At 48.0% G+C, this 72,089-nt stretch overlaps 1 protein-coding gene across 1 annotated transcript; it reads right to left on the bottom strand.

Annotated features, from left to right (window-relative positions):
• Positions 1-35,959: 35,959 nt before the first annotated feature.
• LOC138674393 (olfactory receptor 5P62-like) lies at positions 35,960-37,365 on the bottom strand. Its single transcript, XM_069762243.1, has one exon. It carries the CDS (start codon positions 37,216-37,218, stop codon positions 36,250-36,252), a length of 969 nt encoding a protein of 322 aa, XP_069618344.1. The 5' UTR covers positions 37,219-37,365; the 3' UTR covers positions 35,960-36,249.
• Between the last annotated feature and the right edge of the window lie 34,724 nt (positions 37,366-72,089).

Below are 72,089 nucleotides of genomic sequence, written 5' to 3'. Positions count from 1 at the left end.
GTCAGTAGAAAGGTGCACCTCACAACAGATGTATGGACCAGTAGGCATGGCCAGGGACGTTATATTTCCATCATGGCGCACTAGGTTAATGTGCAGGATGCAGGGTCCACAGGGGACAGCCATAGTGGGACAGTTCTGCCTAGCCCACGGTCTAGGAAATAGTTGGCAGTAGGCATTTGACACCCCTTCTCCTCCAAATCCTCCAGAAGCGAAAGCTCGTCCATAGAGCACAGTCGCCCAACCACTCAATCCGCAGCTGCCAGTGTTGCACACAAGGTGTCACATTATGGAACAGCTAGTGGTAAGCATCAGCAGGCTGTGTTGGAAATGAAGTGTTCGGGCGACAGACACACCGCGGAAGTACTGGCCGAGTACTTGTGGCAAGAAACTCAGTCATAACTGGGCAGTGTACATCTTGAGGCAGGCAAGGTAGTCAGTGATAACGGAAGGAATTTTATGGCTGCCATAGCCATTTCAGAACTGAAACACAAACACAATGGGGAATCAAAGTCGGCAGTGAATGGAGGACAGGAAAACACAGTGCCCATTTTAATGCCAAAAACATCAATTCGTATTACTGAAGCTTGTCAATCTTAATTTACTTTATAATAATAGTTAGGCATTGAAAACAGGGGCTCATTTGGCTAAAGTTGTGGGGGGTAGGGCTGGCTCAAGATTTTTGTGGGCCCGGGAAACGCAGAATACATCACGGCAGTGGAGCACGGAGAGGTAAGTATTTCAACTTTGAAAGTGCTGCAATCCTGAGCAAGCGGGGGGGCACTAGTTAGCACTGGCATAGGGCCCCTCATAGTACGGCGGTGTGTTTGACGGCGGGCAGCACCTCCCACTGCCAGAGACACTTTTGCGTACTATAAGGGGGCCTGTGCCAGTGACAACGAGTATGCCCCCTCACCTGATGAAGGAACTTGCACTTTCATCTGCACCTTCCTCTTTGTCCCCGTGTAAGGTGGTATAGTATGCGGGAAAGGGAACCTGACTTTCATCAGGGTCCGATTCTGGCTGTGTAGAGTGCAAGGGGAATGTAGTGGTCTGGGTCAATCTACCAGTAGACTCATCTAGCAGTGGCTGGCCTATGGGCAGGATGAGGAGGAAACACAGATATAGGCCCAAATAATAAAGTAGGCTAAATACAGTTCAAAAGTGGTAACAGGACTAAACAGGCGGCATTGCTTTGTTCAGTGGAGGACAACTGTAATGAGTGGCAGACAGTTAGTAGGCCCAAGTAATAAAGTGGGCCAAATGTAGTTCAAAATTGGTAACAGGAGTAAACAGGCAGCTTAGCTTTGTTCAGTGAAGGAGAAAAGCAAGGATCGGCAGACACCATTAGTAGGCCCAACCAAACAAGTAGGCTAAATGCAGTTTAGTATCTGAAACAGGGTGAAAATTGAGGCTCTGCTTTGTTCAGTGAAGGAGAAAAGTAAGGAGTGGCAGAAACCGTTAGTTGGCCCAACCAAACAAGTAGGCCAAATGCAGTTTAATATCTGAAACGGTGAAAATTGAGGTTCAGCTTTGTTCAGTGGAGGAGAAAAGCAAGGAACAGCAGACACCCTTAGTAGGCCCAACCAAACAAGTAGGCCAAATGCAGTTTAATATCTGAAACGGTGAAAATTGAGGCTCAGCTTTGTTCAGTGGAGGAGAAAAGCAAGAAGCGGCAAACACCGTTAGAAGGCCCAACCAAACAAGTAGGCCAAATGCAGTTTAATATCTGAAACGGTGAAAATTGAGGCTCAACTTTGTTCAGTGGAGGAGAAAAGCAAGGAGTGGCAGACACCGTTAGTAGGCCCAACGAAACAAGTAGGCCAAATGCAGTTTAATATCTGAAACGGTGAAAATTGAGGTTCAGCTTTGTTCAGTGGAGGAGAAAAGCAAGGAACAGCAGACACCGTTATTAGGCCCAACCAAACAAGCAGGCCAAATGCAGTTTAATATCTGAAACGGTGAAAATTGAGGCTCAGCTTTGTTCAGTGGAGGAGAAAAGCAAGAAGCGGCAAACACCATTAGAAGGCCCAACCAAACAAGTAGGCCAAATGCAGTTTAATATCTGAAATGGTGAAAATTGAGGCTCAGCTTTGTTCAGTGGAGGAGAAAAGCAAGGAGCAGCAGACACCGTTAGTAGGCCCAACCAAACAAATAGGCCAAATGCTGTTTAATATCTGAAACGGTGAAAATTGAGGCTCAACTTTGTTCAGTGGAGGAGAAAAGCAAGGAGCTGCAGACACCGCTAGAAGGCCCAACCAAACAAGTAGGCCAAATGCAGTTTAATATCTGAAATGGTTAAAATTGAGGCTCAGCTTTGTTCAGTGGAGGAGAAAAGCAAGGAGCGGCAGACACCCTTAGTAAGCCCAACCAAACAAGTAGGCCAAATGCAGTTTAATATCTGAAACGGTGAAAATTGAGGCTCAGCTTTTTTCAGTGGAGGAGAAAAGCAAGGAGCTGCAGACACCGTTAGAAGGCCCAACCAAACAAGTAGGCCAAATGCAGTTTAATATCTGAAACGGTGAAAATTGAGGCTCAACTTTGTTCAGTGGAGGAGAAAAGCAAGGAGTGGCAGACACCGTTAGTAGGCCCAACGAAACAAGTAGGCCAAATGCAGTTTAATATCTGAAACGGTAAAAATTGAGGTTCAGCTTTGTTCAGTGGAGGAGAAAAGCAAGAAGTGGCAAACACCGTTAGAAGGCCCAACCAAACAAGTAGGCCAAATGCAGTTTAATATCTGAAACGGTGAAAATTGAGGCTCAGCTTTGTTCAGTGGAGGACAACTGTAATGGGAGGCAGACACAGTTAGTAGGTCTAAATAATTAAGTAAGCTAAATGCAGTTCAAAATTGGTAACAGGAGAAAACAGGCGGCTTACTTTGTTCAATGGAGGACAGCAGTAATGAGTGGCGCAGACAGACTTAGTAGGCCTAAAATAAAAAAGTTGTCTCAAAGCAGTTCAAAATTGGTAACAGGATGAAACAGGCGGTTTAGCTTTGTTCAGCAGAGGAGGACAACTGTTATGAGAGGCTCGCACAGTTACTACGCCCAATTAACTAAGTAGGCTAAATGCAGTTCAAAATTGGTAAGAGTACACAGGCGGCATAGCTTATTTCAGCGGAGGAGGACAACTGTTATGAGAGGCTCACACAGTTTCTAGGCCCAAGTAACTAAGTAGGCTAAATGCAGTTCAAAATTGGTAACAGGAGTACACAGGCGGCACTGCTTTGTTCAGCGGAGGAGGACAACAGTTATGAGAAGCTCACACAGACTTAGTAGGCCTAAAATAAAAAAGTAGGCTAAATGCAGTTCAAAATTGGTAACAGGACTAACCACGAAAGCATAGCTAGGTACTGGGGTGGGCTCCTCTGCTGAGTAGCAGACAGTGTTAGTAGGCGCAAAGTATTAACTGGTCTAAATGGAGGCCAGGGCCCCTGTATATTTTTACTATCATCTATCATTTCAACAAATTTGTATTGGCAGTGCCATTGAAGGATTTAACAGCACAGACTACACAGTGGTGGAGCAGGGAGAGGTAAGTTTTGCAAGTGGTAGAGCACTGTTCGAGCTGGGGGGGAACCCTCTCTCGTGGGCGGAGGTACTGGCACAGGGCCCCTCATAATACGATGGTGTGTCTGACGTTGGGTGTGCACCACCACCGTCAGAGACACTTCATTGTACTATGAGGGACCCTGTGCCAGTGCCGTTGCCCAAAAGTGGGCACACCCACCTGTCCAGGCAAACGGCACTCGCACGGGTGCTTGCGCCAAGTGGTGACCACGGCCCTGTGTGGGGAGTCAGACCGTTTAGGGAGGTAGAAAAATGGCCTATAGTGGACATTCAGCAGCTGCAATTGGAGGAATTGGAGCAGTCAGTAAGAGGAGGCCAAAAGCAAGACATTTTCAGGCAAGCTATGTGTCAGCAGAGGAAGGTGGGGCAAAATATTTTGAAATCCATGATTGGTTCATTTTAATGAATGTTAGATCATCAACATTTCGGGTAGCCAGATGAGTCCTTTTTTCTGTCAGTATTGAACCAGCAGCACTGAAGACTTTCACTAGCAGATGGGCAAGTGAGCTCCTGTAATGCATATTCTGCCAATTCAGGCCAGGTGTCTATTTTTGATGCCCAGTAATCAAAAGGGAATGACCTGTGAGGGAGAACATCGATAAGGGAGGAAAAATAGTTTGTAACCATACTGGACAAATGCTGTCTTCTGTCACTTTGAATCGATGCAGCAGTACCTGTCGTGTCTGCGGTCATTGCAAAATCACTCCACAACCTGGTCATAAAACCCCTCTGTCCAATGCCACTTCTGATTTGTGCACCTCTAACACCTCTGCCATGTTGCCCCTTACAGCTCGTGTGAGAACCATCACCGCAGCTGTGTGCTGGGAATGCCTGAACCTAACGGTCTACAAGAGTTGCTTGTTTGGTAGCCAATATTTGCTCAAGGTTCTCATGTGGCATGATATTTTGGAATTTCCCTTTATATAGTGGATCCAGGAGGCAGGCCAACCAGTAATTGTCATCAGTCATCATTTTTATAATGCGGGGGTCCCTTTTTAGGATATGCAAGGCATAATCACCCATGTGGGCCAATATTCCTGGTGTCAATTCACTGCTTGTGCTGGGTTGAGGAGCACTTTCTTGCAAATCAACATCACTTGTCTCCCGTAAAAACCCTGTACCTGACCTTGCAACGCCACCAGTTTCTATTGCCCCCTGAGAAGCATCCTCCTCCCATAAATATTCATCCCCATCATCCTCCTCCTCCTCTTCGTCCGCCACCTCGTCCAGGAGAATTCCCTGAGCAGACAATGGCTGACTGTCATCAAGGCTTCCCTCCTCCTCGGCTGCAGAGGCCAGCTCCTTAATGTGCGTCAAACTTTGCATCAGCAGACGCATTAGTGGGATGCTCATGCTTATGATTGCGTCGTCTGCACTTACCAGCCATGTGCATTCCTCAAAACACTGAAGGACTTGACAGAGGTCTTGTAGCTTTGACCACTGCACACCAGACAACTCCATGTCTGCCATCCAACTGTCTGCCCGTGTATGTGTATCCTCCCACAAATACATTACAGCACGCCTCTGTTCGCACAGCCTCTGAAGCATGTGCAGTGTTGAGTTCCACCTTGTTGCAACGTCGATTATTAGGCGGTGCTGGGGAAGCTTCAGCGATCGCTGATGGTTCAGCATACGGCTGGAGTGTACGGGCGACCGGCCGATGTGCGAGCAAAGTCTTCGCACCTTCAGGAGCAGGGCTGGTAACCCCAGATAATTTCTGAGGAAGCACTACACCACCAGGTTCAAGGTGTGAGCCAGGCAAGGTATGTTTCAGTTCTGAAATGGATATGGCAGCCATAAAATTCCTTCTGATATCACTGACTACCTTGCCTGCCTCAAGATGCACACTGCTCAGTCATGACTGAGTTTCTTGCTGCAAGTACTCGGCCAGTACTTCTGCGGTGTGACTTTTGTCGCCCAAACACTTCATTTACAACACAGCCTGCTGACGCTTACCACTAGCTGCTTCATAATGTGACACCTCGTGTGCAACACTAGCAGCTTCGGATGGAGTGGTCGGGCGACTGCGCTCTGTGGACGAGCTTTCACTTCTGGAGGATTTGGAGGAGGAGGGGGGGTGTCAAACGTCTACTGACAACTGTTTTCTAGACCGTGGGCTAGGCAGAACTGTCCCACTATGGCTGTCCCCTGTGGACCCTGCATCGACCACATTAACCCAGTGTGCTGTCATGGACAAGTATCATCCCTGGCCATGCCTACTGGTCCATGCATCTGTTGTGAGGTGCATCTTTCTATTGACTGATTGCATGAGTGCATGGATAATGCGGTCTTTGACATGCTGGTGGAGGGCAAGGATGGCTTTTCTTGCAAAGAATTGTTGATTGGGTAGGTCATAGCGTGGTATGGCGTAGACCATAAGGGCTTTGAAAGCTTCGCTTTCAACCAACCGGTAGGGCATCATCTCTAAAGAGATTAGTCTAGCAATGTGGGCATTAAAACCCTGTGTACGCAGATGAGAGGATGAGTATTTCCTTTACCTAATGAGAGTCTCTTGTAGGGTGAGCTGGACTGGAGAGCTGCATATGGTGGAACTAGCGGGGGTGGTGGTGGACATGGCAGGGTTGGTGATGGTATTCTTGATGTTTGCGTACCTACAGTGTTTCCTACCAAAAACCTTTTGATTCCCTGACTGCTTTGGCCTTGCGACGATAGCTCCACATTTGCTGTTGCTGGTGTCCTAACCTTCTGGGCTTACAGTGAGGGAAGCAATGTAGCGTTGCTAAGTACCTTCATTCTGTGTGGGTGCACCAACGGTACAGGACGTTTGGTAGTTAGACCAGGCTTGCAAGTGCATGCTGGTTAAATGTCTACGCATGCACGTTGTATTTAAATTTTGGACATTCTTCCCTCTGCTAAAGGTCTTTGAGAATTTCTTACAGATAACTTTGCGCTGATCATTCGGATCTTGGTTAAAAAATTCCCACAATGCACTACTCCTACTATGGAATACCTTTTCAGGCATTGCACGCTGTTCTCCTTTCACCGGATGCCCACGCTGTCCTAAAAGTGTTTTTGGTCTTCTCAAACGTTTTTGACCAGATACGGGCCTGCCAGATGAAAGCTGTTGCGATGTTGATGCCTGCTGCGGATCATCCTCCTCTGCTTCAGAGCTACTGCCAGCGGCACCCTGTTCCCCCAATGGCTGCCAATCTGGGTCAACAACTGGGTTATCTATCACCTCCTCTTCAATGTCATGTGCACCTTCCTCTGTGTCACCGTGTAAGGTGCTATAGCGTTCGGGATGGGGCACCATAGTCTCATCAGGGTCAGATTCTGGCTCAGTACACTGAAAGGGCATTGTAGTGATCTGAGTCAATGGAACAGCATAATAATCTAGCTGTGGCTGTGCATCTGTGCACTCCATGTCCGATTCATCTTGTAATGGCCTGTTAACTAGTTCCCCTTATAACCCTGGCACGGTATGTGTAAATAGCTCCATTTAGTAAACTGTAGTGTCGCCTGCCACATCGTTCACTTTTGCTTTGAGTGAAGGACACAAGGAAGCGACTTGTTCCTGACCGGGAGCATCCACTGATGACTCGCTGCTAGGGTTGAGCGAACCGGGTCGTTCATTTTCATAAGTCGCCGACTTTTGGCAAAGTCGGGTTTCATGAAACCCGACCCGATCCCTGTGTGGGGTCGGCCATGCGGTACGCGACTTTCGCGCCAAAGTCGCGTTTCAATTATGCGAAAAGCGCCATTTCTCAGCCAATGAAGGTGGACGCAGAGTGTGGGCAGCGTGATGACATACAGTCATGGACAAAAATTTTGAGAATGAGACAAATATTAATTTTTCCAAAGTCTACTGCTTCATTTTTTCTAATGGCAATTTGCATATACTGCTGAATGTCAGAGTGATCAGCTTAACAGCAATTACTGTACTTGCAAAGTCAATATTTGCCCAGAAAATGAACTTTAACCCCCAAAACACATTTCAACATCATTGCAGTCCTGCCTTAAAAGGAGCAGCTAACATCATTTTAGTGATTGATCCATTAACACAGGTGTGGGTGTTGATGAGGACAGGGCTGGCGATCAATCAGTCATGATTAAGTAAGAATGACATCACTGGACACTTTAAAAGAAGGCTGGTGCTTGGTATCATTGTTTCTCTTCAGTTAACCATGGTTATCTCTAAAGAAACACGTGCAGCCATCATTGCACTGCACAAAAATGGCCTAACAGGGAAGAGTGTCATGATCCCAATGGCAGGGGATCACAAAAGGACAAGCACAAAATACAAAACAAGCTCTAGGGTGATGGAAACTGAGCTGACCGCGATCCTGAACCTCAACACACAACTAGCTGTAGCCGGGGAACGTGCCTACGATGATTCTAGACGTCTCGCGCCAGCCGAAGAACTAACTTTCCCTATTAGAAGAAACGCAGACCTCTCTTGCCTCCAGAGAAACACCCCACAGAAATAGCAGCCCCCCCCATGTAATGACGGTGAAATGAGAGGAAAGCACATACGTAGTTATGAACACAGATTCAGCAAAATGAGGCCCGCTAAAGCTAGATAGCAGAGGATACAAAAGTGAACTGCGCGGTCAGCGAAAAACCCTACAAAAAACCATCCTGAAATTACTTGAACTCATGTTCCAACTCATGGAATATGAGGAGTAATATCAGCCCACTAGAGCAACCAGCAAAAAGGAATCACATATCTGCAAGCTGGACTAAGACAAAAATTAAGCAAAACGTGGAACAGGAAAATCAAAAACTTAGCTTGTCCTGAAGAATACAGAAGCGGGAAGCAGAGGTAACAAGACACACTGATTACATTGATAGCCGGCGAGGAAATGACAAGAAAGCCAGGTTAAATAGGAAACTCCCATATCCTGATAGAACAGGTGGACACCAGAGACTGCAGAGAACACAAGTCACCCAGTACCATCTGTAACCACCAGAGGGAGCCCAAAAACAGAATCCACAAAAGTACCCCCCCCCTTGAGGAGGTGTCACCGAACCCTCACGAGAACCACCAGGGCGACCAGGATGAGCCCTATGAAATGCACGGACCAAATCAGCAGCATGAACATCAGAGGCAACCACCCAAGAATTATCCTCCTGACCATAACCCTTCCACTTGACCATATATTGGAGTTTCCGTCTGGAAACACGAGAATCCAAGATCTTCTCCACAACATGCTCCAATTCTCCCTCCACCAGCACCGGAGCAGGAGGCTCAAGCGAAGGAACAACAGGTACCTCATACTTCCGCAACAATGACCGATGGAACACATTATGAATAGCAAACGATGCCGGGAGATCCAAACGAAACGACACAGGGTTAAGAATTTCCAAGATCCTATAGGGACCGATGAACCGAGGCTTGAACTTAGGAGAAGAGACCTTCATAGGAACAAAACGAGAAGACAACCACACCAAGTCCCCAACACGAAGGCGAGGACCCACGTGACGACGGCGATTAGCAAACTGCTGAGCCCTCTCCTGGGACAACTTCAAATTGTCCACCACATGACTCCAAATCTGATGCAACCTATCCACCACCATGTCCACTCCAGGACAATCATTAGGCTCCACCTGACCAGAGGAAAAACGAGGATGAAACCCCGAATTACAAAAGAAAGGAGAAACCAAGGTAGCAGAACTAGCCCGATTATTAAGGGCAAATTCGGCAAGCGGCAAAAAGGTAACCCAGTCATCTTGATCAGCAGAAACAAAACACCTTAAATAAGTTTCCAAGGTCTGATTAGTTCGTTCCGTCTGGCCATTCGTCTGAGGATGAAATGCAGACGAAAAGGACAAATCAATGCCCATCTTAGCACAGAACGTCCGCCAAAATCTAGACACAAACTGGGATCCCCTGTCAGAAACGATGTTCTCCGGAATCCCATGCAAACGAACCACGTTCTGAAAAAACAGAGGGACCAATTCAGAGGAGGAAGGCAACTTAGGCAAGGGTACCAGATGAACCATCTTAGAAAAGCGGTCACACACAACCCAGATGACGGACATCTTTTGAGAGACAGGGAGATCCGAAATAAAGTCCATGGAAATGTGCGTCCAAGGCCTCTTCGGAATAGGCAAAGGTGACAACAATCCACTGGCCCGAGAACAGCAAGGCTTAGCCCGAGCACAAACTTCACAAGACTGCACAAAAGAACGCACATCCCTCGACAAGGAAGGCCACCAAAAAGACCTGGCCACCAAGTCTCTAGTACCAAATATTCCAGGATGACCTGCCAACGCAGAAGAATGGACCTCGGAGATGACTCTACTGGTCCAATTATCCGGAACAAACAGTCTTTCAGGCGGACAACGATCAGGTTTATCCGCCTGAAACTCCTGCAAAGCACGTCGCAAGTCTGGGGAGACAGCCGACAAAATCACCCCATCCATAAGGATACCAGTGGGCTCAGAATTTCCAGGCGAGTCAGGCACAAAACTCCTAGAAAGAGCATCCGCCTTCACATTCTTTGAACCTGGCAGGTATGAAACCACAAAATCGAAACGGGAGAAAAACAGTGACCAACGAGCCTGTCTAGGATTCAGACGCTTGGCAGACTCAAGGTAAATCAGATTTTTGTGATCAGTCAAGACCACCACACGATGTCTAGCACCCTCAAGCCAATGACGCCACTCCTCAAATGCCCACTTCATGGCCAAAAGCTCCCGATTACCAACATCATAATTCCGCTCAGTGGGCGAAAACTTTCTAGAAAAGAACGCACATGGCTTCATCATTGAGCAATCGGAGCTTCTCTGTGACAAAACCGCCCCCGCTCCAATCTCGGAAGCATCAACCTCAACCTGAAAAGAAAGCGAAACATCTAGCTGACGCAACACAGGAGCAGAAGAAAACCGGCGATTAAGTTCCTGAAAGGCCTCCACAGCCGCAGGAGACCAATCAGCAACATCAGCACCCTTCTTAGTCAAATCCGTCAAAGGCTTAACAACACTAGAAAAATTAGTTATGAAACAACGATAAAAATTAGCAAAGCCCAAGAACTTCTGTAGACTCTTAAGAGATGTAGGCTGCGTCCAGTCACAAATAGCCTGAACCTTGATGGGATCCATCTCAATAGTAGAAGGGGAAAAAATATACCCCAAAAAAGAAATCTTCTGGACTCCAAAGAGACACTTTGAACCTTTTGCAAACAAAGAATTGGCCCGCAGGACCTGAAACACCTTCCTGACCTGCTGAACATGGGACTCCCAGTCATCCGAAAAAACCAAAACATCATCCAAATACACAATCATAAATTTATCCAGATATTCACGGAAAATATCGTGCATAAAGGACTGGAAGACAGAAGGAGCATTAGAAAGTCCAAAAAGCATCACCAAATACTCAAAATGGCCCTCAGGCGTATTAAATGCGGTTTTCCACTCATCACCCTGCTTTATCCGCACAAGATTATACGCACCCCGAAGATCAATCTTAGTGAACCATTTAGCCCCCTTAATGCGAGCGAACAAATCAGTCAACAATGGCAAAGGATACTGATATTTAACTGTAATCTTATTCAAAAGACGGTAATCTATACAAGGCCTCAAGGAACCATCTTTTTTGGCCACAAAAAAAAAACCTGCTCCCAAAGGGGACGAAGATGGACGGATATGTCCCTTTTCCAGGGACTCCTTAACATAATCCCGCATAGCAGTATGCTCTGGCACTGACAGATTGAACAAACGACCTTTAGAAAACTTACTGCCAGGAATCAAATCTATAGCACAATCGCAATCCCTGTGAGGAGGAAGCGAATTGAGCTTAGGCTCCTCAAAAACATCCCGATAATCAGACAAAAATACCGGAACCTCAGAAGGAGTAGATGAAGCGATAGAAATCGGAGGTGCATCATCATGAACCCCCTGACATCCCCAGCTTAACACAGACATCGTTTTCCAGTCCAAGACTGGGTTATGAGTTTGTAACCATGGCAGACCAAGCACTAAGACATCATGTAAATTATACAGTACCAGGAAGCGAATCACCTCCTGGTGAACGGGAGTCATACGCATGGTCACTTGTGTCCAGTACTGAGGTTTATTCATAGCCAAAGGTGTAGAGTCAATTCCTTTCAAAGGAATAGGGACTTCCAGAGGCTCCAGACTAAACCCACAGCGGTTGGCAAATGACCAATCCATAAGACTCAGGGCAGCGCCTGAATCCACATAGGCATCGACGGAAATGGCTGATAATGAACAAATCAGAGTCACAGACAGAATGAACTTAGACTGTAATGTACTAATGGCAACAGACTTATCAACCTTTTTTGTGCGTTTAGAGCATGCTGATATAACATGAGCTGAATCACCACAATAAAAGCACAACCCATTTTTCCGCCTATAGTTTTGCCGTTCACTTCTGGACTGAATTCTATCACATTGCATTGTCTCAGGTGCCTGTTCAGAAGACACCGCCAAATGGTGCACAGGTTTACGCTCCCGTAAACGCCGATCAATCTGAATAGCCATAGTCATAGACTCATTCAGACCTGTAGGCGCAGGGAACCCCACCATGACATCTTTAATGGCCTCAGAAAGGCCATCTCTGAATCTTGCAGCCAGGGCGGACTCATTCCATTGAGTAAGCACTGACCATTTCCGAAATTTCTGACAATATATTTCTGCTTCATCTTGCCCCTGAGAGAGAGCCAATAAAGCTTTTTCAGCCTGAATCTCTAGGTTAGGTTCCTCATAGAGCAAACCCAATGCCAGAAAAAACGTATCCACATTGAGCAACGCAGGATCCCCTGGTGCCAATGCAAATGCCCAATTCTGAGGGTCACCCCGCAGGAAAGATATAACAATCTTGACTTGCTGAGCAGGGTCTCCAGAAGAGTGAGATTTCAAAGAAAGAAACAACTTGCAATTGTTCCTAAAATTCAGAAAACTAGATCTATCTCCAGAAAAAAACTCTGGGATAGGAATTCTAGGTTCAGAGATAGGAGCATGTACAACAAAATCTTGTATATTTTGAACCTTAGCAGCAAGATTATTCAGGCTGGAAGCCAAACTCTGGACGTCCATGATAAACAGCTGAGGTCAGAGCCATTCAAGGATTAAGAGGAGGTAAGACGCAGCCAGGCTGCAAATAAGGCTATGCAGCAAACTCTGAGGGGAAAAAAAAAAAAAGAACTTCCTCAGACTACTTTTCCTCCTACTTCAGCCAATACGATTACCACTTTTTGGCCGGCTATACTGTCATGATCCCAATGGCAGGGGATCACAAAAGGACAAGCACAAAAAACAAAACAAGCTCTAGGGTGATGGAAACTGAGCTGACCGCGATCCTGAACCTCAACACACAACTAGCTGTAGCCGGGGAACGTGCCTACGATGATTCTAGACGTCTCGCGCCAGCCGAAGAACTAACTTTCCCTATCAGAAGAAACACCAAAAAACAGGCAAAGATGCTTACCTGTCTAAATAGGCCTCAATACAAATGCACAAGCAGGGTGCAGCGGACCCAAACAAAATAGCAAGTGCACAGGTGCAATACCTAATACTTTCTTGAATGTGTCCTTTTTTGGTGTTTTTCATGTTAGAGTAGGACTGGCAATACGTAAGGACCCTTGGCGTGGGTTGCCAGCTTCCATATTATGGCCCTAATATCAACTAAGACCTTACATATATTTATATGTTTTTTTGCACGTATATTTTTTGCAGGGTGCAGCTGGGCCCAAATTGTTCTGTATACTGTGGCCTCTGTTCGCACGGGATGCATTTTTAGCACTGGGCAGCCCGCCATATGGCGTCATTAATAGGCTGTAGCCAGACGCTTTGTATTCCTTGTGTGAACACGCCACATACAGAGTATTTTATCTTAGTGCATTGGTGTACCACACGGCCAAACCCTTATTGAAGGCTGGCTGTTTCATTAGGTATTGCACCTGTGCACTTGCTATTTTGTTTGGGTCCGCTGCACCCTGCTTGTGCATTTGTATTGAGGCCTATTTAGACAGGTAAGCATCTTTGCCTGTTTTTTGGTGTTTTTTCTTGAATGTGTCCTTTTTTGGTGTTTTTCATGTTAGAGTAGGACTGGCAATACGTAAGGACCCTTGGCGTGGGTTGCCAGCTTCCATATTATGGCCCTAATATCAACTAAGACCTTACATATATTTATATGTTTTTTTGCACGTATATTTTTTGCAGGGTGCAGCTGGGCCCAAATTGTTCTGTATACTGTGGCCTCTGTTCGCACGGGATGCATTTTTAGCACTGGGCAGCCCGCCATATGGCGTCATTAATAGGCTGTAGCCAGACGCTTTGTATTCCTTGTGTGAACACGCCACATACAGAGTATTTTATCTTAGTGCATTGGTGTACCACACGGCCAAACCCTTATTGAAGGCTGGCTGTTTCATTAGGTATTGCACCTGTGCACTTGCTATTTTGTTTGGGTCTGCTGCACCCTGCTTGTGCATTTGTATTGAGGCCTATTTAGACAGGTAAGCATCTTTGCCTGTTTTTTGGTGTTTTTTCTTGAATGTGTCCTTTTTTGGTGTTTTTCATGTTAGAGTAGGACTGGCAATACGTAAGGACCCTTGGCGTGGGTTGCCAGCTTCCATATTATGGCCCTAATATCAACTAAGACCTTACATATATTTATATGTTTTTTTGCACGTATATTTTTTGCAGGGTGCAGCTGGGCCCAAATTGTTCTGTATACTGTGGCCTCTGTTCGCACGGGATGCATTTTTAGCACTGGGCAGCCCGCCATATGGCGTCATTAATAGGCTGTAGCCAGACGCTTTGTATTCCTTGTGTGAACACGCCACATACAGAGTATTTTATCTTAGTGCATTGGTGTACCACACGGCCAAACCCTTATTGAAGGCTGGCTGTTTCATTAGGTATTGCACCTGTGCACTTGCTATTTTGTTTGGGTCCGCTGCACCCTGCTTGTGCATTTGTATTGAGGCCTATTTAGACAGGTAAGCATCTTTGCCTGTTTTTTGGTGTTTTTTCTTGAATGTGTCCTTTTTTGGTGTTTTTCCTATCAGAAGAAACACAGACCTCTCTTGCCTCCAGAGAAACACCCCACAGAAATATCAGCCCCCCCATGTAATGACCGTGAAATAAGAGGAAAGCACATACGTAGTTATGAACACAGATTCAGCAAAATGAGGCCCGCTAAAGCTAGATAGCAGAGGATACAAAAGTGAACTGCGCGGTCAGCGAAAAACCCTACAAAAAACCATCCTGAAATTACTTGAACTCATGTTCCAACTCATGGAACATGAGGAGTAATATCAGCCCACTAGAGCAACCAGCAAAAAGGAATCACATATCTGCAAGCTGGACTAAGACAAAAATTAAGCAAAACGTGGAACAGGAAAATCAAAAACTTAGCTTGTCCTGAAGAATACAGAAGCGGGAAGCAGAGGTAACAAGACACACTGATTACATTGATAGCCGGCGAGGAAATGACAAGAAAGCCAGGTTAAATAGGAAACTCCCATATCCTGACAGAACAGGTGGACACCAGAGACCGCAGAGAACACAAGTCACCCAGTACCATCTGTAACCACCAGAGGGAGCCCAAAAACAGAATCCACAACAGAAGAGTATTGCAGCTACAAAGATTGCACCTCAGTCAACAATCTATCGCATCATCAAGAACTTCAAGGAGAGAGCTTCCATTGTTGTCAAAAAGGCTCCAGGGTGCCCAAGAAAGACCAGCAAGCGCCAGGACCGTATCTTAAAACTGTTTCAGTTGCGGGATCGGACTACCAGCAGTGCCGAGCTTGCTCAGGAATGGCAGCAGGCTGGTGTGAGTGCTTCTGCACGCACTGTGAGGCGGAGACTCTTTGAGCAAGGCCTGGTTTCAAGGAGGGCAGCAAAGAAGCCACTTCTCTCCAGAAAAAACATCAGGGACCGACTGATATTCTGCAAAAGGTACAGGGAGTGGACTGCTGAGGACTGGGGCAAAGTCATTTTCTCTGATGAATCCCCTTTTCGATTGATTTTGACATCTGGAAAACAGCTTATTCGGAGAAGAAGAGGTGAGCGCTACCACCAGTCTTGTCTCATGCCAACTGTAAAACATCCTGAAACCATTCATGTGTGGGGTTGCTTCTCAGCCAAGGGAATCGGCTCACTCACAGTCTTGCCTAAAAACACAGCCATGAATAAAGAATGGTACCAGAATGTCTTCCAAGAGCAACTTCTCCCAACCGTCCAAGAGCAGTTTGGCGCCCAACAATGCCTTTTCCAGCATGATGGAGCACCTTCCCATAAAGCAAAGGTGATAACTAAATGGCTCATGGAACAAAACATAGAGATTTTGGGTCCATGGCCTGGAAACTCCCCAGATCTTAATCCCATTGAGAACTTGTGGTCAATCATCAAGAGACGGGTGGACAAACAAAAACCAACAAAGTCTGGCAAAATGCAAGCATTGATTATGCAAGAATGGACTGCTATCAGTCAGGATTTGGTCCAGAAGTTGATTGAGAGCATGCCAGGGAGAATTGCAGAGGTCTTGAAGAAGAAGGGTCAACACTGCAAATATTGACTTGCTGCATTAACTCATTCTAACTGTCAATATAACCTATTGGTACTCATAATATGATTGCAATTATATTTATGTATGTGATATAAACATCAGACAAACACTAATAAAAACCAGAGGGCAGCAGATCATGTGAAAATATAATTTTGGTGTCATCCTCAAAAATTTTGGCCATGACTGTAGGTCCTGGTCCCCACCATCTTACAGAAGGGCATTGCAGTGATTGGCTTGCTGTCTGCGGCGTCACAGGGGCTATAAAGGGGCGTTCCCGCCATGTTACTGCTGCTGATCTGAGCATAGGGAGAGGTTGCTGCCGCTTCGTCAGAAGCAGGGATAGCGTTAGGTAGGGTACATTAACCCCCAAACCACTTGTGCTGTAGCGATTTCCACTGTCCAACACCACCTTTTGTTTGCAGGGACAGTGGAAGCTACATTTTTTTTCCTCAGCACTGTAGCTCATTGGGCTGCCCTAGAAGGCTCCCTGATAGCTGCATTGCTGTGTGTACGCCGCTGTGCAAACCAACTGCTTTTTTCAAAGCACAAATCCTGTTGCTCCTTCCTTTCTGCACAGCTATCTTGTTTGTTTGTCCACACTTTTGATTTAATTTGTGCATCAGTCCACTCCTTATTGCTGCCTGCCATACCTTGCTGAGATTACTGCAGGGAGATAGTAATTGTAGGACAGTCCCTTTTTTTTTTTTTTTTTTTTTTAATTCTCACTGAAAAAAAAAAAATAGTGGGAGATTAATCTTGGCATTTGTGCATGAGTGCCAGTCGTGTGTGCCATCTCTCTCCAATTGTGGGGCACAGAAAGCCTAGTGTCTATAATCCTTTTTTTTTTAATTCTCCCTAAAAAAAAAATAGTGGGAGATTAAGATTGGCATTTCTGCTAGAGTGCCAGTCCTGTGTGTGCCATCTCTCTCCAATTTTGGGGCACAGAAAGCCTAGTGTGTAATACTGGCCCTGATTTCTTGGCAATTCTCCCTAACAAAAAAAAGTAGTGGGAAATTAAGATTGGCATTTCTGCTAGAGTGCCAGTCCTGTGGGTGCCATCTCTCTCCAATATTGGGGCACAGAAAGCCTAGTGTGTAATACTGGGCCTGATTTATTGGCAATTCTCCCTAACAAAAAAAAGTAGTGGGAGATTAAGATTGGCATTTCTGCTAAAGTGCCAGTCCTGTGTGTGCCATCTCTCTCCAATTTTGGGGCACAGAAAACCCAGTGTGTAATATTGGCCCTGATTTCTTGGCAATTCTCCCTAACAAAAAAAGTAGTGGGAGATTAAGATTGGCATTTCTGCTAGAGTGCCAGTCCTGTGTGTGCCATCTCTCTCCAATTTTGGGGCACAGAAAGCCTAGTGTGTAATACTGGCCCTGATTTCTTGGCAATTCTCCCTAACAAAAAAAAGTAGTGGGAGATTAAGATTGGCATTTCTGCTAGAGTGCCAGTCCTGTGTGTGCAATCTCTCTCCAATTTTGGGGCACAGAAAGCCTAGTGTGTAATACTGGCCCTGATTTCTTGGCAATTCTACCTAACAAAAAAAAGTAGTGGGAGATTAAGATTGGCATTTCTGCTAGAGTGCCAGTCCTGTGTGCCATCTCTCTCCAATTTTGGGGCACAGAAAGCCTAGTGTGCAATACTGGCCCTGATTTCTTGGCAATTCTCCCTAACAAAAAAAAGTAGTGGGAGATTAAGATTGGCATTTCTGCTAGAGTGCCAGTCCTGTGTGTGCAATCTCTCTCCAATTTTGGGGCACAGAAAGCCTAGTGTGTAATACTGGCCCTGATTTCTTGGCAATTCTACCTAACAAAAAAAAGTAGTGGGAGATTAAGATTGGCATTTCTGCTAGAGTGCCAGTCCTGTGTGTGCCATCTCTCTCCAATTTTGGGGCACAGAAAGTCTAGTGTGTAACACTGGGCCTGATTTCTTGACAATTCTCCCAGAAACAAAAAAAAAAGTGGGAGATTAAGATTGACATTTGTGCTTGAGTGACAGTCCTGAGTGTGTGGCATCTCTCTCAAATTGTGGGCCACAGAAAGCCTAGTGTCTGCAATACTGTTTTTTTTTGGTTTTTAATTCTCCCTTAAAAAAAAAAAATATGGGAGATTAATATTGGCATTTTTGCTCGAGTGACAGTCATGCGTGTGTGGCATCTCTCTCAAATTGTGGGCCACAGAAAGCCTAGTGTCTGCAATACTGTTTTTTTTTTTGGTTTTTAATTCTCCCTTAAAAAAAAAAAAGGGAGATTAATATTGGCATTTTTGCTCGAGTGACAGTCCTGCGTGTGTGGCATCTCTCTCAAATTGTGGGCCACAGAAAGCCTAGTGTCTATAATGATGTTTTTTTTTTGTTTTTTAATTCTCCTTTTAAAAAAAAAAAAATGGGAGATTAATCTTGGCATTTGTGCTTGAGTGCCAGTCGTGTGTGCTATTTCTCTCTCAGATTGTGGGGCACAGAAAGCCTAGTGTCTGTTTTTTTGTTTTTTGGTTTTTAAATTCTCCCTGCAAAAAAATAAATAGTGGGAGATTAATATTGGCATTTGTGCTTGAGTGCCAGTCGTGTGTGCCATCTCTCTCAAATTGTGGGCCACAGAAAGCCTAGTGTTTTTTTTTTATTTTGGTTTTTAAATTCTCCCTGAAAAAAAAAATAGTGGGAGATTAATATTGGCATTTGTGCTTCAGTGCCAGTCGTGTGTGCCATCTCTCTAAAATTGTGGGCCACAGAAAGCCTAGTGATTTTCTTTTTTTATTTTGGTTTTTAAATTCTCCCTGAAAAAAAAAATAGTGGGAGATTAATATTGGCATTTGTGCTTCAGTGCCAGTCGTGTGTGCCACCTCTCTCAAATTGTGGGCCACAGAAAGCCTAGTGTCTTTTTTTTTATTTTGGTTTTTAAATTCTCCCGGAAAAAAAATAAATAGTGGGAGATTAATATTGGCATTTGTGCTTGAGTGCCAGTCGTGTGTGCCATCTCTCTCAAATTGTGGGCCACAGAAAGCCTAGTGTTTTTTTTTTTATTTTGGTTTTTAAATTCTCCCTGAAAAAAAATAAATAGTGGGAGATTAATATTGGCATTTGTGCTTGAGTGCCAGTCGTGTGTGCCATCTCTCTCAATTTGTGGGCCACAGAAAGCCTAGTGTCTTTTTTTTTTATTTTGGTTTTTAAATTCTCCCGGAAAAAAAATAAATAGTGGGAGATTAATATTGGCATTTGTGCTTCAGTGCCAGTCGTGTGTGCCATCTCTCTAAAATTGTGGGCCACAGAAAGCCTAGTGTCTTTTTTTTTATTTTGGTTTTTAAATTCTCCCGGAAAAAAAATAAATAGTGGGAGATTAATATTGGCATTTGTGCTTCAGTGCCAGTCGTGTGTGTCATCTCTCTCAAATTGTGGGGCACAGAAAGCCTAGTGTCTTTTTTTTTTATTTTGGTTTTTAAATTCTCCCTGAAAAAAAAATAAATAGTGGGAGATTAATATTGGCATTTGTGCTTGAGAGCCAGTCGTGTGCCATCTCTCTCAAATTGTGGGGCACAGAAACCTAGTGTCTGTTTTTTTGTTTTTTGTTTTTTAAATTCTCCCTGAAAAAAAATAAATAGTGGGAGATTAATATTGGCATTTGTGCTTCAGTGCCAGTCCTGCGTGTGTGGCATCTGTCTCATTTTGTGCCACATAAAACCGAGTGTGTAACATTGTGCCTGATTTTCCTTGCAGTCTCACCCACCTATAAAGGGATATCTAAATCCTACAGAAGTTTGAGTTCACCTTGTAAGTTGTTTTACAGTAACAAATACCGTTACTTTGGTGGAAGAGGTCGTGGCCGTGGGCGGTCATTGCCAGCTGGTAATGATGGTAGTGGTGGTGGAGCATCAGGTGGTCGTGGAAAAAACAATATAGCACCTAAGTCTCGAGCTGTGGAGCCAGGTTCGTCGTCTGGCTACACAAGGCCTCGAATGCTCCCTTGTCTGGGAGTAGGAAAACTGCTTTTAAAGCCGCAGCAGCAAGAGCAAGCTTTGGCTTTCCTTGCTGACTCAGCCTCTAGCTCTTTCGCCTCCTCTTCTGAAACTGGTAAATGTAAAAGCAGCGCGTCGTTAGTGGATGTTCACGCTCAGGGACAAGTCGCTCCATTGTCCTGTTCAGCAAAAACAACAACAGAGAAGGATGCGTCAGGCGACACAACGGGTTACTCCATGGAGGTCTTTACACATACCGTTCCTGGGTTAGAAAGTGAAACAGTTAACAGGCCATGCCCATTAGAAGTTGAATCGGACATGGAGTGCACAGATGCACAGCCACAGCCAGATTACTATGCTGTTCCTTTGACTCAGACCACAACATTGCCCTCGCAGTGTACAGATCCAGAATCAGACCCTGATGAGACTATGGTGCCCCTTCACAAACGCTATACCACCGGCTTACACGGTGACACAGATGAAGTTGCCCACGAGATAGAAGAGGAGGTCATAGATGACCCAGTTGTTGACCCCGATTGGCAGCCATTGGGGAAACAGGGTGCAGGCGGCAGTAGTTCTGAAGCGGAGGAGGAGGGGCCGCAGCAGGCATCAACATCGCAACAGGTTCCATCTGCCGGGCCCGTATCTGGCCCAAAACGCGTGGCAAAGCCAAAACCAGTTGGAGGACAGCGTGGCCATACGGTTAAAGAAGCTCAGTCTGCAATGCCTGAAAATGTATCCGATGGTAGAAAGAGTGCAGTCTGGCATTTTTTTAAACAACATCCAAATGATCAGCGCAAAGTCATCTGTCAAAAATGTTCCTAAGAAAGAGTGCGTTAAGGACCTTCGATGACGTCGCGGCTTGTGATTGGTCGTGTGAGCGGTCACATGACCGCTCAGCGACCAATCACAAGCCGCGACGTCATCGAAGGCCCTTTACGCGCTCATTCTTCAGAACGAAAGCAAGGCGGTTGCAGCGGTGACGACCAGGGCGCGTCAGAGGGTAAGTATATCAATATTTTTTTATTTTTATTCTTTATTTTACACATGAATATGGATCCCAGGGCCTGAAGGAGAGTTTCCTCTCCTTCAGACCCTGGGATCCATTACAGGATACCTTCCGATATTTGTGTCCCATTGACTTGTATTGGTATCGGATATCGGTATCGGCGATATCCGATATTTTTCGGATATCAGCCGATACCATCCGATACCGATACTTTCAAATATCGGACGGTATCGCTCAACACTATCGACGTTACAACAAGGTGGAACTCAACACTGCACATGCTTCAGAGACTGTGCGAACAGAGGTGTGCTGTTATGTATTTGTGGGAGGATACACATACACGGGCAGGCAGTTGGATGGCAGACATGGAGTTGTCAGGTGTGCAGTGGTCGAAGGTACAAGACATGTGTCAAGTCCTTCAGTGTTTTGAGGAATGCACACGGCTGGTTAGTGCAGACAACGCCATAATAAGCATGAGCATCCCCCTAATGCGTCTGCTGATGCAAAGTTTGACGCACATAAAGGAGCAGGCGTCTGCAGCAGAGGAAGAGGAAAGCCTTGATGACAGTCGGCCATTGTCTGGTCAGGGCAGTGTACAGGACGAGGTAGCAGGCAAACAGGAGGAGGAGGATGAGGAGGATGATGGGGATGAGTATTTTTTTAATGAGGAAGCTTCTCCGGGGCCAATGGAAATTGGTGGCGTGGCAAGGCCGGGTTCTGGTTTTTTGAGGGACAGGAGTGACGTAGATTTTCCTGTAACTGCCCCTCAACCCAGCACAACCACAGATTTGACAACTGGAACTTTGGCCCACATGGCGGATTATGCCTTACGTATTCTCAAAAGGGACCCACGCATTATTAAAATGATGACCGATGACGATTACTGGTTGGCCTGCCTCCTTGATCCTCGCTATAAAGGCAAATTGCAAAATATTATGCCACATGAGAACCTGGAACAAATATTAGCAACCAAACAATCAACTCTTGTTGACCGTTTGATTCAGGCATTCCCAGCACACAGCGCCGGTGATGGTTCTCACACGAGCTGCAGGGGGCAGCAGGCCAGAGGTGTTAGAGGTGCACAAAACAGAAGTGGCGTTGGACAGAGGGGTTTTCTGACCAGGTTGTGGAGTGATTTTGCAATGACTGCAGACAGGACAGGTACTGCAGCATCAATTCAAAGTGACAGGAGACAACATTTGTCCAGTATGGTTACTAACAATTTTCCATCCCTTATCGATGTTCTCCCTCAACCGTCATTCCCATTTGATTACTGGGCATCCAAATTAGACACCTGGCCAGAATTGGCCGAATATGCATTGCAGGAGCTTGCTTGCCCAGCAGCTAGTGTGCTATCAGAAAGAGTATTCAGTGCTGCTGGTTCAATATTAACCAAAAAAAGGACTCATCTGTTGATGATCTAACCTTCATTAAAATGAACCACTCCTGGATTTCGAATTATTTTGCCCCACCTTTCCCGGATGACACCTAGCTTTCCTATTAAAAGGTCTTGCTTGTGGACTGGTCTGACTGAGTTTTCCAATCTGGTAATTTGCAGCTGCTGTTTGTCCAGTATACGACATGCTTACACCTCCCTAAATGGGCAAACTCCCCCCACGGGGCCGCGTTCTCGCCACTTGGCGCAAGCACCCGTGAGAGTGCCGTTTGTCTGAAGAGGTGGGTGTGCACGCTTTTGGTCGACGGCACTGCCACTGGGTCCCTCATACTACAATAAAATGTCTCTGGCGGTGGTGGTGCACAACCAACGTCAGACACACCGTTGTAACATGAGGGGCCCTGGGCCTGTACCGCCGGCCACAAGACAGTTCCCCCCCAGCTCAAACAGTGCTCTATGATTTGCAAAATTATCTCTCAGAGCTCCACCAATGTTTAGTCTATGCGCTGACATCCTTCAATGCCTAGCACTGACAATACCAATGTGTTGACATGTATGATGCTACTTAACATAGTCAGGGGCAGTGTCCTATATTTACACCAGTAAATACTTTGCGCCAAATTACTAGGTCTGAAACTCAGCAGAGGAGCCCACCCCTGTACCTGAGTATGCCACCCTTTTGGTTTTTGGTTTTGTTGTATTGCGAGACATTAACATCTATTTATTTTTTGGGAATACTAACTGTCAGACACCCCTTACAATCAGCCTCTGCTGACAACACCAATGCTGCCTGTGTACCCCTGCAAGATAATTTCAAGTGCATAGAGCGTATTTTTGTTATGTTAGGCGTACTAAGTCTGTCTGCGGTCCATAATTGAAATTATTGTCCTCCACTGTCCTATTGAATAATTGTCCACCACTGACCACACCACTGCTGCCCTTGTACCCCTGGAACCAATTTTAAATTGCCTACAGCCTACTTTTGTTATGTTAGGCCTACTGAGTCTGTCTGCGGTCCCTCCTTCCAATAGTCCTCCACTGACCACACCACTGCTGCCCGTGTACCCCTGGAACCAATTTTAAATTGCCTACAGCCTACTTTTGTTATGTTAGGCCTACTGAGTCTGTCTGCGGTCACTCCTTCCAATATTGGTCCACTGACCACACCACTGCTGCCCGTGTACCCCTGGAACCTATTTTAAAGTGCATACAGCCTACTTTTGTTATGTTAGGCCTACTGAGTCTGTCTGCGGTCCCTCCTTCCAATAGTCCTCCACTGACCACACCACTGCTGCCCGTGTACCCCTGGAACCAATTTTAAATTGCCTACAGTCTACTTTTGTTATGTTAGGCCTATTGAGTCTGTCTGCGGTCACTCCTTCCAATATTCCTCCACTGACCACACCACTGCTGCCCGTGTACCCCTGGAACCTATTTTAAAGTGCCTACAGCCTACTTTTGTTATTTTAGGCCTACTGAGTCTGTCTGCGGTCCCTCCTTCCAATAGTCCTCCACTGACCACACCACTGCTGCCCGTGTACCTCTGGAACCTATTTTAAAGTGCCTACAGCCTACTTTTGTTATGTTAGGCCTACTGAGTCTGTCTGCGGTCCCTCCTTCCAATAGTCCTCCACTGACCACACCACTGCTGCCCGTGTACCCCTGGAACCTATTTTAAAGTGCCTACAGCCTACTTTTGTTATGTTAGGCCTACTGAGTCTGTCTGCGGTCCCTCCTTCCAATAGTCCTCCACTGACCACACCACTGCTGCCCGTGTACCCCTGGAACCAATTTTAAATTGCCTACAGCCTACTTTTGTTATGTTAGGCCTACTGAGTCTGTCTGCGGTCACTCCTTCCAATATTCCTCCACTGACCACACCACTGCTGCCCGTGTACCCCTGGAACCTATTTTAAAGTGCCTACAGCCTACTTTTGTTATGTTAGGCCTACTGAGTCTGTCTGCGGTCCCTCCTTCCAATAGTCCTCCACTGATCACACCACTGCTGTCCGTGTACCCCTGGAACCTATTTTAAAGTGCCTACAGCCTACTTTTGTTATGTTAGGCCTACTGAGTCTGTCTGCGGTCCCTCCTTCCAATAGTCCTCCACTGACCACACCACTGCTGCCCGTGTACCCCTGGAACCTATTTTAAAGTGCCTACAGCGTAGTTTTGTTATATTAGGCCTACTGAGTCTGTCTGCGGTCCCTCCTTCCTATAGTCCTCCACTGACCACACCACTGCTGCCCGTGTACCCCTGGAACCTATTTTAAAGTGCCTACAGCCTACTTTTGTTATATTAGGCCTACTGAGTCTGTCTGCGGTCCCTCCTTCCTATAGTACTCCACTGACCACACCACTGCTGCCCGTGTACCCCTGGAACCAATTTTAAAGTGCCTACAGCCTACTTTTGTTATGTTAGGCCTACTGAGTCTGTCTGCGGTCCCTCCTTCCAATAGTCCTCCACCGACCACATCACTGCTGCCCGTGTACCCCTGGAACCTATTTTAAAGTGCCTACAGCCTACTTTTGTTTTGTTAGGCCTACTGAGTCTGTCTGCGGTCCCTCCTTCCAGTAGTCCTCCACTGACCACACCACTGCTGCCCGTGTACCCCTGGAACCTATTTTAAAGTGCCTACAGCCTACTTTTTTTCTTTATTTTATAATTATAAAGCCCAGATGGACTGCGCTGTACCACGGTACGAGCTACCCAGTCGTCACTTCTTTTGCGAGAAAAGCCATCCCAGCCCTCCACCAGCATGTAAAAATCCGCATTGTCCATGCTCTCAGGCAATCTAATAGTAGAAAGGTGCACCTGACAACAGACGCATGGACCAGTAGGCATGTCCACGGAAGGTTACGTGTCCATTACGGCGCACTGGGTTAATGTGGTGGATGCATGGTCCACAGGGGACAGCCTACTAAGTCTGTCTGCAGTCTCTAATTGAAATTGTCCTCCGCTTACCACACCAATGCTGCCTGTGTACCCCTGGAACCTTTTTTAAACTGCATAGAGCCCAATTTTTTGTTTAAGGCCTACTACCTGTGTCTGTCTGCGCCATTCAATACAGCTGTCCTCCTCTGAAAAAAGCTGAGCATCAATTGTCTGGTTTTCAGCCTATAGGAATTTGAAAACTGCATTGGGGCTACTATTTCGGTAGGGCCTACTACCAGTGTCTGCCGCTCCAAGGTGTTCTCCTGGTTGTCTTTCCTGAGCTTCGATCTTCAGGTTCTTGTTAAATAGTTTTAAAATCAAACTGCAGTGGGGCTAATACTTGGGTTGGGGCCTACTACCAGTGTCTGCCGCTCCAAGGTGTTCTCCTGGTTGTCTTTCCTGAGCTTCGATCTTCAGGCTCTTGTTAAATAGTTGTTAAATCAAACTGCAGTGGGGCTAGTACTTGGGTTGGGGCCTACTACCAGTGTCTGCCGCTCCAAGGTTTTCTCCTGGTTGTCTTTCCTGAGCTTCGATCTTCAGGCTCTTGTTAAATAGTTTTTAAATCAAACTGCAGTGGGGCTAGTACTTGGGTTGGGGCCTACTACCAGTGTCTGCCGCTCCAAGGTGTTCTCCTGGTTGTCTTTCCTGAGCTTCGATCTTCAGGCTCTTGTTAAATAGTTTTTAAATCAAACTGCAGTGGGGCTAGTACTTGGGTTGGGGCCTACTACCAGTGTCTGCCGCTCCAAGGTTTTCTCCTGGTTGTCTTTCCTGAGCTTCGATCTTCAGGTTCTTGTTAAATAGTTTTAAAATCAAACTGCAGTGGGGCTAGTACTTGGGTTGGGGCCTACTACCAGTGTCTGCCGCTCCAAGGTGTTCTCCTGGTTGTCTTTCCTGAGCTTCGATCTTCAGGCTCTTGTTAAATAGTTGTTAAATCAAACTGCAGTGGGGCTAGTACTTGGGTTGGGGCCTACTACCAGTGTCTGCCGCTCCAAGGTTTTCTCCTGGTTGTCTTTCCTGAGCTTCGATCTTCAGGCTCTTGTTAAATAGTTTTTAAATCAAACTGCAGTGGGGCTAGTACTTGGGTTGGGGCCTACTACCAGTGTCTGCCGCTCCAAGGTGTTCTCCTGGTTGTCTTTCCTGAGCTTCGATCTTCAGGCTCTTGTTAAATAGTTTTTAAATCAAACTGCAGTGGGGCTAGTACTTGGGTTGGGGCCTACTACCAGTGTCTGCCGCTCCAAGGTGTTCTCCTGGTTGTCTTTCCTGAGCTTCGATCTTCAGGCTTTTGTTAAATAGTTTTTAAATCAAACTGCAGTGGGGCTAGTACTTGGGTTGGGGCCTACTACCAGTGTCTGCCGCTCCAAGGTGTTCTCCAGGTTGCCTCTGTTAGGACTGGCGGAACGCACCCAGAAAGATGATTAAGATGCGTTCGCAGTCCGAGGTCCACCGTGCAGGTGAAAACCCACTGCTAGTAAATTGCAGACTATCTGGCGGTACACTAAAGTAAACACACGTGGGTTCAACCTCACCCAGCGTGAAGGAAGCAATCCTGTTGCGTCACAGGACCGCGGTACCGCACCTAAAGTGCGAGCAAGCAGTCAGCGTACTTAACCCCAACAGGGATTGAAGTCCGATTAGACCCTTGCTGGCACTACACCACAACTGGGTGTGTAAGGAAACTAATTAGAAATATATAAATGCACAGGAGTGCGAGCAATGCCGCACTGTCGGACGCCACCAACCACACAGGCTTGTGTATGGAAAGCGCAAGGCGCCGTACAGGCGAACACAGCAAGAGGACGCTGTAATGTGTGTATCGTGCAGATGGTTAGTCGGGCGCTAGATAGCTACCAACATCCGCGAGCAGACAACAACTCTAGGGAGGGATATTTAGGAGCTTTCATCCATCGACATACATCCATCTACACACACACATATATCATTATGAGACAATACTAGCGCATGGCCGTGCGGTCATGCGCAGTTTATATAGTTGCAGCACAGGAAGTGGCTACAGAACTTTTGCCCTTCCAAGACCTGCCAAGAGGACCAATGGAATGTGCCGAAGAGCCTGAGCACCTGACCCTCGATCTACTACGGGAGATCTTGCCCTGTGCATGCTCAGTATGTGCAGACAAGGACTTAGTCCCAGAGAAGTCCGCTTGCTGCTGACCAGTACTGGCTTTAATGGCAGAAGCTGGAGAAGCAGCAGTAACTCTTAGAACAGAGTGAGATTGAGCAAGACGCTGGGACCGACGTCTTTGCTGAGCAGACTCCACTGCGGCTGGAACAGAATGGGAGACCGCAGTGGAGATGGCTCGAGATTCCCTCTGTGCAGAAGCGGGAACTCGACCTCTAACATTACCCCCCCTCCTAAGGCCCCCCCCTCCTTGGGCCTCGCTTCGTTCGAAGGCAGCAATAAGCTGCGGAGCCCAAATGTGCTCAGCAGGCTCCCTGGACCTGTCCTCAGGGCCGTAACCCTTCCAGTCCACCAAAAAATATTTTTTGCCACGTACCACCTTGCACCCCAAGATAGCGTTCACCTCGAAATCGTCCGTAGACGAACCTGATGTCTCGGCAGATGACTCAGAAAACCGGGACATGTATACGGGCTTAAGGAGGGACACATGAAAGGTGTCGGTGATACCAAGGCATGGAGGAAGAGCCAGACGGTAGACCACAGGATTAACCTGTTCGAGGACCTTGAAGGGACCCAAGTAGCGAGGAGCAAATTTAGTGGACTCAACTCGCAGCCTGATGTTACGGGCGGAGAGCCACACCAAGTCGCCAGGAGCAAAGGTCGGAGCGGGGCGCCGATGAGCATCGGCGGAGGATCTCATTCTCTCCTTAGAGGCCCGAATGGCATCCTGAGTGCGGACCCAAATATCCCGTGCCTCCACAGCCCAGTCTGCCACCCTGGAGTCTGCGGAGGACACGGGCATAGGCACAGGTACCCGTGGATGCTGACCATAGTTGAGGAGGAATGGGGTTTGTCCAGTGGAGTCTGCTACGGCGTTGTTCAGCGCAAACTCTGCCCATGATAGCAAGGATGCCCAGTCATCCTGCCTGGCTGAAACAAAATGTCGCAGGTATGTGACCAAGGTCTGATTGGCCCTCTCTACCAACCCATTCGTCTCGGGATGATAAGCAGAAGAGAGATTCAACTCAATACTGAGTAGACGACAAAGCTCTCTCCAGAACCGAGACGCAAACTGGGGACCTCGGTCACTGACAATTTTGTCAGGCATACCATGTAGGCGGAAGATGTGTTTTATGAACAACGCTGCCAAGACCCGTGCAGAAGGTAACCGTGGTAGCGGCACCAAATGCACCATTTTTGAGAAATGATCGGTGATGACCCAAATGATGGTACAGCCGCGAGATTTGGGTAAACCCACGACAAAGTCCATCCCGACCATCTCCCAGGGCCTATCTGCCATCGGCAAAGGATAGAGCAACCCAGCTGGCCTTTGACGTGGAGATTTATTTTTGGCGCAGGAGACACACGCCAGAATATAATCCCTGACATCCCGGACCATATGCGGCCACCAGTACGTCCTCGCCAGTAGCTGAGATGTCCTTTTTGTCCCAAAGTGTCCACCCACCATGGACGAATGAGCCCAAGAGAGAACCTCCGGTCGCAAATTAATGGGCACAAAAGACTTGCCCGGAGGCACAGACTCCAGTGAAACCGGCGCTACGGTTCTCAGGCTCTCAGCAGGGACAATAAGCCGAGGCTCCTCTTCCTCCTCCTCAGTTGACATAAGGGAGCGAGAGAGAGCGTCGGCACGAATATTCTTCTCCCCGGCGAGATAGTGAAGAGTAAAATGGAACCCGGGAGAAAAATAAGGACCATCTGGCCTGACGAGAATTCAGCCGCGTGGCTGTGTGTAAATACACCAAATTTTTGTGGTCCGTGAAGACCTGGAAAGGAAACCGTGCACCCTCCAGAAGATGTCTCCACTCCGAAAAGGCCAACTTCATCGCTAGCAACTCCCTATCCCCGATGGAGTAATTTCTCTCCGCTGATGTAAAGGTCTTTGAGAAAAAGAAGCATGGATGCTTCCGACCTTGAGCATCCTTTTGATAGAGGACTGCTCCATCACCAACTGATGAGGCATCCACCTCCATTAGGAATGGCTTATCAACATCGGGGCGACGTAAGATGGGAGCGCTAGCAAAGTGGGACTTAATAGAAGTGAAGGCCTTGGATACCTCTTCCGACCACAATTTGGGATTCGCTCCCTTCTTGGTGAGGGCTACCAAGGGAGCTACCAGAGTTGAGAAGTGGGGAATGAACTGGTGGTAATAGTTAATGAACCCCATAAAGCGCTGCACCGCTTTAAGAGAATGGGGCTCTTGCCAGTCCATCACAGCCTGTAGTTTGGCAGGATCCATAGCCAATCCCTGGGCGGAGATGATATAGCCCAGGAAAGGTAAGGACTCCTGCTCAAACATACACTTCTCCAAATTCGCATAGAGAGAGTTTGCCCGTAGGAGGTCGAAGACTCTGCCAACATCTCTCCGGTGGGAGTCCATATCTGGAGAAAAGATGAGAATATCATCCAGATAGACTACAACTGAGGTGGAAAGCATATCCCGGAAGATGTCGTTGACAAAGTCTTGGAAAACGGCTGGAGCATTACAGAGCCCGAAGGGCATCACCAGATACTCATAGTGCCCATCTCTGGTGTTAAATGCCGTTTTCCATTCGTCCCCCTCACGGATGCGAATCAGGTTATAAGCACCCCGCAGATCTAATTTAGTAAACACTCTAGCTCCCCGAAGCCTATCGAAGAGCTCGGATATCAAGGGCAAAGGATACTTGTTCTTAACGGTGATAGCGTTAAGACCCCTGTAGTCTATGCATGGACGCAGTTCCCCATTCTTCTTCTGCACGAAGAAGAACCCTGCCCCAGCAGGTGACACTGACTTCCTGATGAACCCTCTTGCCAGATTCTCTTGAATGTACTGAGACATGGCCTCCGTCTCCGGGAGAGATAATGGATAAACTCGACCCCGGGGAGGCTCCGCACCAGGCAAGAGATCGATAGGACAGTCATAGGGGCGATGGGGCGGAAGGGTCTCCGCCGCCTTTTTGAAGAACACGTCCGCATAAGACCAATATTGCTTGGGGAGAGAGGATAGATCTGCGGGTACCTCTGTAGTAGCAACCTGAACGCACTCTCGGTGACACCTACCCCAACATGATTCACCCCATCCCAGAATTCTGCCAGAGGACCACTCGATGTGAGGAGAGTGGTACCGTAACCAAGGTATCCCCAACAGGATCTCATCAATCCCCTCAGGAATGATGAGCAGAGATATAATCTCCTGATGGGATGGTGACATGGACAGAGTAAAAGGGATGGTCTGATGTGTTATCTGTGCGGGGAGTGTCGACCCATTCACCACTCGTACCGTTACTGGTTGAGATAGCATAACTAGGGGTATTGCGTGACGTTGGGCGAAGGCAGAAGACATAAAATTGCCCTCCGCCCCAGAATCCACGCAGAGCTCTACCGAGTGGGAGGATGAGCCAAAAGTAATTGTCCCCTTGAAAGACAATTTGGAGGCAAACGTCGCAGTGTCTAGTGCACCTCCACCTACTACCACTAGACGCTGACGTTTCCTCGACCGCTGATGACATCTGGTGGCAAGATGTCCTGACTGTTGGCATACATGGCAAACCTGGAGTGCACGGGCGGTCCGGGACTTAGATCCCGCTCATGACACCACCTTAGGTTCATGGAACTCAGGAGCCTGGACTGGAAATTCTAAAGGTTTGGCGAAGGTGGGAGCCAGCCGAAACCTCTGCCTACACTGGGCTCGCTCTAACCTCCGCTCGTGAAAACGGAGGTCAATACGAGTAGATACAGTTATTAATTCCTCCAGTGTGGCGGGAATCTCCCTAGTGGCCAGGGCGTCCTTAACGTGGTCAGCCAGCCCCCTCCAAAATATAGGGATAAGGGCTTTATCCGTCCACTCCAGCTCAGATGCTAGAGTGCGAAAGTGGACGGCAAAAAGGCTGACCAAGGACGAGCCCTGAGTCAATGCCAACAGTTGGAGCGCCGTATCATGGGTGACACGAGGTCCTAAAAAGACCTGTTTCAGAGTGCTCAGGAATAACGGAGCACTCTGCACCACAAGATCGTCACGCTCCCACAGCGGCGTAGCCCACTGCAACGCCCTGTCCGACAATAAGGAAATGATAAAGCCCACCTTAGCCCGCTCTGTAGGGAAACGAGAGGCCAGAAGCTCGAGATGTATTGAGCACTGACTCACGAAACCCCTACAGGACTTACTGTCACCAGAAAATTTCTCTGGTAGCGGGAGGCGAGATAGCGTCGGTACAGGGGCGGCAGTGGACAAGGTAGCTGCAGCCACACTTGCAGCCTGAACAGCGACAGCAGTAACATCCACAGCTGAAGTTGAACGCTCTAGAGCCTCCAACCTTCCCTCCAGCTGCTGGATGTACCGCTGTAAACGCTGATCGTCCGCCATTTACTAGCCAGACCTTGGCGCTAGTATTATGTTAGGACTGGCGGAACGCACCCAGAAAGATGATTAAGATGCGTTCGCAGTCCGAGGTCCACCGTGCAGGTGAAAACCCGCTGCTAGTAAATTGCAGACTATCTGGCGGTACACTAAAGTAAACACACGTGGGTTCAACCTCACCCAGCGTGAAGGAAGCAATCCTGTTGCGTCACAGGACCGCGGTACCGCACCTAAAGTGCGAGCAAGCAGTCAGCGTACTTAACCCCAACAGGGATTGAAGTCCGATTAGACCCTTGCTGGCACTACACCACAACTGGGTGTGTAAGGAAACTAATTAGAAATATATAAATGCACAGGAGTGCGAGCAATGCCGCACTGTCGGACGCCACCAACCACACAGGCTTGTGTATGGAAAGCGCAAGGCAAGCGCACGGCGCCGTACAGGCGAACACAGCAAGAGGACGCTGTAATGTGTGTATCGTGCAGATGGTTAGTCGGGCGCTAGATAGCTACCAACATCCGCGAGCAGACAACAACTCTAGGGAGGGATATTTAGGAGCTTTCATCCATCGACATACATCCATCTACACACACACATATATCATTATGAGACAATACTAGCGCATGGCCGTGCGGTCATGCGCAGTTTATATAGTTGCAGCACAGGAAGTGGCTACAGAACTTTTGCCCTTCCAAGACCTGCCAAGAGGACCAATGGAATGTGCCGAAGAGCCTGAGCACCTGACCCTCGATCTACAACGGGAGATCTTGCCCTGTGCATGCTCAGTATGTGCAGACAAGGACTTAGTCCCAGAGAAGTCCGCTTGCTGCTGACCAGTACTGGCTTTAATGGCAGGAGCTGGAGAAGCAGCAGTAACTCTTAGAACAGAGTGAGATTGAGCAAGACGCTGGGACCGACGTCTTTGCTGAGCAGACTCCACTGCGGCTGGAACAGAATGGGAGACCGCAGTGGAGATGGCTCGAGATTCCCTCTGTGCAGAAGCGGGAACTCGACCTCTAACAGCCTCTCCCTAAATTCTATCTTGAAGCTCTCGTTAAGTAGTTGTTGAAACAGCACTGCATTAGGCCTACAAGTTGGGTCTGGGTTGTAGAGACGGTGTCTGCCGCTCCAAGGTGTTCTCCAGGTTGCCTCTCCATAGCTTCAATCTTCATGCTCGTGTTAAGTAGTTGTTGAAACAACACTGCATTAGGCCTACAAGTTGGGACTGGGTTGTAGAGACGGTGTCTGCCGCTCCAAGGTGTTCTCAAGGTTGCCTCTCCATAGCTTCTATCTTGAAGCTCTTGTTAAGTAGTTGTTGAAACAACACTGCATTAGGCCTACAAGTTGGGTCTGGGTTGTAGAGACGGTGTCTGCCGCTCCAAGGTGTTCTCCAGGTTGCCTCTTCTTAGCTTCTATCTTGAAGCTCTTGTTAAGTAGTTGTTGAAACAACACTGCATTAGGCCTACAACTTTGGTCTGGGTTGTAGAGACGGTGTCTGCCGCTCCAAGGTGTTCTCCAGGTTGCCTCTCTCTAGCTTCTATCTTGAAGCTCTTGTTAAGTAGTTGTTGAAACAACACTGCATTAGGCTTACAAGTTGTGTCTGGGTTGTAGAGACGGTGTCTGCCGCTCCAAGGTGTTCTCCAGGTTGCCTCTCCCTAGCTTCTATTTTGAAGCTCTCGTTAAATTGTTTTTAATATAACACTGCATTTGGCCTACTTGTTTTGTTGGCCCATCAGACGTCCATCACAGTCATCAGCGGGGAGTTGTTCCAAGGCCGCCTGCAGGTGGGGGTCCAATTCGCCCTGGTTGCTAGTAGTGCTGGCATTCAGTGGTTGGACCTCTGCTGCAGCACCATGTTCGCTTGTGCTGGCTTCTACGGCCTCTGGGCTCTGTGGCCTGGCTTAGTCTGCTTCAAATTGCACCAGTTCAGCGAGCATTTGAGCCTTGCACTTACCATGGGAGTTCAGGCCATGGTACGTGCATACCCCAACAAGAGTGTCCTTCTTCTGCTGGGTGTACCAGGCTTCTCCTTTCGCAGCCATGGTTGCCAAATAAAAGATAGGAGAAAAAAACCAAGAGAAAGTGAGGGGATAATTACCAGTACACACAATTGTCTCAGGACTAATAAACACTGAGTTTGTTCTCCAAACTTATTTGTGCAGAGTCGTCGCAAGAACTTTGTAAGACTTTAGTGAGAGGTATGATTGCTCAAACCAGATCACTAATGTTCTATGATCCCACCGCTGCTACCAATATGTCACGAATCACACCGTGGCTGTCAACAGTACCTAATGAACGGGGTGACCTTTGGCCAGCACCCAGCTATCCAATGTGCAGGGGGGTTCATTATTTTTCTAACCCAAATCGGTGGCCCAATATCTTACTATAATAGAACAAAGAACCTCCTGTCTTTTGAGACAGATCAGAGCAGTTTCAGCTGGAGCTGGAGGGAGATTTGTGCAGTTCCAAGTGCAATAAAAATTCTTGTGGGGGGCCATGAGTGATTTGGGATCCACATATACACATATCTGTCAGCAGAAGCACAGAGAGAATGGGAGGTCAGAGCCCACAATATGTGTGGTAACAGGGACAACTAAAAAATCATATTATACATTATCATCACATTCATCATTTATTGAATTTTCTCAGGAGTCAGGGACCCATAAGTTAGGGTTGTAAAGCTGGCTGAAGGCTGGTGGTGCAGGCTGGCACAAATGATCAGGTAGGACAGTCATGCTACAAAAGCATAACATAGGAGAATATTCTGTAAACATGCTGAATTCCAGGAGGACAGGCTAGGAATAAATACAAGCAAAAATATTGTTTGTGAACAATGAACAGTAGACATGGGGGTCAGTGGGTGCTCTAGTCCACTAGCTCGAGTCATCATGGACCAGGGATCATCCCACTGAATGCCCACTCTTTTTTACTGTGGGTATAATACTACTCAGACAACACAAGGTGAGGGTTAAACAGTGTGGCAATAATTTATTGAACCACTAACAGACAAAAACTTATAGAACAGTCCCAGCAACTACCCAAGATGGTGCAAATTACAGTCTCACCCTTCAGCTGACTCACTAGGATTACAGCAGCTGTGAATTCAGAGCTTCCAGGGCCGTTTACTCCATCTGTGACACGCACAGAGAGGAGGTATCGACAACCTTAGGAAGGTGACTGAGAGCAGTTCATTGATGTACGAGGCCAGGTGACCTGATTGTCCCAACCAGGATTCTCCAAATGTCTTTGAGGGTTCAGTCATGGTCAAAGAAGCAGCTCTCTACATTTTTAGTTGGAGCCATGATGCCATGGTTACTGTAATGTGCAGTCTCTCTAAAAAACAGGGAGATCCTCCGTATTATAGTTCACAACTTTTCATTCAGGCATTCCTCCACAGGCTGAGGGAAGGTCGAAGGAGGCCATCCATCACTGCTGGAGTGTGCAAACAAAATACATAGATTGTCCTTCATATTTGCAGAACACCAATGGGTCATCAACATATTAACACACATTGTTCACATATTGTGCAAAGATAGTAGCACAATACTAGGACTGCAATACTAGGACAGATACAATAGCTAATCAACAGCCAGTCCACAAATGGCAGCCACTGAACATTAATTCAGTTGACAATAAGAGTCAACATTACTTCTCACATGAACTCTAGCTCATGTTCCTGGGTCTACTGACATAATACATCTGGATAATTCCGAATTAATGCTGTGTCGTCACAATATGTGACAAAAGAAATCTCAACATGCTCCTCTATCCATTGTTAGAAAGCAAATTATGTTTCCGGCTAGCAAGTTTAAACCAAATATAGAAATAAAAAAATGTTTGCACCACTCAAATTGAAGAAATCCAGTATTTTCCTTTCAATCCATAGAAAGATGTGTTACCCTATTTGGAAAGTTGCTGATACACTGCATGTTAGTAAGTCTCTACATGTTGAAGCTAGAAATGAATAAATCTTCCAACTTTAAAATTTAGGAGATTCAATTGAATTTGGCCTGGAAATAGGATTCACAACATTATTATATGTGAAATAAAGGTGCCTGAAGGCCATTAATAGTCATTACCTAAGTGTTATCTGTCCACATCCTAGTGCAGAATTGGTAGGAGTGCTGGCCATGTGATGAGTGAAGACGGCATATTATTTTATTATTTTTATGTCTTCCCAGCCCTAATATGTTGATCAGCCAAAAGCCATTTTGCTGAATTCAAAGGATTCAAATCAGAAAAATAGTAGATTCTGACCTATCCATTTTTCTTTAAAATTTGAATCAAATTTAATTTGCTGTTAATCAATCTACTCATCTCTAGTTGAAACACAACTTCTTATGGATTGAAAACAATGATTTGGGTAATGATTTGACTCATAGTTGAATGAGGCCTTCACTTATTACCACTGAGCTGAACGTTTAAACTCATTTTGTTTAAAAAATATATATATCTCATCTTTTGCATAGCTCTCCTAATCTCATTGTTCCTCAGACTGTAGATAATAGGATTCATTAATGGTGTAACTACTATATACAACAGGGATCTGTATTTGTTGATATTGGATGAACTCTCATCAGATGGAGTAATGTAGACTACAATTATGGTTCCATAATATGCACATACTGTGGTCAGGTGGGAGCTACATGTGGAGAAGGCTTTTCTTCTACCATAAGAAATGTTCAGGATGGTAAAGAATATGCAAAAGTAGGTAAAAATAGTAAAAACAAATGGAAAAAAAAGAGAAAAGATGCCATAAACAAAGTCTTGCAATATTACAATGGAAATGTCTGAAGTGGCCAATTCCATTAAGGGACCAAGGTCACAAAAGAAATGATCTATGTAATTCAAGCCACAGAAGTTAGACTGAAAAAAAACAAAGACCTCACTTGAACTAAGCACAATGACCAAAAACCAGGCTCCCATAACAAGATGAAGGCAAAGATCTAGACTTATTAGTGAGGAATATCGTAACGGATGACAAATGGCCAAATACCGATCATAAGACATAATGGCAATGAGGAAACTTGGAACAGCGCAAAATATACAAAAGAAATAAAGCTGTGTCAGACAACCCCAAAGGGACAAAACTCCTTCCTCAACAAACATAATGCCTAACATCATGGGGATAACGCTGGTGGTCAGTAAGACATCTGTTATGGATAAATGCTTCAGAAAGAAAAACATTGGAGTTTTGAGTTGGTCAATGATGGTCACTAGAAGGATAATGAGAAGATTTCCTCCCAGTATACATATGTAACTCAGGGTAAGCAGAAGGAATAGAAGAGGTTTGTATTCGGAAAGACTTTGGAATCCAAGAAGACGTATCTGAGTGACTTGTGTCTGATTCTCCTCACACATCATTAATATATCAATAAGTATCCAAGAATTATTTTCTCCTAAAAATTAAGAGTATTTATTCAAGTTCAGGTATAAATTCTGGGAATGTAGCCCACTAAAAACAAGTAGTGATGGTTTTCATTATTAGAGGAGACTCACTAGAATTTTGGGATATTTTCATCTGTGAAATATCTTTGCCTTGTTGGCCCTTCTGATGTAAAAGGCGAAATATTCCAGACATTCACATCTTTTATAGTCTCAGAAAAACATAGCAAATGCCCACTGGATCCCGATAATCATCCTCAAGTGAATGTTCTAGACAAAAGAGACCAGGTGTTTAAATGAATTGATAGTTATCTTGCCTCCAGAGAATGTTGGTATAAAATCTTTCATGTTTTGTATTCTAAATACCCACAATGTGTAAACTTACAAAAATATAAAGTACTTTACTGTATATAAAATGCAGTGAGATTGTTTTAGCAGAAGGGTCAAGAATTAAGCAGTTAAAAATAATTTAAAAGTCAAAAGTGTTAAAAGTTTATTTTTGTCAAATAAGATGAAAAGAAAAATATAAATCAAATTAATTTTTGATGCTACCAACCTTTGCCTTCCAAATAGGATCAAATCACTAATTCTTCTAGGGACATTTACAAATAGTCCTTGAAGGAAATTGGCTGGAAGGTTGTTCCACATATCTTGGCGAAGTATCCATAGTTTTTCTGTGGATTTACTGTAGGTTTGGACAAATTCTCCTGTCTCTTCAAACAATCCCACACAAACATGATATTGTTGAGATCAGAGATCGGTTAGAGACGTATCATCACTTTCAGAGTGCCTTGTTTTTCTTATGCTTAAGATAATTTTTCATGATCATTCTTCATGACTTTGGCTGTATGTTCATGGCCGTTATCATGCTACAGAAATTAATTTGCACCAATCAGATGACTTTCTTAGAGTATAGTATGGCCTGGACTTTATCCCCCATAGGGGGGGGTAAAGGGAGGGCCGCATGACTAAGGAGGTTGCTAGGCCCTAACTTTGGGTGGTAAGGGTTAATGTGATAGATAGAGTTTGGGCATGAATTGTGGTGTTTTTTGATTGGATAGTGGGAGGTATCCTGTGAGGGTGTACTTTAGGTGAGGGGCGGAGGGTGTAGTTCAATCGGGATTGTAGCTTACCTAAATGTTATGGGAGCTCTTTTCCAGGAGATCTGTGCCTTAGCAGCAAGCAGAGGACAGCAGTGGCTACAGGATCAGTTGCAGATGTGTAATGCTGTTGGTGGGACTGCTGAGGTGGCTACTTCCGCAGCGCCTCTGGGTTGTGCCAGGAGGACCCAAATAAGCCCGGATGCGAATCCCCAGACCAGGCGCTGGCTGAAGAGCTTGCCCAGGGACCCATCCTGATCTTCGGTGCAGTTTCAGCCTGCAGCCACTGGACATTGCTCTGGGGGAGTTCCTCAGCGTCGGCAGGTTCCAGGAGACGGGGAAGTGACATTGTTGGCTCTGCCCCCTTTGTGACGTCATCCTGGTCAGGTGGTATTGCTGACCAGGAAGTGTAGCTGGCTCTGAGGAGCAGGGCCTCCACTGCAGCAGCGAGGATGGAGCCAGCAGAGGAGCAGCAAGTGTGTCAGCACCAGGACCAGGCAGCTGTATGCGCAACAGGAGCGGATGCCACGACGCGGCAGGTGCAGCCACGCCAGGCCCAGGCAGCAAAGGTGGAGAGGATGGAGACCCGGTCACACAGGGGAACGGCTGGAGGATCCGCTAAGATCCCGGGCTTCAGGAGCAGCACAATCCCGGGGACAAAGATCTGGAAGATTGGTGCGGGGGGGCAGGATGCTACCAATCCTGGAGCATTGGAGGCCATGGTGATTTTCATGGAAGAGGGCAGATTGCTGCCAGGGATGCGGGCTTCAGGCGTGCAGGTGAATTGTGTCCTACATCCACACGACACGCCATGGTAAATAGGATGTCCAGGTCTAGCGGTGGGTTGCTTACATCAGGTTTACTTGGCGATGTCCTCAAGCCAGACTGCCTCTGAAGAGGAGGGCTAAATTTCGACTGACAGTGCAGACAGCGAAGGCAAACATCATGGAGGACATGAGACAGCTGTTATAAGGCCCCCTCATAGTCGAGCTGGTAATTCATGTGGTTTTTTTTTTCCTTGACAATTCATGTGGTTCACATGCACCCCTGTAAAATGTGAATGATATGGATGTGAGCGAGTGGTATTCTAGGAGGAATTTGGCTGCTGGTAGTGTGGTGAGTACTAAACGTATAAGTGAGGTGGTGTTGGAATTTTTTTGTATGGTGCGGGGTTTTTTATCACTGGTGTCAGGTCTTGGCAGAGTTTGGCAGGGTGGTGTTGGTGTTTCGGGGTCAGAAGGGGTGGTGGAGGCCCCACTGGTTGTTACTAGTGAGATTCTCACACTGGTTGCGGTTGCTCAAGTGGCAGTTAATGAGACGGTCTCGTCACCACCGGCTTCATCGACTACCGTGGATGTGTTTTGTTTGGATGACAGAGCGAGGGGTGAGGTCTATGTGTGCTTTGACAGCCCCTTAGGGGCGCATTTGAAGCAGGAAGTGAGAGAAAAAATATGAAAGGTCAAGTACGTGGAAATCTTTTCTCTGTTACCTTTGTAAAAGATTAATCTGGACAGGGTTAAACTGGATGAGAGTAATAAGGATGAGGAGGAGTGCAGGCTTTATCACCTTATTCCTCGCACTTTTCAGAACTGGTTGCAGGTGTTTACCATATTAGCGAGTGTCATTGGGGAGAAAGCTCCAGAGAACTGTTTGGCATTATTTTGTTATTTAGATTCCATTGGTGAAGCATAACAAATTTATGGTGGGATGGCCTGGCTGAGGTATGATGAGCAGTTCAGGCTAAGGAAGGCCGTCCATTCTAGTTTGCGGTGGGCCACAAGGATATTAGTTTGTGGTTGCGGTTGATGGCAGCACCAAAGTTGGCCTCGCAGTCCTTTCCCAGGAGTACTGGGAGCTCTGCCAATTTGGCAGCGTCCTTTGCAGGTTCCAGAAAGGGGGTGTGTTGGAAGTTTAATGAACGGGAGTGCTGTTTCAGCACATCCTATAAATATAAGCACAAATGTGCTTAGGGTCTCACAGCCATTCCAAGTGCTTTACGAAAGGAAAGGGGAAGTCACACGAGACTTCTACAAAAAGGGAGGACGCCGGTAAGAATCGATCGGATGCTTCCATTTCTAAATAGGTATCTGGATAGGGAGGGGGCATTCTTGTTAAGCAATGGTTATAATTTTGGCTTTAGGATTCCGTTATCCGCGGTGCCTCGTTCAGGGCAACCTAACACCTTGCTTTCACTAGGATGCATGTGGCAGTGATTAGGTACAAACTGGATAAGAAGATTGCTTTGGGTCTCATGGTGGGTCCATTTTTGGTGCCCCTATTACCATCTTTATGTGTTTCGCCACTTGGTTTCATGCCTAAGAAGGAGGCTAACAAGTTCTGCTTAATCCATCACTTGTCTTACCCTCAAGGCAGCTCTGTTAATGATGGTATTGATCCGAGTTTGGCGTCGGTACCGTACGTTTTGTTTGATAAGGCAGTGGACTGGGTGTGTAGGCTGGGAAAAGGATCTCTGATGGCGAAAACTGACATTGAGTCCGCTTTTTATTTGCTTCCGGTGCACCCTGAGAGTTTTTATTTACTCGGTTGTTTTGGGGACAGCCAGTATTACGTGAATTGTTGTTTACTAATGGGTTGTTCAATCTCGTGTTCTTATTTTAGGAAGTTTAGTTGCTTTATTTAATGATTATTCCCATAGTCCTATATTTGACAATGGCTTAGAGTCACTTCCACATAGAGCATACACATATTTTCAAATGGTAAAAAACCAAAAGAAAAAATGAAGTGAAGAAGAGAGTACAATATAAAACAATAAATTTAGTCAGAACTTATTCTAAAAAAGTGTATTTACACATGATATAAAATTAGACACAAAAATGCACAAAAATGTGGGGGGAACGGAAACCTCCAAATACCAGGGGAGGCACCCCACAAACTATCACTGTGGTGTGGTACTGATAATGATCCTAAAGAGGCAGCTAAATAGCGGCGCAGTAGATCCATGGACCCAAGGGGAAAACTGGGCATGCGCGGGTATCGACCGAGGACAGACTGGTTGCCATGGATAGAGGAAGGCGGAGTTGGCAAGAGAAGGGAGGAGACAGCTACGAGTGATCATGGAACATGTCAGAGCCGCATATGGGCAGGAGTGAACAGGGACTGTATTGTGTGTTAGAGCGGGTGAAGAGGAGGGGACTAGGGGGGACATAAGACATACTAAATGCGCCGCAAGATGACACATGTGGTCGGAGATAAGCTATGCTGAGAGCATGGGAAAGGTACTATAGGAAGGGAGCAAGGTGCCAGGGGAAAATTAAAAGTTATAAAGGGAAGACATATCCTAAGATAAGTGGATCTGATACCAAATGGGGAAAAACAAAACAAAATAAGAGTAATAAATGAATTAAATCATGAATACAGTAATAAATGAAGTAATATGAGATAGAAAATTGAGCCAATCACATGGCAGGCCACGGAGTGATAAACTGGGTGCCAAAGAGATATATCACGGGGACTGATCTCTGAGAAAGGGCAAGGCAGGGGCCTAAAGAAATCCCTGTTGTGTGGAGGTGTGAAAGGGATAGGAATGGGGAATATCTGTACCAAACCTATGGATATAATGGTGAGGGGACATAGGCAGACAAGTGCAAAAAGAGGGCATAAAGTATTGATGAGTGCCACGTTGCAGCCACTGCTAGTTAAGGGCGAAAAGTACTAAGGGGAGTGAGGAGAGCCGGGTAAAGGCGTAAGGTGCGATGAGTGCGATGGTTGACAATAAATATGATGTCGGCTGATGATGAGGAGTCCCGCAAAACCGGGATGCCAGTGGCGTAAAGTGCAATAAATGCCATCACTAAGCGTGATGAGTAATAATACATAAAGTATCCACTAGCTGTGCAATAAATGCCATCGCTAAGCGTGATGAGTGATAGTGAATGAAGTATCCACCACCTAGTTAAAAGTGAGTGAAATAATGAGAGAAATAAAAATAAAATTAAAAATATTTACACAAGAGTGAGGATATGAAGGACATACAAGGTTAATGAGAAATGATAAAGATAATATTAAGATTAGTGAGTAAAAACATATAAGTATACAGATATGCAGATGTATGTCTAGGGGCCCATAGTCCACAGTACTGACACATATGCTGCAGAACAATTAGACATCTATAGTCCTCATAATTCCCCAGTTCTTATTTTATAAGAGTCCAGAAAGATATTACGGCAAAAGTCCATGAGCAAAGCGAAGAATTCTCGTTATATAAAAGTCCAGAGGAATATTGGTAATGTAGCATAGATCCATGGACAGGGAAGAAGAGTTCTTGTTATTGAGGGAGCCGTTCTGGGTTAACCTTAGGTCTCTTCCATATGGCATCTGACGTGAGAATGTCCAGCATATTGCGGTGATTAGTCCGGGCCGTCTTCCAGGTTATATGACCAGTACTGACAAAAAGCGCATATCGCCATGGGGGATTTGCAGTGAGTGTGAGACTAAGGGAAGAAAATCCAATAAAAATAAATAAATAAAAATTCCCTCCCATAAACACATGTTCAGCCATTGAGGTATTCACCAAAGTCCTCACAACCGAAATTGAAGCCCTAGCTCAAAAACCCTCTTGGAACTCCAATCTCACCAAGGAGGAAAAACTCGCGCTCACTCGCTTACAATCCCTCGATGATGTAGTTTTCAAACCAGCAGATAAGGGGGGCAATTTGGTCATTTGGCCAACTCATATGTATGAAAAACAAGCACAGAAATTGCTAAATGCCCCCCACTGCTATAAAAAACTATGTTATCACCCTCTTACAAAATACCAGACGGATCTGCTAGACATAATAGAGAAAGCATTTGAAAAAGGTATTGTTACCAAAAAAATGGTGGAATGTATTCAGAGAATCCACCCCAAACTCTCCACCTTATACCTGATTCCAAAATTACATAAAGACCCGCTGGACCCGCTTGGAAGACCCATTATCTCGGGCAATGGCAGTTTGTGCGAGATAGTCTCAGACTTCATTGACTTCTACCTAAAACCTTTAGTCTTGACATTGCCATCCTACATCCAAGACACTACATCAGCCCTACAAAAACTGAACAACTTATGTCTGGAAAACCACATGCTCATGGTGACCGCCGATGTAGAAGCTCTATACACCTCCATAAGACATGAGGACGGCCTCAAAGCTACTGCATGGTATCTGCAAACCAGCAACTTGGACCCGGATCTAACAAAATTAATCCTGACTCTCTTAGAGTTCGTCCTTACAGATAACTTCTTTATATTTAATAAAAACATCTACCTACAGACACAGGGCACTGCCATGGGGGCCTCTTGTGCCCCCTCTTACGCCAACCTTTTCTTGGGAGCCTGGGAAAGAGAGATCTTTCAGGGCGATACCATCCCCGAAATACAAGGTGTACAGGGCTGGATGAGGTACATTGACGACGTGTGGTTTGTCTGGGAGGGAACTGTGGAGGATCTACATATACTAATATGGCCAAACTCAACAACAATAAATCCAATATCTTTTTAACATACAAATATGGGAGAGAACTAGATTTCCTAGACATCAACATTAAAGTCTCGGCGGAAGGTATAATCAATACTAATTTATATAGAAAACCTACAGCCACAAATTCCCTGCTTCACGCCACTTCCTCACATCCACCGGCCACCATAAAAGGCATACCGATAGGCCAATTTCTTAGAGCCAAAAGAATTTGCTCTGAACCCTCCAACTTTGAGGATCAGGCCGTGGATCTCACTAAAAGATTTCTAAACCGGGGATATAGCAAAAGGAGCATCAAAAACGGATATAGAAGAGCTAAAAACTCGAATAGAGAACAACTCCTCTACTCTGTAAAAAAACCTCAGGCAAACAATCAGGTGAGATATATATCCACATACAACAACCGATGGAAAGATATTAAAGCAGCCTTCCTAAAGCATTGGAATATCTTACTAACGGACCCTATATTATGCAAAATCCTTCCCCCTTCTCCCTCCATGGTAGCGAAAAGGAGTGGCAACCTGAGGGATCTATTGGTACACAGTCATTATGACCCTACTCGTACACCCGATACCCAGTCCCTCAGGAATGGTTTTTTTCCCCTGTGGAGGATGTAAAGCCTGCCTTAATATGAAAAAGGCATCCTCTTTCAGCAACTCCAATGGCTCTAGAAGCTTTGATATAAGAAAACACCTCACATGTTCATCTCAGGGGGTAATATACCACGCCACATGCCCTTGCAAACTGATATATATCGGACTCACCACAAGAGAGATGAAAATCCGTGTCCGAGAACACATCCGTGACATCGAGAAAGCCAAAACCATTACAGACATGTCTCTCTTAAAAACAATACCACGGCATTTTAAAATCTATCATGGCAGTGACCCCAAAAATTTCCTCTTTAAAGCAATTGATCAGATTAATCTTGGCACTCGTGGGGGTGACTTGGCTAAATCCCTTTCGCGGTTAGATATACCGCCTGGACACAGTTACCCCCTGCGGCCTTAATGAAAACTTCGGTTTCATCTCTTTCCTGTAACCGCTTCCCTCCTTTTTGGATTGTTTTTAAGGTGGTTTTTAACTTTGTTCTTTCGTGTTTTTATGTGCTTTTATTTATTGGATTTTCTTCCCTTAGACTCACACTCACTGCAAATCCCCCATGGCGATATGCGCTTTTTGTCAGTACTGGTCATATAACCTGGAAGACGGCCCGGACTAATCACCGCAATATGCTGGACATTCTCACGTCAGATGCCATATGGAAGAGACCTAAGGTTAACCCAGAACGGCTCCCTCAATAACAAGAACTCTTCTTCCCTGTCCATGGATCTATGCTACATTACCAATATTCCTCTGGACTTTTATATAACGAGAATTCTTCGCTTTGCTCATGGACTTTTGCCGTAATATCTTTCTGGACTCTTATAAAATAAGAACTGGGGAATTATGAGGACTATAGATGTCTAATTGTTCTGCAGCATATGTGTCAGTACTGTGGACTATGGGCCCCTAGACATACATCTGCATATCTGTATACTTATATGTTTTTACTCACTAATCTTAATATTATCTTTATCATTTCTCATTAACCTTGTATGTCCTTCATATCCCCACTCTTGTGTAAATATTTTTAATTTTATTTTTATTTCTCTCATTATTTCACTCACTTTTAACTAGGTAGTGGATACTTCATTCACTATCACTCATCACGCTTAGCGATGGCATTTATTGCACAGCTAGTGGATACTTTATGTATTATTACTCATCACGCTTAGTAATGGCATTTATTGCACTTTACGCCACTGGCATCCCGGTTTTGCGGGACTCCTCATCATCAGCCGACATCATATTTATTGTCACCCATCGCACTCATCGCACCTTACGCCTTTACCCGGCTCTCCTCACTCCCCTTAGTACTTTTCGCCCTTAACTAGCAGTGGCTGCAACGTGGCACTCATCAATACTTTATGCCCTCTTTTTGCACTTGTCTGCCTATGTCCCCTCACCATTATATCCATAGGTTTGGTACAGATATTCCCCATTCCTATCCCTTTCACACCTCCACACAACAGGGATTTCTTTAGGCCCCTGCCTTGCCCTTTCTCAGAGATCAGTCCCCGTGATATATCTCTTTGGCACCCAGTTTATCACTCCGTGGCCTGCCATGTGATTGGCTCAATTTTCTATCTCATATTACTTCATTTATTACTTTATTCATGATTTAATTCATTTATTACTCTTATTTTGTTTTGTTTTTCCCCATTTGGTATCAGATCCACTTATCTTAGGATATGTCTTCCCTTTATAACTTTTAATTTTCCCCTGGCACCTTGCTCCCTTCCTATAGTACCTTTCCCATGCTCTCAGCATAGCTTATCTCCGACCACATGTGTCATCTTGCGGCGCATTTAGTATGTCTTATGTCCCCCCTAGTCCCCTCCTCTTCACCCGCTCTAACACACAATACAGTCCCTGTTCACTCCTGCCCATATGCGGCTCTGACATGTTCCATGATCACTCGTAGCTGTCTCCTCCCTTCTCTTGCCAACTCCGCCTTCCTCTATCCATGGCAACCAGTCTGTCCTCGGTCGATACCCGCGCATGCCCAGTTTTCCCCTTGGGTCCGTGGATCTACTGCGCACGCGCAGTGTCCGCTTGCCTCCCCTGACTTCCGGAGGCGCCGATGACATGACCGCAGCGCGTCTCTCTGCGTGTCATGTGTGCGCCGATCCGGAAGTCCCTTTGGTTATGGGAGACGCAGCACTGCTGACGCGCGCTAACTGAGATTACCACGGCCCTCCCCCCTCATCTAAATCTATCTATAAAAACACCGCCAACATCCACCTACCTATCCACGCCCCATTTGAGGAAGCTTTATTGTGAAACGGCGCTTGTCGGGCGCGGGAGGCCTCCACACTATCCTGTTATCACGCCCAGGTTCCTGACATCTATTCATCTCAGGTAAAATACCTTTATTCACTATATCTAGATAGGCGCTGTATCATATACCCTACCTGCATATATATAGTGCCAAGTACACTCCCCAGATTCTTTTATAGCATACTGCATGCCAAGATACCGGGTACATATGCTTTTGATCGTACGGATATACGTCCTTTCCAAGATTATTTATTACCATTTATCAGTTAACCCTGTGCGTTGCACACTATTCTTTGATCCTCTAAGCATTTCTTTGATTGTCTAGACAAATATTTTAACCAATCTATTTAGCTGCCTCTTTAGGATCATTATCAGTACCACACCACAGTGATAGTTTGTGGGGTGCCTCCCCTGGTATTTGGAGGTTTCCGTTCCCCCCACATTTTTGTGCATTTTTGTGTCTAATTTTATATCATGTGTAAATACACTTTTTTAGAATAAGTTCTGAATAAATTTATTGTTTTATATTGTACTCTCTTCTTCACTTCATTTTTTCTTTTGGTGCTTTATTTAATGAGTAGTGAGGGAGGAATCCACCTTGGATTCAATTTTACACTATTTGGATGATTTTTTTGTGTATTGGGTCGGCTGGGTCCGCTGTTTGTTCTTTGCTGCCTACAACGGTTGAACAGTTAGCTTCTCATTTTGGTATTCCGTTGGCCCTGGAGAAGATGGCGGGTACCTCAACGGTTTTGAAATTTTTCATTAATTGAATTAGTTTCAGTTAAGATGGAATGCCGCTTGCCAGAGGACAAGTTGTTGGACTTGAAGTCTTGTGGGCAGGAGGCTTTGCAGGCGAAAAAATTGTGCCTGTGCCAATTGCAATCTCTTTGGGGTAAGTTAAATTTTGCAAGCAGAATGTTACCCATGGGACGAGTTTTTTACACATCTGTTGCATTTTGTAAGATTGAATTCGGAGCACAAGACGAACTTGTCTGTTTGGGTTGATTTTCTTTAATCTTGTAATGTCAGGTAAGTATGGCTGGATCGAGTTCTGTCTAATGTGGATCTCATTTTGTTCACGGACGCGTCTGGTTCGTGTGGTTTCAGGGCTTATTTGGGCAGAAAATGGAGTGTGGGGAGTGGCCGGAATCAAGGAAGTTGGCGCTGCTGGAAATGTTTCCCTTTGTAGTAGCTTTGGATGTTTGGGGCACTAAGTTAGGGAACAAGAAAGTGTGTTTCTTTTGTGATAATTTGAGTTTTGTGCATTGTAATAATAACTTTTTGGCTAGTTGTTTGCCGCTTTTGTCTGTGTTGCGCCATCTAGTGCTCAGGTGTTTGTTTTTTAATATCTGGTTTTGTGCCGAGCATGTACCGTGTGTTCAGAATTCAATAGCTGATGCATTGTCTCGCTTTCATTGGGATCATTTTCAGGAACTTGAGCCAGATGAGGAGCAGTTGGAGACCGATTGGCCCCGGCGGTTGTGGGAGACAGTGTCCGTTCAGCATTAAATATGGTGAGGCATTCGGCTCACCCTCGTACATGGTCCCGATACCTTTCTGCGTGGCATCTTTGGCAAAAGCTTGAGAAGTCAGTTGGTGAGCATGTGATGGAATCTAACCGTCCATACTTACTGTTGTTTATGATTGGCAAAGCATTTCAGGAGGGCTTGTCTTTTTCAGTGGTAGAGGGTAGGTTAGCAGGTTTGGCATTCTTCTTTAAACTTATGGGTTGGAGGGATTTTCTAAGGATTTTTAGGTTTGTCAAGCGATGAAAGCATTTCAGAGGAGTCCTCCAGTAAGGGATTGGAGGTGCCTGGTATTGTTTGAAATACTGGGTCAGCTGTTTTGTTGCCTTGATGTTGTGTGTAGTTCGGAATATGAATGCCGGCTGTTTGGGGCAGCCTTTGTTTTGGCATTCTTTGGTGCATTTAGGGTAAGTGAGCTGGTGAGCAGGAATGTTAAATGTCATGGTTGGCTGTTATTACAGGATGTAGTGTGCTCAGAGGAGGCTGTACGGTGCTATCTGAGGTGGTCAAAGACTGAAACAGCCGGTAGTAGTTGTTTGGTGGAATTGTGGGGAGTGGTCGGTTTGTTTGAATGCCCAATGAGATGAGTTTGTTCGCTCTTGGAGGTGAGAGGTCCTGCACCTTTTTGGTACATCAGGATGGCTCTGTGTTATCGGTGTATCAGTTTATTACCATTTTTAGGCAGAGACTGGCTCATTGTGGTTTGAATGGTTTAGAGTTTGGTTCTCATTCATTTCGGATTGGGGTGGCCATAGAGGCTGCTCGGTGGGGTTTGGGGGTTAAAGTAGTGAAAAAGATCGGTCGCTGGGAATCTGCAAGGTATCGGTATCGGTCATACGTCCTGCCCCATATGTTGTAGGCCTTCCCTTCCTACACCTCCTCTCCCCACCAATTTTTTTAGTATTTTGGTTGCATTATTAGCTTGGTATTAGCTTGTATAGGGGTTTGTTAAATTCCATCTTTTTGTGTTAGGGCTAGCGGAACGCACCGAGTAAATAGAGATGTTTATTGATATTGGTGCGTTCGCAGCCCGGGGTCCACCGTGCAGGAGTACCTGCTGCTTCCAAACGGCGGAGCTATATGGCGGTATAGACTAACTCAGTTAATTCACTGAGTAGCCGTGAAAGGAAAGCACTGTGCCCTGTTAGACTCCACAGAGGCACAGGCTAACTGCCCAAACAGAGAGCAGTCAGTGGTCACACAAACACACAAAACTCCTCGCCGGAGGAGCCAGCATTCTAGGGGCTTATTTCAGCCAGGTCCCTGAATACACTCAGACTCAACCTCCTCGCCGGAGGAGCCAGCATTCTAGGGGCTTATTTCAGCCGGGTCCCTGAACACACATACATGTGACCACACTGGCGCAAAGCACATAACATAAGACAATACTAGTGCATGGCCGTGCGGTCATGCGCAGTTTATATAGTTGCAGCACAGGAAGCTGCTACTGAAGTTTTTGCCCTTTCAGGACCTTCCAGAAGGACCAATGGAAAGTGCTGCAGTACCTGAGCATGTTTTGCCCTTTCAGGACCTTCCAGAAGGACCAATGGAATGTACTGCAGCACCTGAGCATGTGACCGAACATGTGGCCCTCGACCTCCAATGGGAGACCCTGCCCTGGGCATGCTCAGTGTGAGTAAACAAGGACTTAGTCCCAGAGAGGCTCGCTCGCCGCAGATCAGTGCAGGGTACCATAGGAAAGCCAGAAAAGGCAGTAGTGACCCTATGCACCGAATCAGCCCCAGCGAGACGCTGGGAGCGACGTCTCTGCTGAGCAGAGCCCACTGCGGCCGATACCGAATGGGAGACCACAGCAGACACGGATCGAGATTCCCCCTGTGCAGCAGAGGAAACTCGACTCCTAACATTACCCCCCCTCCTAGGGCCCCCCCTCCTTGAGCCTCACTACGCTCAAAAGCTGCGATAAGCAGCGGAGCCCGAATGTGCTCCACAGGCTCCCAGGTTCTATCCTCTGGGCCGTGACCCTTCCAGTCCACCAGATAAAATTTCTTGCCACGTACCACCTTGCACCCCACAATAGCATTCACCTCAAACTCATCCGTGGATGAACCCGATGTCCCAGCAGATGACTCGGAAAACCGGGACAAATGAACGGGCTTTAAGAGGGAAACGTGGAAAGTATCGGTGATACCAAGGTGTGGAGGAATAGCTAAACGGTAGACCACAGGGTTGACCTGTTCCAGAACCTTAAACGGGCCAATGTAGCGAGGAGCAAACTTAGTGGACTCAACTCGCAGCCTGATGTTACGGGCGGAGAGCCACACTAAGTCGCCAGGAGCAAAGACAGGAGCGGGGCGCCGGTGTGTATCAGCCGAAACTCTCATTCTCTCCTTGGAGGCCCGGATGGCATCCTGTGTGCGGTCCCAGATGTCACGTGCCTCCACCGCCCAGTCTGCCACCCTAGAATCGGTGGATGACACGGGCATGGGCACAGGGACACGCGGATGCTGGCCGTAATTAAGGAGAAAAGGAGTTTGACCAGTGGAATCGGCTATGGCGTTGTTCAGGGCAAATTCCGCCCAAGGTAGCAAAGATGCCCAGTCATCCTGCCTAGCAGAGACGAAATGTCGCAAATATGTCACCAGAGTCTGGTTGGTTCTCTCCACCAACCCATTCGTCTCGGGATGGTATGCAGAGGAGAGGTTTAACTCTATGCTGAGTAAACGGCAGAGCTCTCTCCAAAACCGAGATGCGAACTGGGGACCCCGATCACTGACAATCTTATCAGGCATACCATGCAAACGGAAAACGTGTTTAATGAACAACACCGCCAAGGCCCGTGCTGAGGGTAACCGAGGAAGCGGCACCAAATGCACCATCTTGGAGAAATGGTCGGTGACAACCCAAAAAATGGAGCAGCCACGCGACTTGGGTAGACCCACCACAAAGTCCATCCCGACCATCTCCCAGGGCCTGTCTGCCACCGGTAGAGGGTAAAGCAACCCAGCAGGCCGTTGCCGAGGAGACCAATTCTGGGCGCAAGAAACGCACGCCTCAATATAGTCCTTGACATCTCGGGCCATATGCGGCCACCAGTATGTTCTCGCCAGAAGCTCAGATGTCCTCTTGGTCCCAAAATGCCCACCCACTCTGGAGGTGTGAGCCCAAGAGAGAACCTCCGGTCGCAAGTTAGCTGGTACAAAAGTCTTGCCCGGGGGCACAGACTCTAGCGAAACCGGAGCTACAGTTCTCAGGCTCTCAGAAGGGACAATAAGCCGAGGCTCCTCCTCCTCCTCCTCCGATGACACCACGGAGCGGGAGAGAGCATCAGCACGAACGTTCTTCTCCCCGGAGAGGAAATGGAGAGTAAAATGGAACCGGGAGAAGAACAGGGACCATCTAGCCTGGCGAGAATTCAGCCGCTGGGCCGTTTGCAGATACACCAAGTTCTTGTGGTCAGTGAAGACTTGGAAGGGAAAGCGAGCTCCCTCCAAGAGATGTCTCCACTCCAAAAAAGCCAACTTCATGGACAGCCCTGTCCCCGATGGAATAATTCCTCTCCGCTGGTGTGAAGGTCTTGCAGAAGAAGAAGCAAGGATGCTTCCGACCTTGAGCATCCTTTTGGAAAAGGACTGCTCCAGCACCAACGGATGAGGCATCCACCTCCAAGATAAATGGCTTATCAACATCGGGGCGATGTAGGATGGGAGCGCTAGCGAAGTGTGACTTGATCGAGAGAAAGGCTTTGGAGACCTCCTCTGACCACAACTTGGGATTTGCTCCCTTCTTGGTGAGGGCAACCAAGGGAGCTACCAAAGTTGAGAAGTGTGGAATGAACTGGCGATAGTAATTAATGAACCCCATAAAGCGCTGCACCGCTTTAGGAGAATGGGGTTCCTGCCAGTCCATTACAGCCTGTAGCTTGGCAGGATCCATAGCCAAACCCTGGGCAGAGATGATATAACCAAGGAAAGGCAAGGACTCCTGCTCAAACACACACTTCTCCAACTTGGCGTAGAGGGAGTTTGCCCGTAAGAGGTCGAAGACTTTGCAAACATCTCTCCGATGGGAGTCAATATCTGGAGAGAAGATGAGAACATCATCCAGATAGACTACGACCGAGATGGTGAGCATATCCCGGAAGATGTCGTTCACAAAGTCTTGGAAAATGGCTGGGGCATTACAGAGCCCGAAGGGCATCACCAGATATTCATAGTGCCCATCCCTGGTGTTAAAAGCCGTCTTCCATTCATCCCCCTCACGGATGCGAATCAGGTTGTAAGCACCCCGCAGATCTAACTTTGTAAATACCCTCGCTCCCCGTAGCCTATCAAACAGCTCAGATATCAGGGGTAGTGGGTACTTGTTCTTAACGGTGATGGCATTAAGACCCCTGTAGTCTATGCATGGACGTAAGTCTCCAGTCTTCTTCTGTACGAAGAAGAACCCTGCCGGTGACACTGACTTCCTAATGAATCCTCTTGCCAGATTCTCCTGGATGTACTGGGACATTGCCTCCGTCTCCGGGAGAGATAACGGATAGACTCGACCCCGGGGAGGCTCAGCACCAGGCAAGAGGTCAATAGGACAGTCATAGGGGCGGTGAGGCGGAAGGGTCTCCGCAGCTCTTTTGGAGAACATGTCTGCATAGGGCCAATAGTGCTTGGGGAGAGAGGAAAGATATGCGGGTACCTGTGTAATAGCAACCTGAATGCACTCCCTCAGACATCTACCCTCGCAAGATTTACTCCATCCCAAAATTCTCCCAGAGGACCACTCAATATGAGGAGAATGGTAGCGAAGCCATGGTATCCCCAACAGGACCTCATAAATTCCCTCAGGAATGACTAATAGGGAGATTATCTCCTGATGTGATGGAGACACAGATAGCATGAAAGGAATGGTTTGGTGGGTAATCTGTGAAGGTAGTGTTGACCGATTTACCACTCGAACGGTTACCGGCTTGGCAAGCATCACCAAGGGTATTGCATGACGCTGGGCAAAAGCGGAAAACAAAAAGTTACCCTCTGCCCCAGAATCCACGCATAGCTCGACCATAAGAGTGGATGGGCCTATGGTAATTGTCCCTTTGAAGGACAACTTTGAGGCAAACGTCACCGTGTCTAGTGTACCTCCTCCAACTGCCACTAGACGCTGACATTTCCCCGACCGCTGAGGAACCTTGGAGGCAAGGTGTCCTGACTGCTGGCAAACATGACGGACCTTATGTGCACGGGCAGACTGAGACTTGGATCCCGCTCGTGTCACCTCTAAGGCCTCATGTGACTCGGATGCCTGGACTGGGGATTCCAAAGGTTTGGCGAAGGTGGGAGCCAGCCGAAACCTCTGCCTACACTGGGCTCGCTCCAACCTCCGCTCGTTAAAACGGAGGTCAATACGAGTAGAGACAGTTATTAACTCCTCCAGTGTGGCAGGAATCTCCCTAGTGGCCAGAGCGTCCTTAATGTGGTCAGCCAGGCCCCTCCAAAATATGGGGATAAGGGCTTTATCCGACCACTCCAGCTCGGAAGCTAAAGTACGGAAGCGGACGGAAAAATGGCTGACCAAGGACTCACCCTGAGTTAATGCCAGTAGTTGGAGCGCTGTGTCATGGGTGACTTGAGGTCCTAAAAATACCTTTTTCAGAGTGCTCAGGAACAACGGAGCACTCTGCACCACATGAGCACCACGCTCCCACAGCGGCGTAGCCCACTCCAACGCCCTGTCCGACAAAAGAGACACAATAAATCCCACCTTAGCCCGCTCTGTAGGAAAACGTGCAGCCAGGAGCTCGAGGTGAATAGAGCACTGACTCACGAATCCCCTACAAGTTTTGCTATTTCCAGAAAATTTTTCTGGCAGCGGGAGGCGAGATAACGTCGGAACAGGGGTGGCAGTGGACAAGGTTGCTGCAGCCACGCTAGCAGCCTGTACAGCAACTGCGGTAACATCCACAGCTGAGGTTGAGCTCTCGAGAGCCGCCAACCTACCCTCCAGCTGCTGGATATACTGCAAAGATTGCTGAATGTCCGCCATTTACTAGCCAGACCCTGGCGCTAGTATTCTGTTAGGGCTAGCGGAACGCACCGAGTAAATAGAGATGTTTATTGATATTGGTGCGTTCGCAGCCCGGGGTCCACCGTGCAGGAGTACCTGCTGTTAGCAAACGGCGGAGCTATATGGCGGTATAGACTAACTCAGTTAATTCACTGAGTAGCCGTGAAAGGAAAGCACTGTGCCCTGTTAGACTCCACAGAGGCACAGGCTAACTGCCCAAACAGAGAGCAGTCAGTGGTCACACAAACACACAAAACTCCTCGCCGGATGAGCCAGCATTCTAGGGGCTTATTTCAGCCGGGTCCCTGAATACACTCAGACTCAATCTCCTCGCCGGAGGAGCCAGCATTCTAGGGGCTTATTTCAGCCAGGTCCCTGAATACACTCAGACTCAATCTCCTCGCCGGAGGAGCCAGCATTCTAGGGGCTTATTTCAGCCGGGTCCCTGAACACACATACATGTGACCACACTGGCGCAAAGCACATAACATAAGACAATACTAGCGCATGGCCGTGCGGTCATGCGCAGTTTATATAGTTGCAGCACAGGAAGCTGCTACTGAAGTTTTTGCCCTTTCAGGACCTTCCAGAAGGACCAATGGAAAGTGCTGCAGTACCTGAGCATGTTTTGCCCCTTCAGGACCTTCCAGAAGGACCAATGGAATGTACTGCAGCACCTGAGCATGTGACCGAACATGTGGCCCTCGACCTCCAGTGGGAGACCCTGCCCTGGGCATGCTCAGTGTGAGTAAACAAGGACTTAGTCCCAGAGATTCTCGCTCGCCGCAGATCAGTGCAGGGTACCATAGGAAAGCCAGAAAAGGCAGTAGTGACCCTATGCACCGAATCAGCCCCAGCGAGACGCTGTGAGCGACGTCTCTGCTGAGCAGAGCCCACTGCGGCCGATACCGAATGGGAGACCGCAGCAGACACGGATCGAGATTCCCCCTGTGCAGCAGAGGAAACTCGACTCCTAACATTTTGTTTTTTGTTTCAGGACCCCCTCGATTGATATGGGTGTTAGGCCACTCATACGTGGGCGTCAATTGGGCAATCCGGGGAAATTTTACGTTCAGATGGGGTTCATTTAATTGACATTGGTGTAGACATGTGGGCTTTATCATTGATGGGGGAGTCGAAAAGGCTCTCTTGGTGTAGCGGGACTCACAGGTATAAAGGGTCATGCCTGCTCACTATGGCAGAGAAGTAGGGGGGTTTCAAGGAAGTTGCTTACATCAAAGGAGGTCGGGGAAGCCCATTGCAGGAATGTGTTTGAATTAAAATGGGTCCCTGCTGAGAGAGATCTCAGTAGGACATTTTGGTGTGGGCAACAGTCAGCTAGGTCCCCCTGGGCCGGTTGTGGTGTGGCCGGGGGTGGCATGGTGGAGCTGTCTGTTGCAAATCTTCAAAATGTTTGAGCCTCCAATTCCCCTCCTTTTTTTCAAAGACAAAAAATTTATATTGCTTGAAGTTATTTTAATGTCATTTAATGGGGTGCTGTGGCCTTATATCCAATGTCACGCAGTGTGATGTTTCATTTCTAGTTAATTGGGAATAAGGGTGGTTCAGATGGGTATGTGTAGAAGGCCGGTTAGTCACACATTCCTAAGTATTGAATGATGGAAAACTACCTGCTTTTATTTCTGCTGCAACTTTGGTTTCAAATCCCACTAAGAACAATATCTGCACAATGTTTGCATAATTGAGTGGGTTTCCCTTTGGTACTTTGGTTTCCTCCAAAAATCTAAAGACATCCATGCGTGTTATGTGTACGGGAATCTCGAACCATCTCCGCTGCGGTCTCCCATTCTTCTCCTGCCGCAGTGGAGTCTGCTTAGCAGAGACATCGGTCCCAGCGTCTTGCTCAGACCCACTCTGTACAAAGAGTTACTGCTACTTTTCCTGCTTCTGCCATTGAAGTCAGTGTTGGGCAGTGGCGAGCAGATGCTTTTGGGACTAAGTCCTGCTTTTCTCCTTCTGAGCATGCCCAGGGCAAGATCTCCCATTGGAGATCGAGGGTCACATGCTCAGATACTGCAGCACATCCCATTGGCCCTCCAGGAAGGTCCTGAAAGGGCTAAACTTCAGTGGCAGCTTCCCATTGGTCCTTTATTTGAAGGTCCTGAACATGCTGCAACTATATAAGCTTTGCATAACCGCATGGCCATGCGCTAGTATTGACTTGATAATGTATGTGTGTAGATGGATGTATGTCGATGGATAAAAGCTCCTAAATCATTCCCATTCCTTGTGTTGATGACTGTTCGCGAATGATGGAAGCTATCTAGCGCCTGACTAAGCCATCAGCACGTAATACACATTACAGCGTCTAATTGCTGTGACCGCCAGTGCAGCACTGTGCGCTTTCTCAGCGCTTTCCTGACCCAAGCCTGGGTGGTTATTGGCGTCTGCCAGTGCGGCACCGCACGCACTCTCGTGCATCTAAAATATAATTATTTCTGTCACTCTGACACCCCAGTAGCGGTGTCGAGCGCATGAGGATTTTATGAACTCAAATCCTGTGTCTTGGGATAGAGTTCTGAGACTCCTTGCTTGCCCTTTTGGTGCGGTACCGTGGCCCTGTGACGCAACAGGGTTTGCTTCCTTCACACAGGGTGAGGTTAACCCGTGTGTGTATTCACATTGTACCGCCATATCGTCCGTCATTACTAGCAGCAGGTTATAGCGATCCGAGAAGAAACTAGAGTGGACCCTCTGGACCGTGGGGAGACCTACCCCTGGGCGAGCGACCTAAGGTGGAAAACAACCCCTATACAGGGGCCGCTAGGGGCAGGCCCAGAGGTCACTTACCCACGGTGAAGATACCAGAAGGGACGGCTCCAGGAAGAAGGGAAGGAGAAGGCTGGAAAAACCGGAACACAGGAAGCTGAGAAGAAGAGGACGCTGAGGAACAAAAAACAAAAGAACAAAGAAGGGTTAAACAACAAAGGCGGAGAGACCAGCAAACGAAAGGGGCAAAACCAAAAGAGGGCAGGAACAGAGGGAAGGCGAATCCACAGACAAAAACGGAGAGCACGAAGCAGGGAAAACCAGGGAGAGCCAAAGGCAATAGCAGAAGAGCTAAAACAATCTGGCACCAGAGAACCGGAGAGCCTGCCTCTTATAGTAGAGGCAGGAACAGGATTGGTTAAGTGAAGACTGACCTATTGACCTCAGGAAGAGGTAACGGAGAACCTGCGCCTGCGTCGTTGAGGAAAGCTGGGGCGCCTGCGCAAAGAGAGCGCACCAGCCGAGGACCCAGGTACCGGAAGCACAGAGGGAGCACAGGAGCACGCAGACCCGGAATTGGAATGCTGGGAGCGCGTTGCGACAGAGAAGGATCCGGCGCTACGAGGAGCAGGAGCAGGACGGGCAGGGCCAGACCCGGGGACAGAGCGACAAGAGGCGCGGCGCCCGGACCGAGCAGCGGAGGAACGACGATGCCGAGAAGCGGCATAGGTAACAGTACCCCCCTCCTTACACCCCCCCCACGTAAAGCAGCATAAAATTTATTAAGAATACGAGGAGCATCGATGTTCTCCAAAGGCTCCCAGGACCTCTCCTCAGGACTAGTGTTGAGCATTCCGATACCGCAAGTATCGGGTATCGGCCGATATTTGCGGTATCGGAATTCCGATACTGAATTCCGATACTTCCCGCGTATCGGATACCGGAATCGGAAGTTCCCAGAATTCAAATTGAACGCAGCAGCCAATGAGGAATGAATGAAAGTGTGGGCACATCCTGTTTAGCATGGTGGGCATGTAAGTACTGGCAAGGCTTGGATTGGCTGCTGAAATGATGTCACTCTGCACTATAAAAAAGCGCTGCCGCCATTTTGCGCTCACTCTGCTGTGATTTCAGTTAGGGACAGGACGCTGTGTTCTAACTGAGGGCCAGTTGAGCTAGCTAATTGCTTTATTTTCCTTTCCAAAGGCTAATTTAGCAAAACGCTGTGTGTTCTTCACTGTTCACCTTGCTCTTGCCTTGCAGCGCTGTTTTAACAGCGTTCTGCAAGGTCTCTGTGTGTGTGTGTGTGCAGCTCACTCTGTAGTCTGTGTGCAGCCATATACCCGGTTGTATTCAGCTCAGGGGGGGTTCACACTGCCTCACACAGTTGTTCTTTTTTGCTCTTAGTGCAGCCTGCTGCACATTTTTTCTCAAATTTCCTATTAGTGTTTTTCCACCAGTCTCCAGCTCTATTGTGGAAAAACACTACATAGGATAACCTAGAGGGGGGTTTTTGGGCCTTGCAGCGCCGTTTACGGCTGTCTGCACGGTCTCCGTGTGAGCCCAGCTCGCCCTGTAGTCTGTGTGCAGCCATAGCCGGTTGGATTCAGCTCAGGGTTCGTTACTGGCTCATACCTTGAGAAAAATTTTCCTTTTTTTCAAATAGTGCAGCCTGTTTAAAATTTGAAAAAAAAAATTCCTATTAGTGTCTTTCCACTCGTATCCAGCTAAATAGTGGAAAAACACTATATAGGATAACCTAGAGGAGGGTTTTTTGGCCTTGCAGCGCCGTTTACGGCTGTCTGCACGGTCTCCGTGTGAGCCCAGCTCGCCCTGTAGTCTGTGTGCAGCCATAGCCGGTTGGATTCAGCTCAGGGTTCGTTACTGGCTCATACCTTGAGAAAAATTTTCCTTTTTTTCAAATAGTGCAGCCTGTTTAAAATTTGAAAAAAAAAATTCCTATTAGTGTCTTTCCACTCGTATCCAGCTAAATAGTGGAAAAACACTATATAGGATAACCTAGAGGAGGGTTTTTTGGCCTTGCAGCGCCGTTTACGGCTGTCTGCACGGTCTCCGTGTGAGCCCAGCTCGCCCTGTAGTCTGTGTGCAGCCATAGCCGGTTGGATTCAGCTCAGGGTTCGTTACTGGCTCATACCTTGAGAAAAATTTTCCTTTTTTTCAAATAGTGCAGCCTGTTTAAAATTTGAAAAAAAAAATTCCTATTAGTGTCTTTCCACTCGTATCCAGCTAAATAGTGGAAAAACACTATATAGGATAACCTAGAGGAGGGTTTTTTGGCCTTGCAGCGCCGTTTACGGCTGTCTGCACGGTCTCCGTGTGAGCCCAGCTCGCCCTGTAGTCTGTGTGCAGCCATAGCCGGTTGGATTCAGCTCAGGGTGCGTTACTGCCTCATACCTTGAAAAACAATTTCCTTTTTTTCAAATAGTGCAGCCAGTTTAAAATTTGAAAAAAAAAATTCCTATTAGTGTCTTTCCACTTGTATCCAGCTAAATAGTGGAAAAACACTATATAGGATAACCTAGAGGAGGGTTTCTTGGCCTTGCAGCGCCGTTTACGGCTGTCTGCACGGTCTCCGTGTGATTTAAACTAGCTCTGTAGCCCGATCTGCACCAAAAAAAAGGTTAAGTTCACCAAACACAACTTACACTTGTGTAGGCCACATTTGAAAAATAATAAAGTTTAGTCCACAATTTACAACATTAGTGTTTCTTACACCTGTTAGGAGGAGCATTACAGGAATAAGCACACTAAGGCCTTAGTACTTTTCTGCTTATCTTTATCTGTCAACCAAGATGAAGAGGGCAGGGAGTAAGGCACGTGGGCGTGGGCGCGGAGCAGGGAGAGGAGCAGGGAGAGGACGTGGTGATTCTGTGCCTGCTGCGGGCGCCGGTGACTCGTCGTCACTCAGTTTCAGCAGGGAACAGTCCTTCATGCGCAGCTTTGTCGGAGAGCGCCGTGCACCGCTGCTGCGTGAAGACCAAATTGAAGCCGTTGTCGGGTGGATGGCAGCTAACGCCTCGGCATCGACTTCAGTTAGTGCCACATCCTCTCAGGCACAGAGCACTGGAGAGCAGCCATCTGTCTCTTCACCACCTGCCAAATTGGCCAGGCAGTCAGAGAGCCCAGGACAGGAGCCGTCTCTACTTCTGTTCTCTGAATCTCTTGGCTTGGAAACAGGGGGCCAGCCAAGCAGCATTGGAGAAATGGAAGAAGAGGCAGTGTGCAGTGATGCCCAACACCTTTTTCTCTCTGACTCTGAAGAGGCAGGTGGGCCAGTGCCTCCGGTGACCACAGCGCAGTACGCATCTGATGATGAAACTCAGGTGCCGCTTTCTCGTGCGTACTGTGCTGCTGAGACTACCCAGGAGGAGCAGTTGGTGGCAGAGGGTAGTGGAGATGATGAGGTCCTTGACCCATCGTGGCGTGAGGAACAGGAAGGTGGTGGGAGCAGCTCAGAGGAAGAGCTTCCTCTTACGGGCCAAAGAGGGAGAGGGAGGGGGAAGACTGCGGAGCCTGTAGCCTCCACTTTGGCACCCGTTAGGAGCCTGTCTCTTTCCAAAGCCAAAAAGGGCGCTCCCAAGACTTGCAGTGCCTGGTCCTTTTTTGACACAGTTGCAGATGACATTTGTTTTGTCAAATGCAAGCTGTGTCATCATAAAGTAAAAAGAGGGAAAAATGTCAGCAACCTCAATACCACAAATATGTGGAAACATGTGCGGACCAGGCACGCGGTGGAGTTACAGAAACACACTGAAGATGTAGGCCAACCAACAGCGGCAGCTACCACCTCTTCAGCTCGTGTTGCCTCTTCCTCCAGCTCACGCACAGCTGGTTTGGCTTCCTCCCAGAGACCTTGTGTAATTCCACCCACAGCACCACCTTCCCAGTCATCCTCACACTCCCAGTCTACTCTACAGCCATCGGTAGTACAGGCATGGGAGAAAAGGCGGGCATTCTCGGCCAACCACCCCCGAGCACAGGCTCTGAATGCAGGCATTGCCAAACTGTTGTCCCTGGAAATGCTCTCGTTCAGGCTGGTGGAGACTGACAGCTTCCGTGACTTGATGGCATTGGCAGTCCCACAGTACAAGGTGCCCAGCCGCTTTTACTTCAGCAGGCAGGCTGTCCCTGCCCTGCACAGGCATGTTGAGGCAAACATAAAACATGCGCTACTGAACGCCGTCAGTAGCAAGGTCCACCTCACCACCGATGCGTGGACCAGTCAGCATGGACAGGGGCGATATGTTTCCCTCACTGCCCATTGGGTTAATGTTGTTGAGCCAGGTACAGATCGTGCGAGTGGCGCAGGACGTGTCCTGCCCACTCCAAGGATTGCAGGAATCCAGTCTGTACGCATCGACTCCTCCTCTTACACCAGTTCCTCTGATTCCTCTCTGCAGGATCCGTCACAGTCCACCTCCACATGGACCCGTGAACGTTTACCTATGACCGACATGAGCACAGCCGTGGCCAAACGTCAGCAGGCCGTCTTGAAACTAGTTTCATTGGGGCATCGAAGCCACACAGCGCAGGAGCTCTGGAATGCCATCAAGCAGGAGAGCGATGTGTGGTTACTGCCAGCGAATCTCCAGCCAGGCATGGTAGTGTGTGACAATGGCCGAAATCTGGTGGCAGCTTTGGCCCTTGGCAACCTCACTCACATCCCATGTCTGGCACATGTGCTCAATTTGGTTGTGCAGAGTTTTCTGAGGGACTATCCGGATCTTGATGCCCTGCTGCACAAGGTCCGCCTAGAGTGTGCTCACTTGCGGCGTTCCAGCTTGGCCAGATCCCGCATTGCTGCTCTGCAGCGCCGATTCCGCCTTCCGGAACACCGCATCATATGTGACCTACCTACCCGGTGGAATTCCACGTTACATATGTTGGAGCGGTTGTGTGAGCAGCAGCATGCAGTTATGGAGTACCAGCTGCATCAGGCGCAAAGAAGTCGCAGTCAGCGCCGATCAGACTTCACAACCACAGAGTGGGCCACTATGAAGGACGTCTGCCAGGTTTTGCGTCCTTTTGATTATTCCACGCGGATGGCAAGTGCAGATGATGCACTAGTCAGCATGACTGTCCCCCTTATCTGCCTGCTTCAGCAAACTTTGCAAGGGTTAAGGGATGATGTGGTGGAAGAGGTGGAGGATGAGGAGTCACCTTTTCCATCAGCTTCTGGAGAGTCAGCGCCACGTGGTTCCTCACAAAGGGGTACGCAGGGGCCAATTTGTGAGGAGGATGAGGAGGAGTCAATGGAGGAGGAAGAGCTCCGTCCAGAGGAGGGAGCGACACAATTGTCCAGTGGTCAGTGTGTACAGCGAGGGTGGGGTGATGACGAGCGGGCAGAGATCATGTCTCAAGCAGGGGACAGCGTTTCTGGGCCGGTTGGCACTCTGCAGCACATGGTGGATTTCATGCTGCAGTGCCTGAGAAACGACCGCCGCATCGACCACATTCTCAACATGCCTGATTATTGGGTGTTCACCCTCCTCGATCCTCGCTACCGGGACAACGTCCAAAACCTCATCCCTGCGTTGACCCGGGAGCGTAAATTGCGGGAGTACCACGACACACTGGTGAATTCCATCATCTTCTCCTGTCCAACTGAGAGGAGTGCTGCTAGTGCTTTACAAAGCAGCTCAGTGCGTCGAGGCAGTGGGGGAGGCTCTGCCCAAAGAGGGAGCAGAAGCAGTGCCTCTGCCCAAGGCAAGCCCAGTATGGCACAACTCTGGCACACTTTTGTGTGCCCGCCCCAAATGTCTACACCATCACCGGCGGCTCCAGACAGCAGGAGGCAACGGTTCCGTCAGATGGTGACAGACTACATGGCTTGCCCTCTTACTGTACTCCCAGACGGCTCTTCCCCGTTCAAGTTTTGGGTCTCTAAGCTGGATACATGGCCAGAGCTAAGCCAGTATGCATTGGAGGTGCTGGCTTGCCCTGCGGCTAGTGTCTTATCGGAACGTGTCTTTAGTGCCGCAGGTGGTGTACTAACAGACCGTCGCATGCGACTATCCTCCGATAACGTTGACCGGCTTACTTTCCTGAAAATGAACCAGGCCTGGATCTTGCAGGAATTTGCCACTCCTCTGCCTGATTAAGTAATTGGGTGTCATCCAGGTCTCCTGCTGTGTTCATCTTTCTACCACCTGAACTGCTATTCCTGGGCTCCAACACCGCCAGTTGCGGCTCAGAAGTGCAGGCTGCACAGTAAAAACATACGACCCAGTGTTATTGGGTTTCAGTAACGTCAGCTGATCCCCAGCTGTGTAGCCGGCAATGTGTCCTGCGACCGCCACGCTGGCACAACAACCTAAATGTAAGGGAACCTGTCCCCCCCCCCCCCCCCCGTCGTTTGTTACTGAAAGAGCCATCTTGTGCAGCAGTAATGCTGCACAAGGAAAAGGTAGCTCTTTTTTTTTAGCTCTTTGCACACGCAGAACTTAACACTTATAAAATGTGTTCACTGATACCGTTATACCGTCCCGGAGCTGGGACTTTCCTTCGTAATGTGACGCAGCACAGCCGTCATTCCTACCCCCTTGGTGCCATGCGCTGCCTCCTCAGCGTTGTTTTAAGCTGTCACGGAGCCTGCGCTGTTCTGTTATCCCTTGGGCATGCCCTATTTGCGCTGCCTGTCTTCTGACATAATTTGGTGTCAGGCTGGCTGCGCCTGTGCGGCCGCGGTGCCCGAGATCCCGCCTCGCAGTGTCTTCTGATTGAGTCACACTGCGGGCCTGGGATCCATGGGCATGCGCAGTGCATATCTTCCCCTCGGGCTCTCGCTCATTTCCCTCCGCCTTCTTTAGACTGTGCGCCGTCAGCTGATCCCTAGCATGCCACGGCCGTGACACCGCACAGTCTGAAGAAGAGGGAAGGAGGGGAGTGAGAGTCGAGGTTATGCACTGTGCATGCCCATGGTTCCAAGGCCCGCAGTGGGATTACGTTAGATGAGACTGCGAGGTGGGATCTGGAGCAGCGTGGACGCACAGGCACTGACAGCCTGACACCAAATTATGTCAGAAGACAGGCAGCGCTAATTGGGCATGGCCAAGGGCTAACAGAACAGCGCAGGCTCCGTGGCAGCTTAAAACAACGCTGAGGAGGCAGCGCACGGCATCAAGGGGATAGGAATGACAGCTGTGCTGTGTCCCATTACGAAGGAAATTCGCACCTCCGGAACGGTTTAACGGTATAAAGGGACACATTTTTAGTGTTTACTTCGGTGTTTGCAAGGAGCATAATTAAAAGAGCAACCTTTTCCTTTTGCATCCTTAGTGCTGCACAACATGGCTCTTTCAGCTACAAACGTCTTGGGGGGGGGGGGTTAAAGGTTTCCTTTCAACTTGCTCCAATCAGGCTTCGGCCTACACTCTGTTCCTCTGCTCCTCCTGCTGTCCCTGGGCTCTAACACCGCCAGTTGGTGCCTGGAAGTGCTGTGTGCACAGTCAACAGTCGCTCCTCTGTTATTGGGGTTCAGTAACGTCAGCTGATCCCCAGCTGTGTGTGCGGCAATACCTCCAATCTGCTCCTCCTGCTGTCCCTGGGCTCTAACACCGCCAGTTGGTGCCTGGAAGTGCTGTGTGCACAGTCAACAGTCGCTCCTCTGTTATTGGGGTTCAGTAACGTCAGCTGATCCCCAGCTGTGTGTGCGGCAATACCTCCAATCTGCTCCTCCTGCTGTCCCTGGGCTCTAACACCGCCAGTTGGTGCCTGGAAGTGCTGTGTGCACAGTCAACAGTCGCTCCTCTGTTATTGGGGTTCAGTAACGTCAGCTGATCCCCAGCTGTGTATCCGGCAACGTGTCATGCGACCGCCACGCTGGCACAACTAAAATGTAAGGGGACCTGTCCCCCCCCCCCCCTAGGCGTTTGTTACTGAAAGAGCCACCATGTGCAGCACTAATACTGCACAAGGGAAAGGTCGCTCTTGAAATTATGCTCCTTGCAAACGCTGAACTACACACTCATGTAATGTGTCCCCTCACACCGTCCAACCGTCCCGGAGGTGGGACTTTCCTTTGTAATGTGACACAGCACAGCCGTCATTGCTACCCCCTTGGCACCGTGCGCTGCCTCCTTAGCGTTGTTTGATTCCGTCATGGACCCTGCGCTGTTATGTTATCCCTTGGCCATGCACAGTTTGCGCTGCCCGTCCTCTGACATCATTTGTTGTCGTCCTGGCTGCGCCTGTGCGTCCACGCTGCCCGAAATCACACCTCGCAGTGTCGTCTAATGTGATCCCACAGTGGGCCTGGTATCCATGGCCATGCGCAGTGCATATACTAGCCTCTCACTCCCCTTCTTCACGCTTCTTCAGACTAGGCGGCGTCAGCTGATCCCTAATAGCATGCCACGGCCGTGACGCCGCACAGTCTGAAGAAGCAGGAAGGAGGTGAGTGAGAGGCGATGATATGCACTGCGCATGCCCATGGATCCCTGGCCCGCAGTGGGACTACATTAGATGACACTGCAAGGTTGGATCTCGGGCAGCTTGGACGCACAGGCACTGCCAGCCTGACACCTACATGATGTCAGAAGACGGGCACCGCTAACTGTGCATGGCCAAGGGATAACATTACAGTGCGGGCTCCGTGACAGAACCAAACAACGTTGAGGAGGTGGTGCCCGGCACCAAGGGGGTTGGAATGACGGCTGTGCTGTGTCACATTACAAAGGAAAGTCCCACTTCCGGGATGGTTTGACGGTGTGAGGGGACACATTATATGAGTGTGTACTTCAGCGTTTGCAAGGAGCATAATTTTCGGAGCCACCATTTTCCATGTGCAGTATTACTGCTGTACAAGATGGCTCTTTCAGCAACAAATGCCTGGGGGGGGGGGTTAAAGGTTCCCTTTCAACTTGCTCCACTGCAGGCTTCGGCCTACACTCTGCTCCTCTTTGATTCCCTGGGTTTCAACACTGTCAGTTGCCACCTGGAAGTGTTGTCTACACAGAAAAAAACACTAGGTGATGTGTCAGTGGGGTTCAGCACCGCCAGCTGTTCCCCTGCTGTGTAGTCGGCAACGTGTCCAGCACAAGCCACGCTGGCACAACAGAACAAAAGCTGCCACCAGTGCAGGCTTCGGCCTACACTCTGCTCCTCTCCTCCTCCTGCTGACCCTGGGCTCAAACACCGCTAGTTTTTGCCCGGAAGTGCTAGCTGCACAGAGAAAAACACCAGCCAATGTGTTAGTGGGGTTCAGCAACGCCAGCTGTTCCCCTGCTGTGTAGCCGGCAACGTGACCTGCAAACGCCATGCAGGCACAGGAACTGAAATTAAAAGGGAACCTGGCCCCACCCCCCCAGGTGTTTCTATGTATAACAGCCACCTAGTACAGCAGTACTGCTGCATTTGTACAAGGTGGCTGACTTTTTCTCCTTGCCCACGTGGAACTCAACACGTACAAAATGTGTCTCATTGAGACCATTCCACTGTCCCTGAGGTGTGACTTTCCTTTGTAATGATACGCAGCACCCCCCTTGGTAGCGTTTCCCGTCTTTTGTCATCATGGTTAGCTGGCTGCGCCTGTGCATCCGCCCTGCTAGAAACAACGCCCCTCGTTGTCATATTTATTTTGTCAGCGAGGGTGTGGTTTATGGGCACGAGCAGTGCATATGTTCGCCTGTCTTAACTCATCTCCTTCCGCCTTCTTCAGACTGTGCGGCCTCCTGGCCGTGGTAGGCGATAAGGGATCAGCTGAGGCCGCCCAGTCTGGAGCCGGTGTAAGGACATGTGTAAGCGGCAAACCTATTTACTGCACAAGGCCACGAATCCCAGCCACGTAGTGTGATTGTTTGAAAACACACTGTGGGTCTGGGATTCATGTCCATCGCTAACCGCAACGGCCGACATGAAATGAGGTCAGAAGACAGGAAGCGCTCACAGCGCATGGCCAAGGGATCACAATAGCGCAGACTCCTGTACAGCAAATAACAACGCTCAGGAATCTGCGCCCAGTACCTAGGTGCAAATTTTGACACCTGTGCTGCGTCTCGTTAAAAAGACAAGTCACGCCTCCACAACTGTTTGACAGTATAATGGGCTAAATAGTGTACGTGTTTTAGTCAGCGTGTGCAAGGAGCAAAACAAATAGAGCAACCTTTTACTTGTGCAGCATTAATGCTGCACAAGGTGTGGCTCTTGTACCTTGCAACACCTGAGGGGGGGGTTAAAGGTAACCTTTGAAATTGGTTCAACTAGGCTTCGGCCTACACTCTGCTCCTCTACTCCTCCTGCTGACCCTGGGCTCAAACACCGCTAGTTTTTGCCCGGAAATGCTAGCTGCACAGAGAAAAACACCAGCCAATGTGTTAGTGGGGTTCAGCACCGCCAGCTGTTCCCCTGCTGTGTAGTCGGCAACGTGTCCAGCACAAGCCACGCTGGCACAACCGACCAAAAGCTGCCACCAGTGCAGGCTTCGGCCTACACTTTGCTCCTCTCCTCCTCCTGCTGACCCTGGGCTCAAACAACGCCAGTTTCTGCCCGGACATGCTAGCTGCACAGAGAAAAACACCAGCCAATGTGTTAGTGGGGTTCAGCACCGCCTGCTGTTCCCCCGCTGTGTAGCCGGCATCGTGTCCAGCACAAGCCACGCTGGCACAACCGACCAAAAGCTGCCACCAGTGCAGGCTTCGGCCTACACTTTGCTCCTCTCCTCCTCCTGCTGACCCTGGGCTCAAACAACGCCAGTTTCTGCCCGGACATGCAATCTGCACAGAGAAAAACACCAGTCAATGTGTCAGTGGGGTTCAGCAACGCCAGCTGTTCCCCTGCTGTGTAGCTTGCAACGTGACCTGCAAACGCCACGCAGGCACATGAACTGAAATTGAAGGGAGCCTGCCCCCCACCCACAGGTGTTTCTATGTATATCAGCCACCTTGTACAGCAGTACTGCTGCATTTGTACGAGGTGGCTGACTTTTTCTCCTTGCCCACGTGGAACTCAACACGTACAAAATGTGTCTCATTAGAGACCATTACAATGTCCCTGAGGTGTGACTTTCCTTTGTAATGACACGCAGCACCACCCTTGTTAGCGCTGCCCGTCTTTTGACATCATTGGTTAGCTGGCTGCGCCTGTGCATCTCCCCTGCTCGAAACAACGGCCCTCGGTGTCTTATTTTTTTGGACAGCGAGGGTGTGATTGATGGGCATGTGCAGTGCATATGTTTGCCTGTGTTCACTCATCTCCTTCCGCCTTCTTCAGACTGGGTGTCCTCATGGCCGCGGCAGGCGATAAGGGATCAGATGAGGCCGCCCAGTCTGAAGCAGGTGTAAGGACATGTGTGAGCGGCAAACATATTTAGTGCACCAGGGCACGAATCCCAGCACCGCAGTGTGATTTTTTAAAAACACACTGTGGGTCTGGGATTCATGTCCATCGCTAACCGCAACGGCCGACATGAAATGAGGTCAGAAGACAGGAAGCGCTCACAGCGCATGGCCAAGGGATCACAATAGCGCAGACTCCTGTACAGCAAATAACAACGCTCAGGAATCTGCGCCCAGTACCTAGGTGCAAATTTTGACACCTGTGCTGCGTCTCGTTAAAAAGACAAGTCACGCCTCCACAACTGTTTGACAGTATAATGGGCTAAATAGTGTACGTGTTTTAGTCAGCGTGTGCAAGGAGCAAAACAAATAGAGCAACCTTTTACTTGTGCAGCATTAATGCTGCACAAGGTGTGGCTCTTGTACCTTGCAACACCTGAGGGGGGGGTTAAAGGTAACCTTTGAAATTGGTTCAACTAGGCTTCGGCCTACACTCTGCTCCTCTACTCCTCCTGCTGACCCTGGGCTCAAACACCGCTAGTTTTTGCCCGGAAATGCTAGCTGCACAGAGAAAAACACCAGCCAATGTGTTAGTGGGGTTCAGCACCGCCAGCTGTTCCCCTGCTGTGTAGTCGGCAACGTGTCCAGCACAAGCCACGCTGGCACAACCGACCAAAAGCTGCCACCAGTGCAGGCTTCGGCCTACACTTTGCTCCTCTCCTCCTCCTGCTGACCCTGGGCTCAAACAACGCCAGTTTCTGCCCGGACATGCTAGCTGCACAGAGAAAAACACCAGCCAATGTGTTAGTGGGGTTCAGCACCGCCTGCTGTTCCCCCGCTGTGTAGCCGGCATCGTGTCCAGCACAAGCCACGCTGGCACAACCGACCAAAAGCTGCCACCAGTGCAGGCTTCGGCCTACACTTTGCTCCTCTCCTCCTCCTGCTGACCCTGGGCTCAAACAACGCCAGTTTCTGCCCGGACATGCTAGCTGCACAGAGAAAAACACCAGCCAATGTGTTAGTGGGGTTCAGCAACGCCAGCTGTTCCCCTGCTGTGCAGCTTGCAACGTGACCTGCAAACGCCACGCAGGCACATGAACTGAAATTGAAGGGAGCCTGCCCCCCACCCACAGGTGTTTCTATGTATATCAGCCACCTTGTACAGCAGTACTGCTGCATTTGTACGAGGTGGCTGACTTTTTCTCCTTGCCCACGTGGAACTCAACACGTACAAAATGTGTCTCATTAGAGACCATTACAATGTCCCTGAGGTGTGACTTTCCTTTGTAATGACACGCAGCACCCCCATTGTTAGCGCTGCCCGTCTCCTGACATCATTGGTTGGCTGGCTGTGCCTGTGCGTCCCCCCTGCCCGACACAACGCCCCCCGTTGTCTCATATATTTTGACTGCGAGGGTGTGATTGATGGGCACGAGCAGTGCATATGTTCCCCTGTTTTCACTCCCCTCCTTCCGCCTTCTTCTGACTGTGCGGCCTCATGGCCGCGGCATGCGATAAGGGATCAGCTGAGGCCGCCCAGTCTGAAGCAGGTGTAAGGACATGTGTGAGCGGCGAACATATTTACTGCACAAGGCCACGAATCCCAGCACCGCAGTGTGACTTTAGGAAAAGCCACTGTGGGTCTGGGATTTATGGCCATCGTTAACCGCACCGGCCAACATGAAATGAGGTCATGAGACGGCCTGCACTAACAGGGTATTGCCAAGGGATAACACAAGAGCGCAGACTCCTGTACAGCAAATAACAACGCTCAGGAATCTGCGCCCAGTACCTAGGTGCAAATTTTGACACCTGTGCTGCGTCTCGTTAAAAAGACAAGTCACGCCTCCACAACTGTTTGACAGTATAATGGGCTAAATAGTGTACGTGTTTTAGTCAGCGTGTGCAAGGAGCAAAACAAATAGAGCAACCTTTTACTTGTGCAGCATTAATGCTGCACAAGGTGTGGCTCTTGTACCTTGCAACACCTGAGGGGGGGGTTAAAGGTAACCTTTGAAATTGGTTCAACTAGGCTTCGGCCTACACTCTGCTCCTCTACTCCTCCTGCTGACCCTGGGCTCAAACACCGCTAGTTTTTGCCCGGAAATGCTAGCTGCACAGAGAAAAACACCAGCCAATGTGTTAGTGGGGTTCAGCACCGCCAGCTGTTCCCCTGCTGTGTAGTCGGCAACGTGTCCAGCACAAGCCACGCTGGCACAACCGACCAAAAGCTGCCACCAGTGCAGGCTTCGGCCTACACTTTGCTCCTCTCCTCCTCCTGCTGACCCTGGGCTCAAACAACGCCAGTTTCTGCCCGGACATGCTAGCTGCACAGAGAAAAACACCAGCCAATGTGTTAGTGGGGTTCAGCACCGCCTGCTGTTCCCCCGCTGTGTAGCCGGCATCGTGTCCAGCACAAGCCACGCTGGCACAACCGACCAAAAGCTGCCACCAGTGCAGGCTTCGGCCTACACTTTGCTCCTCTCCTCCTCCTGCTGACCCTGGGCTCAAACAACGCCAGTTTCTGCCCGGACATGCTAGCTGCACAGAGAAAAACACCAGCCAATGTGTTAGTGGGGTTCAGCACCGCCAGCTGTTCCCCTGCTGTGTAGCTTGCAACGTGACCTGCAAACGCCACGCAGGCACATGAACTGAAATTGAAGGGAGCCTGCCCCCCACCCACAGGTGTTTCTATGTATATCAGCCACCTTGTACAGCAGTACTGCTGCATTTGTATGAGGTGGCTGACTTTTTCTCCTTGCCCACGTGGAACTCAACACGTACAAAATGTGTCTCATTAGAGACCATTACAATGTCCCTGAGGTGTGACTTTCCTTTGTAATGACACGCAGCACCCCCATTGTTAGCGCTGCCCGTCTCCTGACATCATTGGTTGGCTGGCTGTGCCTGTGCGTCCCCCCTGCCCGACACAACGCCCCCCGTTGTCTCATATATTTTGACTGCGAGGGTGTGATTGATGGGCACGAGCAGTGCATATGTTCCCCTGTTTTCACTCCCCTCCTTCCGCCTTCTTCTGACTGTGCGGCCTCATGGCCGCGGCATGCGATAAGGGATCAGCTGAGGCCGCCCAGTCTGAAGCAGGTGTAAGGACATGTGTGAGCGGCGAACATATTTACTGCACAAGGCCACGAATCCCAGCACCGCAGTGTGACTTTAGGAAAAGCCACTGTGGGTCTGGGATTTATGGCCATCGTTAACCGCACCGGCCAACATGAAATGAGGTCATGAGACGGCCTGCACTAACAGGGTATTGCCAAGGGATAACACAAGAGCGCAGACTCCTGTACAGCAAATAACAACGCTCAGGAATCTGCGCCCAGTACCTAGGTGCAAATTTTGACACCTGTGCTGCGTCTCGTTAAAAAGACAAGTCACGCCTCCACAACTGTTTGACAGTATAATGGGCTAAATAGTGTACGTGTTTAATTCAGCGTGTGCAAGGAGCAAAATTAAATAGAGCAACCTTTGACTTGTGCATCATTAATGCTGTTCAAGGTGTGGCTCTTGTACCTTGCAACACCTGAGGGGGGGGTTAAAGGTAACCTTTGAAATTGGTTCAACTAGGCTTCGGCCTACACTCTGCTCCTCTACTCCTCCTGCTGACCCTGGGCTCAAACACCGCTAGTTTTTGCCCGGAAATGCTAGCTGCACAGAGAAAAACACCAGTCAATGTGTCAGTGGGGTTCAGCAACGCCAGCTGTTCCCCTGCTGTGTAGCTTGCAACGTGACCTGCAAACGCCACGCAGGCACATGAACTGAAATTGAAGGGAGCCTGCCCCCCACCCCCCCAGGTGTTTCTATGTA

Source organism: Ranitomeya imitator, chromosome 4 (assembly GCF_032444005.1).
Source record: "Ranitomeya imitator isolate aRanImi1 chromosome 4, aRanImi1.pri, whole genome shotgun sequence".
NCBI classification, from domain to species: Eukaryota; Metazoa; Chordata; class Amphibia; order Anura; family Dendrobatidae; genus Ranitomeya; species Ranitomeya imitator.
This window is presented reverse-complemented; position numbering and strand designations above follow the sequence as displayed.

What these genes read in the sequence shown, in the direction of transcription:
- LOC138674393 (XM_069762243.1), bottom strand. Translation starts at nt 37,218, where the DNA reads ATGATGTGTGAGGAGAATCAGACACAAGTCACTCAGATACGTCTTCTT.